At 35.4% G+C, this 72,089-nt stretch overlaps 4 protein-coding genes and 1 long non-coding RNA gene across 6 annotated transcripts in view; 4 read left to right on the top strand and 1 right to left on the bottom strand.

Moving 5' to 3' along the window:
- The window catches only part of LOC142633927 (receptor-like serine/threonine-protein kinase SD1-6), a 7,302-nt gene extending 5,251 nt beyond the window's left edge, over nucleotides 1–2,051 (top strand). Inside the window, exons 4-7 of one of the 2 annotated variants that reach the window (XM_075808189.1) lie at nucleotides 572–782; nucleotides 901–1,138; nucleotides 1,251–1,401; nucleotides 1,489–2,051. In XM_075808189.1, the coding sequence (XP_075664304.1) occupies nucleotides 572–782; nucleotides 901–1,138; nucleotides 1,251–1,401; nucleotides 1,489–1,800 (912 nt within the window). In that variant the 3' untranslated portion in view covers nucleotides 1,801–2,051. The remainder of the gene's footprint in view (nucleotides 1–571; nucleotides 783–900; nucleotides 1,139–1,250; nucleotides 1,402–1,488) is intronic. The other variant, XM_075808188.1, reaches the window with a different exon arrangement.
- An 834-nt stretch (nucleotides 2,052–2,885) lies between these two features.
- On the bottom strand, nucleotides 2,886–5,639 carry LOC142634870 (uncharacterized). The gene is made up of 2 exons (XM_075809119.1): nucleotides 5,225–5,639; nucleotides 2,886–2,890 (listed from the first exon to the last, which is right to left on the bottom strand). Exons 1-2 carry the CDS (start codon nucleotides 5,637–5,639, stop codon nucleotides 2,886–2,888), a joined length of 420 nt encoding a protein of 139 aa, XP_075665234.1.
- Nucleotides 5,640–44,379: 38,740 nt separating this feature from the next.
- Nucleotides 44,380–51,504, top strand: LOC142636530 (G-type lectin S-receptor-like serine/threonine-protein kinase At1g67520). The gene is made up of 9 exons (XM_075810783.1): nucleotides 44,380–45,119; nucleotides 45,407–46,142; nucleotides 49,379–49,480; nucleotides 49,636–49,737; nucleotides 49,829–49,995; nucleotides 50,075–50,285; nucleotides 50,365–50,602; nucleotides 50,706–50,856; nucleotides 50,933–51,504. Exons 1-9 carry the CDS (start codon nucleotides 44,592–44,594, stop codon nucleotides 51,239–51,241), a joined length of 2,544 nt encoding a protein of 847 aa, XP_075666898.1. The 5' UTR covers nucleotides 44,380–44,591; the 3' UTR covers nucleotides 51,242–51,504.
- A 600-nt stretch (nucleotides 51,505–52,104) lies between these two features.
- Nucleotides 52,105–55,242, top strand: LOC142633589 (G-type lectin S-receptor-like serine/threonine-protein kinase At1g67520). The gene is made up of 7 exons (XM_075807835.1): nucleotides 52,105–53,328; nucleotides 53,481–53,582; nucleotides 53,674–53,885; nucleotides 53,974–54,184; nucleotides 54,285–54,522; nucleotides 54,633–54,783; nucleotides 54,890–55,242. The coding sequence occupies exons 1-7, from the start codon at nucleotides 52,170–52,172 to the stop codon at nucleotides 55,181–55,183; spliced, it is 2,367 nt and encodes a 788-aa protein (XP_075663950.1). The 5' UTR covers nucleotides 52,105–52,169; the 3' UTR covers nucleotides 55,184–55,242.
- Nucleotides 55,243–59,289: 4,047 nt separating this feature from the next.
- Nucleotides 59,290–60,965, top strand: LOC142636162 (uncharacterized). Its single transcript, XR_012844264.1, has 4 exons — nucleotides 59,290–59,424; nucleotides 59,609–59,664; nucleotides 60,588–60,629; nucleotides 60,720–60,965. It is a non-coding gene; the product is annotated as an uncharacterized LOC142636162 (long non-coding RNA).
- Nucleotides 60,966–72,089: the final 11,124 nt, after the last annotated feature.

Raw genomic sequence — 72,089 nt, 5'->3', positions numbered from 1 at the left:
GATGACAAATAATTTACAAAAAAGGAAGTTGTGGATTTTGGATTGGTGCTACATGTGCAAGAGTAATAGTGAATCAGTTGAACATCTCTTCCTTCATTTTCTCGTTGCTATGGATTTGCAGTCTATGGTTTTGGGTTTATTTGGGGTAACTTGGGTTATGCCGCATACTGTTTTAAGGTTGTTACGGCGTTGGCAAGGTAGGTTTGGTCGTCATCAAAATGGTTATATATGATCCATTATTCCTCATTGCTTAATGTGGTGTCTTTGGAGGGAGAGAAATAGTAAATGTTTTGAAGATATTGAGAGATTCATTCCAGAACTCAAGCTTTCCTTTCTTAGAACTTTATTGGATTGGTTGTTTGCTTTGCAAAAACCATCATTCCCTTCTTTTATTGATTTCCTAAATTTTTTCAATTTTTGTATTTGATTTGTTGACCCCTTGTACACTCCCTGTGTACAAGGGTGTTCCTTTTTTATATCAATAAATCTTTTTACTTATTAAAAAAAAAATGTTAGTGGAGATTGATTTAAGGAATGTGAGTAAAATGTGACTAACACAATATATTTTCAGGGTAAATTACCTGATGAGAAAGAAATTGCAATTAAGAGACTCTCGAGAAATTCTAGACAAGGATTGCTAGAGTTCAAGAATGAAGCTGTTCTCATTGCCAAACTTCAACACATTAATCTTGTCCGACTTTTAGGATTTTGTATTCAAGAAGAAGAAAATATACTAATATATGAGTACATGCCCAACAAAAGTTTAGATTTCTTCCTCTTTGGTAGGCCATATGTTCATTACTATGAAAATTTGCTTATATAATGATTTTTTTTTTCTTTTATTCTATGTCAATTAATATACTTATCATTTTCTTGCTATTATTTTCTACTATGAGTCAGATTCTACTAAAAAGTATTTATTAAATTGGAAAAAACGCTTCAGCATCATTGAAGGCATTGCTCAAGGACTTGTTTATCTCCACAAATATTCAAGGCTAACAATAATTCACCGGGATTTAAAAGCAAGCAACATTTTGCTTGATAAGGAGATGAATCCGAAAATATCTGATTTTGGCATGGCAAAAATATTTGGGTTGAAAGGATCAGAAGAAAACACAAATAGGGTTGTTGGAACATAGTAAGTATGCATTTCCTTTCAAGCATGCAAAATTGAATTCTATTTGTGAGTGTGTGTAAGGAATACATGTGCTTGTTCATACACTAAATTTTATTGTCAATTATTATTTCAGTGGTTATATGTCCCCAGAGTATGCAATGAATGGTGTTGTTTCAGTAAAAATTGATGTATTCAGCTTTGGAGTTCTACTATTAGAAATCATCAGTGGCAAGAAAAACAATAGTTGCTATCACTCTGAGTATCCACTCAACCTTATAGGATATGTAAGTTTCCCTCTTGACCCTTCTTATCATGTGCATGGAATTTTGAACTTAATACCTAACATTTATGAATAATTGGGCTTGTATCAGGCATGGCAGTTATGGAATGAAGGTAAAGGTTTAGAGCTTATGGACCCAACAATACAAGATGAGTCATTCATTCCATCTGAAGTATTGAGATGCATTCATGTTGGTCTCTTATGCGTACAAGATCAGGCAACAGATAGACCCACCATGCTAGATGTTGTTTCTTTCCTTGCAAATGAAACTATTCAACTATCCACTCCGAAACAACCTGCATTTTTTATCAACACAATCACAAAAGAGTTAGATGTTTCTGAAAATAAGTCAAAAATTTATTCGGTAAATAATGTCACAATTTCAAAATTGGATGCCAGATAAATACTAAAATACTCGAGTTCCATTTCTGAAAATAAGCCAAAAAAATATTTAATAAATAATGTCACAATTTCAAAATTGGATGCTAGATAAATACTAAAATACTCGAGTTATGTATGAAAATCTAGTATGTATATACATGCCTTTGTGATAGGGGCTATACTTGTATGGTTCAATGATTTTTTACAATTTTTAATTAGGGTTATATACTTATATGCCTATATTTGATTACGTTTATCTTTAATTCTTATTACTAAAAGTAATGAGAAGAATTAATAATGCTTGTGTCAGTTAACTGATTTAACTAGATTAGATTGATTATGATATGCACCACTACTGTATCTTATTTTGTAGTAATAATTGTTGAGCCCAAAGGCTTTTTCTCTTCCACGAGGGGCATCTGGACAGGGTGATCTACTGTCTTCAAATATACTTGTTGTTTGCAAAGAGAGAGAGAGAGAGAGAGAGAGAGAGAGAGAGAGCCTACAACACTCTTAAGATTGTAGCTAAGAATGAGAATGAGCTAAGAGGAATAACAACAAGAAAAGGGAACCTTGTTTAACCTTCTTTTTTAGCTTAGATTATAACCTCTTATTTTATGAGGCTAATATTAGAAATTACAGCAAACTTGGCAAGATGCCATACATACATAAAGAGACCTTGGGTCAATAGCTTAATCGGGAGAAAACTACAATTTTCTGCTATTGTGGGTGTGTTCTCCAAACACTTTAACTATTATTTATTTTCTCTCCATTAGGAATTTATGAGTAAAATAGTTGTTGAAAATTATGAGAAAAATAGTCGTTGGGTAATAATGGATAAAATAACCATTGGGCTTTTATGGGTTATTAGTTACCAATAAGTATATGTTATTATTGTTATGAGTAGCCTATCTAATACCCATCACTACGCCCTTTCCTATAACTCTTTTGACTACTCTATATTTATAAATATAGTTTCTATTCTTTTTCTCTCCACATATTTTTCTACAATATATATTTGTTCTAAGGAAAGACAATAGAGGGTTGTTCTTGAAAATTTGTGAGTAGAAGTGTAACGCTCCAAAATCATAAGTAATGAAAGTCTATTTAATCTGAAAAAAAAATCCATAAAAATATTAAATAAAAGAAACCAGCAACCTAAAATCTCATCAATATGTGTCAAAGCTCTAATCCACCAAAAATAAAACATCCTCAAAAGAATTCACCAATAAAATGTTTAATACCATAAAAATTATGATAAATTTCAGTCTCACAAAATAATTCGTAATTGTTCACTTCCAGGAATCTCTACTCCAATAATCCCTCTAATGCATCTATAAGGGAAAATAAAGGGGGGGAGGGGTGAGATAACTCAATAAGTGGAATTCACTAACATTGGGACATGGGAACAACCTTTCAAAAAAATAATTCTTACAACAAATTCATAACTTGTACCTCATCAATATTTTATCATCAAATATTTCGTATAAAAAAATATCTTTATATAGTGAGCCATTATAATATATATATATATATATATATATATATATATATATCAATACCATCACATACACAATTTCCTAGGCTTTGCTCGTGATCAACGTTTACGCCCTCTTGATAGGGTTGTGTTGTCCCCTTTTCTGGGACTAGAACCTCCTTTTCATCCCCTTTCTTAAGGTTGGCTCCTTTGGAATCTAAAGGTGCACTTCCTTGCTAAGGAGCTTCCTTTTTGGATCCTCAATAGTATACTCCCTTGCTAAGGAGCTATCAAATGTGCACTGTCCCCTTTTCTAGGACCATCCCTCACTAAGGACTAGCTACAATATGATTGTCTCTTGTTAAGGACTAATACAATATTAAACTTTTAATCACGACTTGCCATCGGTTTTCAAAACATATTTAAGATGCTCGCATAAATAATCCATTCAAGATGCTCACAAATATAATCCATTCATAATTCTCAAAAATATAAGTATATATTCACACATACAAATTTAAATAAATTTAGGTTGTCCCACAAGTTTTTCATAAAACAAATAATTAATGTGCACATCAAGCAATTATAAAATATTCATATATATATATATATATATATATATATATATATATATAGTTTAATAATCAACACTGTTTGGGAAAACTCCCAAAATTAGTAAACATCACTTACCTCTTAGTTTCAAAAATAAAAGGAATCAATCACCCTTGAGTCACAATGAATCAGTAGAATTAGAACCAAGCAACACCAAAAATAGGTCCATCAATACACGAATTTCCCACTAAAATTTGTTTTCATACTTAGACAACACTGATATTTCCAAAGTTTTGCATTTATTTGCGTAACTCTCCAGTTCACTTTCAGCTTCAATCTAATTGTTCGATTTCACATATTTTTACTATCTATTAATAAGCATGATTGACTGCAACTCTATAAAACTCTAACATTTCACTATAGGTCTAGCCATCAGATATTCTACAATTCCTTAAGCCACATGATATATAAACCTATCTGATCAACCTAATAGTTAAATCTATTAATCTGAGAAGCCACATATTATACTTCTGACAAATCAATCCTGAAGCCTATGAAGGACCATACGGCCATATATATATATATATATATATATATATATATATATATATATATATATATATATATATATATATAATTCCTATTATAACATTGTAATCGTCATGGTCTGCTAGAGAAGCCAAACTCCTTTTAGAATCTTTAAATCTTCATAGCAAAATTATTATTATATATATTCAATCAAATATAGGAAGCCACGTACTAGCTTAGTATCAATCTAGTTGTCTATTGTCCCTTTAATGCCGCTGCACTAGTTTTAGACAATAATAAAAGGGTGATGGTTGATTTGGTCAACAATGGAGGCTGCACCTTTTTCCCTTTAACATGGTGACAACGTCCAAGTCTACCACTCTATTTGATTCACTTTCAAAGTCTCTTGACATATTGACCATCCTTATCTAATATAATACAATTATAAGAGCCCTTTTCTATTAGTATAAAGATAGTCTAGGTTCGTAACAATTTCTAACTATGACTATTCGAACTTCTTAAATTTAAAGCAAGACAACGATACCTGAAATTCTGATGCACAGCCGTAGAGGAGAAAAAAAAAAAAACTCAATTGTGTGTTGCGGCTAAAACAAAAAAAGAACTTTCTTATGTGCATACACATGTAACTTAAAAGGGTAAAAGGCTAGGGTTGTCAAGGCCCAAATTTTTACTTATGCCACCTTACTTGGGCTTCATATCCCGTAGCATATATCTCATTTTTAATATCTTAGGCCCAAATCAATTTAATCCATTTAATTGTAGGCCTCCTTTATAATTTACGTGTAATAATTAAATTGGTATTAAAATTATGGGGTGTTACATCCTTCCCCCCTTAAAAAAAAAAATTCGTCCTCGAAATCGTACATACCTTCGTTAACGAACAACTCTAGATAATTTGATTTCATCTCATCTTCTCGCTCCCAAGATGCCTCCTCCACTGTGTGATTCTTCCAAATGACCTTAACCAATGATATGGTCTTGGTGCGTAGCAATTGATCCTTGCGGTCAAGAATTTGGATTAGAACTTCCTCACAAGTCAAGTTGTCTTTGATCTTGAGTGGCTCATAGTTCAAAACATGTGAAGGATTTGAAATGTACTTCCTCAACATGGAAATATGAAACACATTATGCACTCCTACAAGTGTAGGCAGTAAGGCCAACTCATAGGCAACTTTACCAATGCGTTTTAGGATCTCAAATGGACCAACAAATCTGGGACTCAACTTCCCTTTCTTCCCAAATCTCATCACACCCTTCATTGGGGAGACTTTCAAAAATACCATATCTCCAACTTCAAATTCCACTCCCCTTCTCGAGCTGTCATAATAACTCTTCTATCGACTTTGTGTTGTTTACAATCTTTTACGAATCAAATTAATCTTCTCAGATGTCATTTGAATGATTTTTTATCCCAACAATTTTCTCTCACCAACCTCTTCCCAACACAATGGGGACCTGCATTTTCTACCATACAAAGCCTCAAAGGGAGCCATCTCAATGCTAGAGTGATAGCTATTATTATAGGAAAATTCCACTAAAGACAAGTATTTTTCCCAACTTCGTTTGAAATCCAATACACAAGCCCTTAACATATACTCCAAAGTACGAATAGTGCTTTCTGTTAGTCCATCTATTTGCGGGTGGAAGGCTGTACTAAAGCTAAGATTAGTACCCAAAGCTTTATGTAGGCTTTCCCAAAACTTTGAGGTGAATCTTGGGTCTCGATAAAACACAATTGATGCTGGAACTCCATGAAGACTCACAATCTCATCAATATATATCTGTGTTAGTTGATCAAGTGAGTAAGTCATCTTAACCGGAATAAAATGTGTTGTTTTTGTCATCCAATCCACAATGACCCAAATGGCCTCATGTCCCTAAGGAGATCTTGGCAAACCAGTCACAAAATCCATACATATATGCTCCCACTTCCATTCGGGAATGGGGAGTGATTGCAGCAATCCTGAAGGCTTCTGGTGTAGTTTCTTAATTTGTTAACAAGTCAAGCATTGCTCCACAAACTGAGCTATCTCTCCCTTCATGTTATTCTACCAATAAGTTTCTCAAATGTCACGATACATTTTAGTGCTACCAGGATGCATTGAGTATGGGGTACGATGGGCTTCTTCCATAATCTCCTTCTTTAATGCAAAATCATTTGGCACACAAAGTCTATTTCCAAATCTCAAAACACCATCATTAGAAACATTAAATTCTGGTCTCTTCCCTTCTTGTACTTCTCCTATGATCTTTACAATTTGTGCATCATCAACCTATGAACTCTTAATCTTCTCAATCAGAGTCGATTGTATTGTTAAACTAGCCATAAAGACCTGGGAATCACCCATGACAATTTCAATTCCCAACCTCTCCAAGTCATTAATAATCTCCTTTTGAGTAGTTAACAAGGCAACTGAGAAACTAGAAGACTTCCGACTAAGTGCATCAACTACCACATTAGCCTTGCCTGGATGGTAAGTGATCGAGCAATCATAATCTTTAATCAACTCAACTCAAGCCACCTTCGTTGTCTCATATTCAATTCTTTCTGAGTAAATGATAGGCCAAAAACGTATTGACCCTTTGTGATGGATTAAGTTGATTAATTAGCCAAGTTTAATTAATTAATCAATTTAACATGCAAACATATGGTAGCACAAACAAATCACCAATAAATTAAAGTGCAACGGAAAATAAATTGACATGATGATTTCTTTACGAATGGGGAAAACCTCCAAGGCAAAAAACCCCACCGGGTGATTTTAAGGTCACCACTCCCTAGAATCCACTATTATCACAACAAGCGGTTACAAGTATAGGAATCCTAGTACCTTATACCAACCTACAGTTGAACGTTTCCCCAATACCCAATTGGACTTGTTCTGTACTGACAATTTCTCATTTTCAATGCATGACTCCTAGTACGTGACTAACCAATTGCGCAGATCCTAATACGCAACTTCAATCACCAACTTGAGAAAGATGTTGGTTGAAAAATTCTTCAGTTCATCCTCACAGTGAAGAACAAGAAGATGCTTCGTTACAAAACCCTATGATGCAAAGACACAACAGCTTCTTAACAAAGAGATGAACTAGGGCAAACTTTTGTCTTTGGTCACAGATTGCTTGAACAAACTTTGCTTAATGCTTGTGCAACTTGTGCTTACTTTGACGACCCTTAAAATAATCTTTTTATATGTCTAGGGTTATGAGAAAAGAAGGCCCAAAGACATATCCACGGATTGGAATCAAAATAGCACTGAAAATCTGTTTTCCATAAATCTCGACAACTAGAGGTGTCGAGGTGCTGTCAAGCAGCTATCGAGCCACGGTGCTGGAACAACTTCTTAAAGCTCGATAGATGCAGCTGTCAAGCTTTAATGATAAGCACTTCTCTGCTTGTTTCTTGAACAGACTTGTATGGCTTTAACACTTAATCTTGAAATCTTATTTCTTGAAGTATTAAAAACATCCTAGATCTACCCAATTACAAGTAAAATGCATTTTGTCAAAAGATTAGCCAATTACATAAAAGAATGACATATGTTCATATCAAGTGAACCATATATGTCCTAACAATCTCCCCCTTTGGCAATCCGTGACAAAATCACAACAAACAAATGAACATATGAGAAAAGTCATAAATCACTCTACTCATACTCACTTATTGAATACAATAAAATCTATCCTAACATAAACTCTTGAAAAACTTTGCAAGAAGAGAGTTCATGACAAGTAGACTTTGACAACCTGTATTTCTAAAACACTTAAACAAAACTCATCAAGGCATCTTAGTGTGAAACAGAAAAAAAAGATTGCATACAAATACAAGAATCATGTGTATAAAGAGAGAAAAGAAACAAAACATGTAGAGATAGGTGAATCAAACATACATCATCATATATATACCACTTGATAAACATCATGTATGTAAAAATGGTCACAAGACCTAGGTACATGAACAATGTATCTCTAACAAGAAAGAAAAGAAAAGATACATGTAATCCTTACTACATCTCTAAAAAAGAAACAAACTTTCCCCCTAACAAAAATCTCCTATGTCATAACTCTCCCTCTAAGAATGACTACTCTCATATCCAAAACTACTCCCCTTTTTTGTCACGAGTGACAAAGGGTAAGAGTATCAAGTAGACATCGAGTGGGAACAAGAAGAGCTAGCATCTCCATCCTCATCATCATCATCGCCGGAACCATCATCAGGTGTCTCAGATGCCTCGGGAGGAGGAGAGGGAGACTCCACAAAGCCACCAAGGCGAGCCTGCCATCTAGCAATATGGCCAACACGGGTGTTCACCTGATACAACTCCATAGAAAGTGTATCAAGGCGAGCATCCATAAGCTGAAGTTGCGCCATAATCACATCCAAAGTCACACCTCCCGCTAAAGTAGAGGGAGCAGAGGTAGAAGGAGCCGAAGGAGTGGGAGGAGCTGTCGAACCGGACCGCCTCGAATGAAACTGCGCCTCGCTCCGTTTAACGGTAGCGTAGTCAACGGCACACATAAAAGAAAAGTGGTCAAAGGAGGGAAAAGGAACAGAGAAATGGCGTAAGATTCGCGTGATAGCAGAATGAAAGATGAGCTTATCACGGGTAGCCGTATCCCTATAAACATCTATGATAGAAATGATAGAATGTGAAGGAAAATCTATAGAAAGATCCTTAAGAAGGGACAACAAAAACCAAGAACAAGACTCTGTGATAGAGTTGTAGTGAGAGAGAGGATACAAGACAATAGTCATCACCATGTTCAAGAATCTAGGACCTTTAGCAAAAGGTCGACATGATGTGAACTGACGCTTACCCCAATCAGCTGGGCGCTCACAGAAAGCAGAGATCATCTCGTCTTTGGACACAGTCCGTAGATACTCACAATCGGGGTAGTCAGGACGTGCAACCCTCGGAACATGAAGCACATCGGATACCAACTCCGGTGTGATTACTATGTGCGTACCTCGAACACGAGTATGAAAGAGAGGTACTGAAGTATCAGTTCCATGCATGTTGGAGTAGAACTCCTGAATTAGCATGGAAGGACATGTGACTGGAACATTACACAATTGCTCCTATTCCCATTTGTGAATGAAATTGGGAAGGTCAGTGTCGGTGAAGTCCGACAAAACAACTTGGCATTCCGAATGAACACCTCGTTTAGAGAAGTTCTCCGAGAAGTCGTTTTGGGCTTTCTCATCACGGAACCGAACAGAGGAGGGAGTAGGATCAGAAGATGAAGAGGCCCTAGAACATAGAGGGTTTTAGGACGGAGCAGACTTACGTTTTGGTGCCATTGACGCACTAATGTAAACTAGAGAGAGAGGGGGAAGAAAGAAACACTCAGAAAAGTTCCAACACAGTTCAAATATAACAAGTATATTAAAAGGAAAGAACGTATGCATGAAAAATGCATGAATATGTGACATGCCATATAAAAGACATCATGGGCTTCACCTAATCCAATCTTACTAGCACACAATCAAATTGCACACATCTAAATGCATGATAATACAGTTATTATGCTTATGAGATGCAATATATGAGATTTGAAACTCATCTAGGCAAAAACCCATCCCAAATTTTCACAAAACTCAACACTTTTGAAAAACCCCAAAAATTTTCCAAAACTCAAAAACCAAGGTTTCAAAACATGAAATGCATGTAGAATGAAAGATAAGAAGCTTACCAAGGGAAGAAAAACTTGGAAAAAGCTTGAAGAAACCTTGAGGAGAGAATTTGAGTTAGAGAAAGTGAAAAAGGAAGGTGAGGAGACAAAGCTATCGAGAGAGAGATCGAGAGAAATGAAGTCCAGATTGCACAGAACCTATTTATAGAACCTCAGTAAATCTTAACAGATAAAGGTGTCGAGCTAGGTGTCGAGGTAAATGTCGAGAATACATGCGTCAACAGATGCAGCTGTCGAGGAGGTGTCAGGGAACACAATATTGACACACAACAGAAGCTCAATCGATCCACAAGGTGTCGATAAGCTGTCGAGAGGTTAAGAGGTTTCTCGATCGATCCAGAAGCAATCGAGAAGCTATCAAGGGGTCAGGAGGTTTCTCGATCGATCCACTAGCTATCGAAAGGTGTCGAGATTGTGATAAGATGCAACTAAAGAACTCGACAGATAAGCCAGGTATCGAGAGGTGTCGAGAAGGTGTCGAGAAGGTGTCGAGATGGCTTAAAAATAGCTTTTCAAGAAGAGAAAAACACAATATGAATGCAATCAATAATGCAACACAGCTAAAGATCTAACCAATATTTTAAACTCTCAAAATCATCTCTAAAACAACAAAGAGTTAAGCATATAGCTCCAAAAATACACACACACACACACACTAAACAAGTCTAACCAATTTTATATTTCAAAAATAAGTTAAAACAATTTAGTGAGCATACATTAACACATGTTAACCCTGTGATGGCCAAATCATATTGTACCTGCACATGTATCAAGAGTAGTAAAGAATATTGCGTGTTATGTGTGAAAAACATTGCAAGATTACATAAGTGTCTTAATGTTATGATAATTTGAGATATGAGAAAATCACTTTAACTCACACACAATCATAACTGTTTGATGGGGACTATCACCTTTAAGGTACATCCTATAACTCCCACATCTCCTAGAAAACACGCTTGCAATCATATTTAAAACATTTTGTTCCTTTTGCTTTTATTTCTTTACATATTTTCTTTTTATTAAGCAAATCATGCATGGGTATACAAAGGAGAGAAAAGAAATACCCAATTATGTTAAGCTTTTTTGACATTGCACTTTTGCTATGCCAAAGCATACAGATGTCATATCATCATTGGCGGGTAACAGTGATGAGATGGTTATTTATGCCTTTCTCTTAGGATTTTCTAGTCCTTCCCGTCAAAAAGAGTGATATAAGTGTTAAGTACAAGAGATCACTTAACCTTACTCATCACAAACAAAGAGCCACAAAGCTCACTTGCTTAGTTGTGCATAGAATGCTCATCTAAGCTACAAGTGATACAAGGTTTAGAAAACTCTGTTTCAATGGCCATTTTAAGGTTCACAAGAACCGATGTACACAAACACACACTATTTTTGTATTTTTCAATTTTTCTCAATTTTATTTTGAAAACAAAACAAAATAAAAACTAAACAGCCAAACAAAAACAGACAAACAATCATGAAAGAATGAAAGAAGGATGCATATGCAAGAAAGCATAATAGAAAAATGCAGATGCATGAAAGCATGATTCCAAAAACAGATAAGAAATCAAGCAAAGAGAGTCCTACATTAGATAGAAAAAATTAAAGCAGAGGACAAACAGAAAAGACAATTAAGTCTTAGGCTCCTTTCTCACCCACACAGCATGAGTCTTTGGCTGTGGAGATGAAAATGCATGTGTCCTAGTATGACTATTAAATGACATAGAAGAATTAGAATTCTCCTGAAATTGAGTTAAAAAGCTTAAAACTTTTAATAACTCACCAAGAATAGGTACAGAGCCTTTAGACAAAGGATGAGACCTATTGGACACAGGCTTATGGGGAAACAACTTGAAACAACTTGAAACAATTTGGACGAGTGTGTCCAGAAACACCACAATGGTGACAAACATGAGCAGTTTTAGAGCTACTCGGCTTCCTAGAAGGAGGTCTCACCTTAGAGGTTGACAGAGACCTCAACTTAGGACAATTTGGCCTAATATGACCAACAACATGACAATGATAACAAGTGGGGACAAATTCGGAATTTTTATTCAACCTAGGAGGAGTTTTAGACATAGGTTTAAAAACTTCAGCGTTAACATCAGATTGTTTACCTTTGTCTATCCTAGCAATATTAACCTTCAACTCTTCATTATTACTTTTAAGTGGGGGAATATAAAAATCCTTTTCTTTTGAGTTAGGCTCAGCAACAAGTTTGACACTAGTTAATTTTTCAACTTCAGTTTTAAATTCAACTAGTTGCTCTTCCAAATTTTTAATTTTGTCCACCTGAGATGAAATTTGATTTTTAAAATTCTCATTCAAATTATTGGCTTCAATTTTGCAATCAAATCATCTTTTTCAAGCTTGACCTTTTTAAATTTAGCTTTCAATTTTGTAGAACATTCAAGAGATTTCATACAAAAATTATAAATCTTACAATAGGTATCTTAAATATCATTATCATCATTCGACACAAGATCATGCAAATCAAACAATCAAGAGTTTCCATGACAATAGGGGTTAATGGATCACACAGCAAAGATTAAACCCTAATCAGAGTGTGCCTGCTCTGATACCACTTAACAGGCCAAAAACATATTGGCCCCTTGTGATGGATTAAGTTGATTAATTAACCAAGTTAAATTAATTAATCAATTTAACATGCAAACGCATGGTATCACAAAAAAATCACCAATAAACTAAAGTGCAGCGGAAAATAAATTGACACGGTGATTTCTTTATGGATGGAGAAAACCTCCAAGGCAAAAAACCCCACCAGGTGATTTTAAGGTCACCACTCTCGAGAATCCACTATTATCAGAATAAGCGGTTACAAGTAAAGGAATCTCAGTATCTTATACCAACCTACAGTTGAACCCTTACCCTAATACCCAATTGGACTTGTTTTGTAGTGACAATCTCTCATTTTCAATGCACAGCTCCCAGTACGTGACTAACCAATTGCGCAGATCCCAGTACGCAACTTCAATCACCAACTTGAGAAAGATGTTGGCTGCAAAGTTCTTTAGTTCATCCTCACAATGAAGAATAAGAAGATGCTTGGTTACAAAACCCTATGGTGCAAAGACACAACAGCTTCTTCACAAAGAGATGAACTAGGGCAAACTTTTGTCTTTGGTCACAAATTGCTTGAACAGACTTTGCTCAATGCTTGTGCAACTTGTGCTTACTTTGACGACCCTTAAAATAATCGTTTTATATGTCTAGGGTTATGAGAAAAGAAGGCCCAAAAATATATCCACTGATTGGAATCAAAATAGCACTGAAAATCTGTTTTCCTTAAATCTCAACAGCTAAAGGTGTTGAGGTGCTGTCGAGCCACGGGACTGGAACAACTTCATAAAGCTCGATAGATGCAGCTATTGAGCCAGCTGTCAAGCTTTAGTGATAAGCACTTCTCAGCTTGTTTCTTGGACAGACTTGCATGGCTTTAACACTTGATCTTGAAACCCTGTTTCTTGAAGTATTAAAAACATCCTAAATCTACCCAATTACAAGTAAAGTACATTTTTTTAAAGGATTAGCCAATTACATAAAAGAATGACATATGTTCATATCAAGTGAACCACATATGTCCTAACAGTAAAGAAGTACTTCAAGCTCTTATGATCTGTATAAATTTCACACCTATCACCATACAAATAGTGTCTCCAAATTTTCAATGCAAACAATACTGCAGCTAGCTCCAAATCATGAATGGGATAATTTTGTTTATAACTCTTTAATTGGCGAGAAGCATAAGCTATGACTTTACCATGCTGCATCAACACACAACCAAGACCTTTTCTTGAAGCATTACTATAAATGACAAAGCCTCCCAAGTTAGTAGGGATGGTTAGTACTGGTGCAGTGACCAACCTTTGTTTAAGTTTTTGAAAACTCTTTTCACTTTCTTCTGTCCACACAAACTTGGCATTCTTACAAGTTAGTTGAGTCAATGAGGCTGCAATACAGGAAAATCCTTCCATAAACCTCCTATAATAGCCAGCAAGGCCCAAAAAGCTCCTAATCTCACTCACATTCGTCGATCTTGCCCAATTAACCACAGCTTCAACCTTACTAGGGTCTACAGAAATCTCTGCCTCAGATATCACATGCCCTAGGAACACCACTTGATCAAGCCAAAATTCACACTTCTTAAACTTTGCATATAGCTTCTTCTCCCTCAAAATTTGAAAAACATTTCTCAAGTGCTTTTCATGTTCTTCCATGCTTTTGGAGAAGATTAGAATGTCATCAATAAAGACAATAACAAAGCAGCCTAAGTACTCATGAAACACCCTATTCATCAAGTCCATAAATGCAGCAGGAGCATTGGTCAAACCAAAAGGCATTACCAAGAATTCATAGTGCCCATACCTCGTCCTGGAAGCTGTCTTGGTTATGTCTTCACTCTTGATTTTCAACTGGTGATACCCAGAAAGAAGGTCAATCTTAGAGAAGACTTGTGCCCCTTGCAATTGATCAAATAGGTCATCAATACGAGGGAGAGGGTATTTGTTTCTCACAGTAACCTGGTTTAACTCATGGTAGTCAATACACAACCTCATAGTCCCATCCTTCTTTTTCACAAATAAAACTAGTGCACCTTAAGGAGATGCACTTGGTCTGATGAACCCCTTGTCTAGAAGTTCTTGTAACTGTTCCTTGAGTTCCTTAAGTTTAGTGGGGGCCATCTGATATGGTGCTTTCGATATAGGAGAAGTTCCAGGGAGCAAATCAATGGAGAATTCAATCTCCCTATCTATAGGTATCCTTGGTAGTTCTTTAGGAAAGACATCAAGAAACTCCCTCACAACAGGAATATCATCCAACTTCAATACCTCTTTCCTAGTTTCCACCACATGAGCTAGGTACCGTTGGCATCCTTTTCGTAATAGACGCTTAGCTCAAAGGGCTGATATCACCCTAGGTAAAGCATGCATCCTAGAGCCCTTAAATCAAAATTTGTGTTCTCCTAGAGGCTAAAACACCACCTCCTTTCCAAAACAATCTACACTAGCATCATAAGCTGCCAACCAGTCCATCCCCAAAATTATGTCATAGTCATACACATCCATCAAAATCAAGTTTGCTAACATTTCCTTATCCTCAATTTGAATGACACAAGACTTAAGCATAGAATTACACACCAAAGAATCACCCATAGGTGTGGCCACAAACAAGTCATAATCCATAAGTCCAGGTTTCTTATCACATAGCTTAGCATATCGAGTGGAGATAAAAGAGTGTGTAGATCCAAAATCAAATAGAATTTTAGCAAAGTTTGAGAATAATGGGAGGATACCTGTAACCATAGTATCTGAAGCTTGAACATCTTGTGGTGTGAGTGCAAACACTCTCCCTTGTGCCTTCCTCCTTTGATCATCCTTTCTAGGTTATGCCATTGAGTTTTGTTGAGGAGATGTACAGCTTCTAGCTAAATGTCCTGTCTTCCCACAATTTTAGCAAGCCTTTCCTTCAAAGAAACATGGCTTATCTCCATGAAACCTTCCACAAGTAGGGCAAGCATTCAAATTTCTACCTTGAGCATTCTGGGGTTGATTCTTATTTTCTGGCTTATTTGATGATGAATTACTCCCAGACCTCCCAAGTGATCCTTTCTTGTTCCAATGACCTTGAGCATTGCCTTGTCGAAAGCCTGTCTGTCCAATGTTTCTAGGTGGGTTCTCATTCCTAACATTGTTCTTGAAATCTTCCTCCAGTCTCATAGCTCTCTTAACACCTGATGCAATCAAGTGGTGTCGAAGTCTCTCAATCAACCCCTTTTGAAATCTGCTTGCTTTCTTCGCCTCAGTAAAGATTAAGTGGGGTCCAAAGTGAAATAACTCAATGAATTTTGCTGCATACTGCTCAATAGTCATACTTCCTTGCACCAAATCAACAAATTCCCTCTCTTTTCGTTCCCAAATCACCTCAGGAAGTAGTTATCATAAAAAACCCCTTTAAATTTCTCCCAAGTGATGAGATTTCTCTCAGTGTCCATTCCCTCCAAAATGGCTTTAGTGGATCTCCACCAACACTCAACTTCTCCAATCAACTTGAAAGTTGCAAACCGCACCTTCTGGGAGTTAGTGCAATCTAAAGCTTCTAACAACTTCTCCATCTGCAAGAACCAGTTCTCAGCTTCCATGGGATTTGGCTTTCCATCAAAAGAAGGGGGATTCTGCTTCATAAAAGTCTTAAAAGAGCAACCAGCCCTTGCCTCTACTCTACTTGCGCCTCTACTAGCAACCTGGGTCAACCTATCCAACAGTCAAGCAGCAACTTCATCCAAAGGATCAATGCGTGTCACCCTAGGACATTCATTATCTCTCACGTTTTGAGTGACTTCAACCTCAGTATCAACCCTTGCTTTGGTTGGCCTTTGCAAATTAACAATAGGTTCCTCGCTATTGGAATTAGCTACTCTCTTCTTTTTGGGTGGCATGATACCTAGTTAACAAAGAAGTCAAGAAATATAGATGGTGCAACAATTATTACTACTAAACATAAGAAGTAACGTTGCCAAGATTATTTAAAATATCTCATCAGACATAACCTAGATACCAAATGCTTTGACAAAAATCAAGATCATAACCTAGTTTTCAAGTGTCTACGAAATCATATCCTAAGCTCTGATACCACAATTGTAACGCCCCAAAATCATAAACATTAAAAGTCTATTTAATCTAGAAAAAAAAATCGATAAGAATATTAAATAAAAGAAACCAGCAACCTAAAATCTCATCAATATGTGACAAAGCTCTAATCCACCAAAAATAAAACATCCTCAAAAGAATTCTCCAAAACAATTTTTAATACCACAAAAATAATAATAAAATCTTCAGTCCCAGAAAATAATTCGTAATTGTTGACTTCTAGGAATCTCTACTCCAATAATCCCTCTAATGTATCTATAAGGGGAAATAAAGGGGGAGGGGGGGTGAGATAACTCAATAAGTGAAATTCACTAACATTGGGGCGTGGGAACAACCTTTCAAAAAAATAATTCTTACAACAAGTTCATAACTTGTACCTCATCAATATTTTATCATCAAATATTTCATATAAAAAAATATTTTTATATAGTGAGCCATCAAAATATATATATATATATATATATATATATATATATATATATATATATATATATATATCAATACCATCACATAAACAATTTCCTAGGCTTTGCTCGTGGTTAACGTTTACGCCCCGTTGACAGGGTTGTGCTGTCCCCTTTTCTGGGTCTGGAACCTCCTTTTCATCCCATTTCTTACGGTTGGCTCCTTTGGAACCTAAAGGTGTACTCCCTTGCTAAGGAGCTTCCCTTTTGGATCCTCAATAGTATACTCCCTTGCTAAGGAGCTATCAAATGTGCACTGTCCCCTTTTCTGGGACCGTCCCTTGCTAAGGACTAGCTACAGTATGATTGTCCCTTGTTAAGGATTAATACAATACTAAGCTTTTAATCACGACTTGCCATAGGTTTTCAAAACATATTTAAGATGCCTATATAAATAATCCATTCAAGATGCTCACAAAAATAATCCATTCATAACTCTAAAAAATATAAGGATATATTCACACATACAAATTTAAATAAATTTAGGTTGTCCCACAAGTTTTTTATAAAACGAATAATTAATGTGCACATCAAGCAATTATAAAATATCCATTTATATATATAGTTTAATAATCAACACTGTTTGGGAAAACCCCCAAAATTAGTAAGCACCACTTACCTCTTAGTTGCAAAAATAAAAGGAATCAATCACCCTTGAGTCACACTGAATCAGTAGAATTAGAGCCTAGCAACACCAAAAATAGGTCCATCAATACACGAATTTCCCACTAAAATCTGTTTTCATACTTAGACAATATAATCTTAGACAACACTGATATTTCCAAAGTTTTGCATTTATTTACGTAACTCTCCAGTTCACTTTCAGCTTTAATCTAATTGTTCTGTTTCAAATATTTTTACTATCTATTAATAAGCATGATTGTACTGCAATTCTATAAAACTCTAACATTTCACTATAGGTCTAGCCATCATATATTCTACAATTCCTTAGAAGCCACATGATATATAAACCTATCTGATTAACCTAATAGTTAAATCTATTAATCAGAGAAGCCACATATTATACTTCTGACAAATCAATCCTGAAGCCTGTGGGGGACCATACGGCTATATATATATATATATAATTCCTATTATAACATTGTAATCATCATGGTCGGCTAGAGAAGCCAAACTCCTTTTAGAAGCTTTAAATCTTCATAGCAAAATTATTATTATATATATTCAATCAAATATAGGAAGCCACGTACTAGCTTACTATCAATCTAGTTGTCTATTGTCCCTTTAATGCCGTTGGACTAGTTTTAGACAATAATGAAAGGGTGATGTTTGATTTGGTCAACAATGGAGGTTGCACTCTTTTCCCTTTAACACGGTGACAACGTCCAAGTCTACTACTCTATTTGATTCAATTTCAAAGTCTCCTGGCATATTGACCATCCTTATCTAATACAATACAATTATAAGAGCCCTTTTCTATTAGTATAAAGATAGTCTAGGTTCGTAACAATTTCTAGCTATGACTATTCAAACTTCTTAAATTTAGAGCAAGACAGCCATACCTGAAATTCTGATGCATAGCCGTAGAGGAGAAAAGAAAAAAAAAGCTCAATCGTGTGTTGCGGCTAAAAAAAAAAAAAAAAAAAAGAACTTTCTTATGTGCATACACGTGTAACTTAAAAGGGTAAAAGGCTAGGGTTGTCAAGGCCCTTATTTTTACTTATGCCACCTTACTTCATATCCCGTAGCATATATCTCTTTTTTAATATCTTAGGCCCAAATCAATTTAATCCATTTAATTGTAGGCCTCCTTTATAATTTACTTGTAATAATTAAATTGGTATCAAAATTATGGGGTGTTACAGGAAGTGCGTCCATCATGAAGGTTGACGCAATAGTCTAATCTTGGGAGGTTGTTTAGCCAAGAGAACCAGTCGTATCGAGTTTTACTCCAACTGGCACGAATTAACCTTTAAAGACAATGCTTTCGTAACGTGATTTTATAGCATTGTGAGACTGTTCTAAACTTCTTTTTATTTTATATCATTGCTAATTATTGGGGATATTATTTGTTGTATCAAAATTTGTTTATTCACTAAAATACTTTCAACAATCTTAAAGGTTGACATGCATGCTTCAAAATGGATAAACAAGTTATTGATCATAAAATTTTATAATGTGGTATGATATTATGTTTGTAAAGAAAAAAAATCTAAATAGTTATATTCGTAGATATTACTTATATCTTTTGTGGAGTTTCTTTTGCCATATGTTTAATCTAAACAATTTGGTGGACTAAGAATTTGATAAGAAAAAATAATGATGCCCATCCAAACGTGATTTTGATTCATTGATACATGAATAATATTATGCAACATTGTCTTGAAATGTGGATACTAACTCATTGCATTTGCAATCTGTGTGATAAACTATGTGATACTATATGTTTGTTATATTTTGTGAAATTGTTTTATGTTTATTGAAATTTGAGGAATAAGAGATTGAAGAAAACGTGTGTTTTTAGAAATGTTTTTTGGAATTCATAAAAAAAAATGTTAGTGATAATTTTAGGAGAAATGAGATAAAATTTTTTTTTTTTGGCACAATTCTAAAAGAGAAAAAAAAAATGGTGTAGACTTATGGTGAAGGTATTCCTATTGTTAAGTGGGAAAAATGGTGCCATATGAACTTGACACTCTTATTCTATGATGAAAATACAATGATACCATAATTTAATCAATATTATCTTCCTTGCCAAAATTTTCAAGTAATTATTTATGGTTGTGTGAAAAAGAAATTATTAATGATTAAATATTTTGTATTATACAATTGTGGTACCTTGGTCAAAACTTCGACTTTTGACTCAAAGACCATATTACCCTTTAATCTTATGATGGCTTGATATGATGAGGATTTTGATGTTAGATCAATCATGGAATTTTTCACCCATGTGAAGTGACTATTTTACAATTTTGAGTGTAACGTGGATTAAAATAAATGGTTTTGATTGTTTGCAAAATTGGGTGTCTACATATGCCCTAATGGCAGACTTAGTGAAAGTGAACACCGATGCTACAATAAAATACCACATTTCATGATCAAATCAAACTCATAATCATAGAGATATGATGCAGAATGTGATTGTGTGAGTTCAAACCACTTAAAATGTTGACTCATGGTGAATGATTACCGCTCAAGGGGCTCAGGGTGAACAATTAGCACCCAAGGCATCAATTTGGGGTCAACTATAACCGCTTAAAGAGTTAGTTTGGGTTGAGCAATAATCACTTAAGCCGTTGGTTTGGAATGTCATACTAGGAAATGGTTTAATGTCTTTTCAAAAACCTAGTTTTTAGCATCTAGTTTCATGCTAGAAAAGGATTTTAGGTGTTTGATAACAACCTAGTCTTACAAAAATAAGATCTCATGCTAGGAAATGGTTTTAACATTTTATTTTTAATTTTTTATGCCAACAATTATACGTCTTTGGAATATGTTATGAATGGTATTGTCTGAACAAAAGTTGATGTATTTAGTTATGGAGAACTACTCTTAGACATTTTGAGAGGAAAGAAGAAAACCAATCTCTATCACTCAGATCACCCACTCAATCTTATAGGATATGTAAGTAATCCAAACTAATAAACCTTTGTAAATTGTATATGAAATTTAACCTTGAATCCTTGACAATTAGCATTAATTGCGTCTAACTAGATTTCTATCAAGCATGGAAAATACGGAATGAAGGTAGAGGATTATAGATAATTGACAGAACATTGAATGAAACATATATGCCCTCCAAATGAGGCATTAAGCAGCTTTTGTGTTGGTCTCTTGTGCATACAAGAAAATGCAACAAATAGACTCACCATGTAAGATGTTATTTACTTATTTATATGTTTTTTAACTAAACCATCTAACTACCTGTCCCAAAAAAACCAGTTTTTTTCATAAAAACAATTGCAGAAACTTTTCCACCAATAATGTAACAATTCCAGGGATGGATCCTAGATAAATGCACTATTCATTTCCAAATGTATATATGTTCATTTAGGAATAGACATGGTAGTATTTCCAACTGTAATTAGTCTTCTTTTTGTTCTTGCTTATTAAAAAAAAAAAAATTGATAAAATTTTACAAGTTGTCTTAGAACAGATATAGAGATTGTAAACTATTAGAATTGTCTCAAATTCTTATTTGGACTTGGTACCCATCTGGCTTTTCTTCACATAGAAAGAAAGTTAACTTGATTTTTTTTTTTTTAGGGTTTTCTTTGTGTGAAATCGTCTACTTCCTGTAAAAAAAAAAAATTTAAAAAAAAAAAAAGTAAATTATACTTTGTCAAAGATATTATTGGTCTTTCTTGTCCTCCAAGAAAGAGGATTATAAGGTTTATATATAGACAATAAATAAAGGTATGGATTTCCTTGGCCCAAGGGTCCTCTAATATTGGGTGGAAATAATATTTCTAAACAAAAGTTTTCTTAAAAGTGAAGAAACTCTTAAAAACAAGAGTGTCAGGCCAAGAATGTATTGACCATTTGTGATAAATTAACCAATTAATTAGCCAAGTTGATTGATTAATCAAATTAACATACAAAATGCATGGCAGTAAATATGGAACGGACGGTGATTTGTTTATGAATTGGCAAAACCTACACGGCAAAAACTTCACCGAGTGATTTTAAGGTTACCACTCCCGAGAATCCACTATTATCACAACAAGCAGTTACAAGTAAAGGAATCCTAGTACCTTATACCAACCAACAGTTGAACCCTTACCCCAATACCCAATTGGACTTGTTCTATAGCGACAATATCTCCTTTTAATGCACGGTTCCCAGTACGCGACTAACCAATAGATGCGCGGATACCAATACGCGGCTTACTCCTTTGCACAAATCCCAGTACGTGACTAACTCCACAGCAACCCTTTGATTGTTGTAGTTGTTTTGCATCAACTTCACATAGAAACACCAATAAAATCCTCAATGTTGGTGCAAGAGACATTGCTTGGTTACAGAACCCAAAGGCGTACAAAAAACGCAACAAAAACTCTTTATTCTGTAGGAGGAGGCTAGGATTTCAAAAAGAAAACCTTATGAAGCTCTCAAGGGTTAGGTTTTTCTTTTTCCACCTACTTTAAATAGAAGCTTAATGGGCTCTCCTATTCCAAATAGGTTTACACAAACCTTGGGCTTTCCAAGTCCAATAAGTATTATACAAACCCACAAACCTTGGGTTTTTCTAGTCCTATGAGGATTATACAAACCCATAAACAAATAGCCTTTTAGAGTAAAAATGTTGCGGGCTATAGTCTGAGTCCCGTAAGCTTGATAGATCGAGACATGTGTCGAGCTTTAATGAATCTCGACAGATCGAGCTTTTGTCGAGGAGGTATCGAGACCTGCAAATTGCACTTTTCTTGAACAGTTCTTGAGTAATTTTCATGTCTTCAATTTAATCACTTATAATGATCATCTTGAACCTATTTAGATTTACCAAAATACAAGTAAAGTGCATTTTGTCAAAGGATATGTCAATTACGTAAAAATATGTCTCTAACAAAGAGTTCTTTTAATGAAGAAGAAAAGTCTTAGAAGAAGAGTAGTCTCTTGATAAAGTAGAAGACACCTAGAAGAAGAGTAGTTTGATAGTTCTTTTAAAGTTAAAAGATACCCATGATGAAAGTTATGTAAGAGAGGTCAAGCAATGTAATCCTTATTGAGTACTAGGTTTGATCTCTCTCTCTCTCTCTCTCTCCATGGAGCAAGATAATTTGCCAAATCATGTAAATTATTGTATTTTTAAGGTTTATGATTGTTGATTTATGCATTTACCATTATTAGTTCTTGTTCAAATATGTTAGTGCTATTTGCACAAGTGAAATAAGAAATTCCACCATTGCACAAGAAGCAGTATTAGAGCCCAATGTTTTTACTAGTATAGTTCAAGAAAAAAATATATATTATAAGAGTTTGCAATTGATCGATACAAGTACAAGTGATGAGTTTGGTTTTGCAAATGATGATCATATTACACAAGAAAAAGACTATTTGGATTAAGGTGGAGCTATCACGACAAAGAAGAAAAATTGTTTGATGGGATTGAATCAAGGTGAATATTTGTTGGAAACGTTCTTAAATTTCTATTTGGACTTTTTTACTTATTCAGTTCTTTGGATTGTCTTGGTGTGGAAGAAATGTTGACTTGATTACTTTTCTAGAGTTTGCATTACATAGAAGGAAAGTTTATTCTTTGTTCAAGAAGTAATCGGTCTTTCTTGTCCATCAAAGAGCAAGGATTTGAAGGCTTTTATATAGGTATTATGGTAAAGGGTTTGGTAGTCTTGGCCCAAAGATTCTCCCATATTGGAAGAAGATAATAATTTTCGAAAAAGAGGTTTCTTAAAATAAAAAAAAAATTAATTTTTAAAAAAAAAATCCCTCTTAGAGGAAGGGATATCCTTAGAAGACAAATACCAACTTGGGGAAGTTCACTAGTTCAATTCACTTGCTTTTCTTGAGTTGCTAAGGATTGGCTCATCACTTTAGGTTCTTTGATTTGAAAAGCCACCATATGAGAGAGAGAGAGAGAGAGAGAGAGAATTTTTTTATTTTCTTATTAGAAAAAAATGATAATTATTTTATATACTAACTTTTCTTTCTAGATGATATGGCATATTTAGAGAGTGTTTGGGAAGTAATGAAAGTCATAGCTTATTAGAGTTTTAAGCTTATTTTTGCTACTATTCATTCTCATTGCACTTTTTGGTACTATTTTCATGTGTTTAACTGTACTATTCAGCTAGCTTTTAGCTTTTTTCTACTGTACTCTTGCAACAAAAAATTTTCAATTTCAGCTAAATAAATTGTTCCTAAACGAAACCTTAATTGGACAAGTTATAAAGATTGCAAGCTTTATAAATATAAAGATTCAAATTAAACATTGGGGTCAAAATCTAAATTTTAAATATAAATGAACAAAATCAAAATGACCATAAGCTTGAAAGAGTTTAATTTGTAATTTAAACTTGTGTTTTTTTCCTGACCCAATTGCCCACGACTGAAAGCATTTGAGTATTCCATTTTAATTATAGATGTCTTGCTAGAAGGTTATTAATTTGCCGTCATTTTTTTAGGTAGATAGTAGAGCGATGGTGTGCTTTGAAGTACAAACATCAGATAATAGGTAACACTAAAGATGCTATTATTACTATGAGTTTTAATAAAGTATGTCCTTAGGAAATATTTTAGTAAACCATTTTAAGAAATTTTTTATGGAAAAAAAAAAAAAAAAAAACTATTAACTTTTTTAACAATTTTTTGAATTCTTTATAAAATCTTTTAAAAAATGAATGGATCCTATTACAATTATTATTACTAACTTGCAACCCCATACATATGTATAGATACACTTAAAGATATACAATAAAAAACATAATATAATTTGAGATGGGTTCAAGTTACACCTTTTTAAACCATTAGATTTAAGTAGATTCAACGGTAAAAAAAAAAAACCATAATTAATGCTAATATTCTTATTAGGATCTCATTAATTATCCCTCATTTATTATATTTTATATCTATCTCTAAACCAAAAAAATGTGTTATATTTGACTCTCTCTCTCTCTCTCTCTCTCTCTCTCTCTCTCTCTCTCTCTCTCTCTCTCTCTCTCTCTCTCTCTCTCTCTCTCCTCCACCCTTGTTCCACCTCCATAGATAGATTGCCAGCAGAAGAAGGAACAAAATTGTATTGCTATGACAATTTGACAAATCAAAATAGTTAAGAATCTTTTTTTTTTTTTTTGAGTTCTTTTATGTACTGTATGAATAGTTAATTCCTTGCTAGCCCGGATGTGTGCTAATGTCCGTCTGGTCTAACTCACTGTTGGAAAAAAAAATTGTGATGGTAGGGGATGAGAAAGCTGGCAATGACCATGGATAATTGAATGAAAGCATTGGTATGTAAATTAAAATTGTAATGATATTTCTTTCCCTCCTAAAACAATTCTATCCCCTCCATTCCACATTCCAACCAAAAAGATTACTAAAGAACATTTGGACACAATGATATGGTGCTTTAGTATATATATACTCGTGTAAAAGAATACCTACATCATAAAATTGTTCCATCTGTTCTCTTTTTTCTTTTTCTTTTTCTGGTGAAACTTTTCTATTGATTAATGCAAGTTCTTGCTTTCTGTTTGCATTTACATGTTTTCCTTCTCTATCTCTTTCTCTTCATTTTCCTTCTCATTTTTGTTTTCCTTCTCTTTAGAGTTACGTCTTTTCTAAACCATTGGATTTAAGTAGATCCAACGGTCAAAAAAGACACTCATTAATACTAATATTTTGATTAGTATCTCATTAATTATCCCTTATTTATTGTAGTCCATACCTATCTCTAAACCTAAAAAAACACAAAAAAGTGTACGTCTCTCTCTAATTTTTTTTCCCACCGTTTTTCCAAAAAAAAAAAAAATCCTCCACTGCACGCCTCTCTGTCTCTTTGAGCCTGTTTGTTTAGGCTTATTGAGAGAGCTAAATGCCCGTTTATCAAATCACAAAAATCAAGATATGTTTGGTTGGGCGAAAGTTGTGAGATTGCGTTTTTAAATCAACAGATTTTCGCGTTTCAAGAAATACAATTTCCCATTGCAATTTTGATATTGCACGATTTGTAAATCGTGATACCGCCAATTCTTTTGTTGAAAACCAAAAATAGCCTTCAGTCCTCTCCCTTTACCATTGCGTCTCCAGTCCTCTCCCTTCACCATATATATATATATCCTCAGTCCTCTGCCTCAACGCATCAGTTTCACAAGGATTGGCTCTCTTCTTTGTTCTTGCTCGGCTTCGTTTGTCGTCGTTCTTCATCACAATTCCAGGTAACTATTCTCCATTACCCATCTTTGAATTTATGATATAGATTTGGGCTTTTGACATTTTGGTTTACACTATTTGAACTCAAAATATTAGAATTTAGAGATTTGTTGTTGTTGTTGTTGCTACTGGTAAGAGCTCTCTCTACCTCACAAAGAGCCCTCCATGGTTTTGTTGTTGTACAATGTGAAATATCTGTTAAGTAACTTTGATGCCATGGAATTTCTGCCATAACTTTTCATCCTTTTTGAAATGCATGGGATAATGACCTTGTATTTTGTTTGTCCTTCCTTAATTATGTGGCCGTAGTGATATAAGGTATCAAGATTGTGCTGGTCAAACCATACAATAGCCAAATAAACACAAGAACCAAGAAAAACATATTATTATGCAGAATAGCAGAACAAATCAACTGCTAAAAATTGGGATTAGAACATGATGACGCATGCGATATGTCTCAAGTCATTCTTGGAAAGATTGAATTCGAACTAAGGCTGAACTATTCATACATATTACAAAGACTTGGGAGTAGAACAAGAACTTGATGTGATTTCTGATACTGAAACTGTTTGATTCCTTGTGGCTGTAGAACTTACCTAGGAAACTTACTCCTACTATGCAATTTTCTTATGGGTTTGGTTGTAGAACTTGTTGTATTTGGCTGAACATTAATATTAACAAACTTATGTTTTTTTTAGATGGGTAAGCCATCCCAAAATAGCTCAATGGTCATCAAGAGTAACAACTATCTTTTACGAAGTTTGTGTGGATGAGGTATTTAAGGGTAATCGACCTAATACCCACTTTAGTAAAAAGGGTTGGACAAATATTATAGCAACTTTTGAAAAGAAAACTAGAAAGGAATATCCTAAGGCGAAGTATAAGCATAAATGGGATAGTTTGAAGAAAGATTGGGTACTTTTGGAATAAGTTGAAGGGAAGTGAAACTGGATTGGGATGAGATGCAGCCAAAGGAACAATAGTTGCAACTGATGAGTGGTGGGAGAGGAAACTAATGGTATGTTTTGTATAACCCATTGTACATATTTTGTATTAGTAGAAAAACCACATGTTTTGTATAACCCATTGTTACGAAATGTTTAGAATGAAGCCACATGTGTTCCTTCAATTGTGTAATGTTTTACAACATACATTTAGGCTTTAGCACACAAGGCATATTAGGCTTGAAGAGTCAGTAGGTATATGTTTAATGATACTTGGACAAGGAGTTTGTTATAGGATGGTTCAAGAAAGATTCCAACATTCTAGTGAGACTATACACAGACATTTTCATTGAGTTTTGAAACGCCTTAACATAATGTCAATGGATATCCTCAAACCTTCTGACCCTACATTTAGAGTAGTTCCAAGACATATACAGAAGAATCCATTGTACATGCCACACTTTCAGGTATTCATTTCATACATTCTAAAATTTGTTTCTAATATTTGTTAGGATTATTTCCCAAGTATCTAAAATTTATATTCTATTTTAGGACTACATTGGTGCCCTTGATGGTACACATGTCCAAGTTGTTGTTAGAGATGACAAAAAAGCTTCATATTATAATAGCAAGGGCGTGACATCTTTTATTGTGATGACAGCATGCAATTTTGATTTACTTTTCACATTTGTTATGGCTGGGTGGGAGGGTGCAGCACATGATACACGTATTTTCTTAGATGCTATCCGTCGACAATCTGTCAACTTTCCAAAACCACCACTAGGTATATAAAATTTTTATATATTAAATATGTATGAAGGATATTATTTATGTACATCTTACATAATTTTATTAGAAAACATGATAGGGAAGATGAGGGATTCAATTGGGATGAACATGACTTGGACAGACCAAGAAGCAATAGTAGTGGAGAAGGTTGTAGCAAATAGGCAAACGTTGAAAATATACAAGATGAGGAGATGAAATTTGTTCATGACAAAATAGCTCGATCTATTTGCGGGTTGTAAACAATATTTTTATTATTTCTGTTTTGGTGTTTTGGTTTTTCCTTTTTCGGATAAGAACTTTTTTATTATTATAATGGATTGTCTAGTATTGATATTGTTGGCAATTAACATTTTAATATAATTATTTTCCTAATCATTTTAATATCTTTTTCTTGATGGGTTATCTTTAATATTTTAAATTTGATAAACTTCTCTCCATGAATTTCAACAACGAAAGCATCATTATTGTTGTTATTATTAATGTAATTTTTAAGTTTAATTACATATTTTCAATAATAAAAAAACATTGATCACAGGAAAATGACAATATAACCTTCAAGAAATAGTTAAGTCCTTTTTTGGAATTTACACTCAAAATAGCTATTTTTAAAAGAACTTATCCAAATGCTTAATATGGCTTTAAAAATAGAAAACGCATATTTTCACATTTTTACCAAACACTTATCTGTGGTTTTTAAAATGGAGTTTTCAAAACGCACGTTTTCAAAACGCTAGTTTTTAAAACGCACATTTTGAAACAGCTTATCCAAACAGGCCCTTTGTCTCTTACTCCTCCACCGCTCTTCCACCTCCACCGCTAGGTATCCAACAAAAAAGAAGAAGAAGAAGAAGAAGAGGAAGAAGGCTCCGCTGGTTGCACAACTAGTTAGTCTCCCACTTTTTTTCCCTTGTTATAATTTCTTAGATAGAACTATTTAATTGTATTCAACTATATTGTAGTACGGACATTGAAAATTTTGGTGGCTATTGTGGTTCTTTTTATATGCAATAGTAGTGTTTTAGTTCTTTTCATGTGCAACTTTTTGCTAGAACAACTTGCTATTGACTAAATCTATTGGGTCTATTAGTTCTTTTTATATACAACAGTAAATATAATGTATCAAAACAACTGCTGCATGTGTAGATATAACCTCTGTTTTTCTATTGGATCTATTAGTTGTTCCAAATTTTATTGTCTCACATGTAGTTAAGGAATATATGTTTTTTAGCTACATATTTACACATTTATGAGAGGGAACTTTGATATTATATTCGATCTACTAGCTGTAGCTACAGGTATTGGCTACTAAATTGAATAGTACTTGGGTCAAAGTGACTCTTTCTTTAGATATGGAATTATTCAAATTTTTATTTATGTAAATATATTGGTTGTTATATTTACATATTTTATATTTGTGTTCATTGTTTATATATATATATATATATATATATATTGAGAAACTATTCATTGTTTATATTGGTTGTTATAGTTACTAAATAGCAAATGGAGTGTGAAGAGTTATATCATGCCCCAAACAGTTACCACTTGAAGATTTTGGTGATTGTGAGTTGAAATCCAAGCCATATGTTGGAATGCAATTTGACTCCCTTGATGGTGTTGAAACTTTTTACAAAGAATTCGCAAAAAAAAAAGGTTTTGGAATCCGTGTTTGTACCAGTCTAAGACCACCTACACGTGATAATATGACAAGTCGTATTTATGTACATTGTAGTGAGGGCAACGCAAACGAAAAAAGACACTTAATAAAGCAGAGAGCAGAGATGATGAACAAAAGGCCCATAGAAGTTGTTCAAGTCTTAGAACTGGATGCAAAGCAATGCTTAGGGTCATAAAGAATAAGAAGTTGCAGAAATGGGTTGTGAAGGGATTTGACAACAACCACAATCATGGTATAATTATTCCAAAAAGTGTGTCATACCTCCGATGCCATAAAAAAATGTCTACTGTTGCCAAAAGTCTTGTTGAAAAATTTGGTGAAGAAGGTCTTCCAATAGGAAAAGTTGCCATGATATTCAATGTAGGTAACCAAACATTTACAAGTAGAGATTGCTGGAATCACTTGAGAGATGTTAGAGGAAAAAATCTGGATGTTGGAGATGCCTTAGCTGTCCTTAATTATTGCCTCAAATGTCTTTTATGCAATTCAATGTGATGATGTTGGCCATATGGTTAATTTTTTTGGGTGGATGCACGATTAAGAATGGCTTATCAATACTTTGGGGATGTAGTGACATTTAACATGACTTATAAAACAAACAAGTATGATATGCCATTTGCTCCTTTTATAGGGTTAAACCATCATTGTCAATCACTTTTATTTGGTTGTGCATTGTTGCAAGATGAGATAAAACAAACTTTTGTGTGGTTGTTTGAAACTTGGCTTCGAGCATTATGGGGGAAGGAACTGCTATCTATTATTATAGATCAAGATTTAGTCCTGGGTGCAGCTATTGCAAAGGTATTCCCAAGAACTCGTCATCATCTTTGCCTTTGGCATATTAAGAAGAAATTTCCAGAGAAACTTTCCCATATATATCATAAAAAGTCATTATTCAAATGTGAGTTGATGAGATGCATGCGTGAGTCACCTAGTGTGGAAAACTTTGAGGAGCCTTGGAATAGCCTAATATTAACTTATGGCTTGGATAGAAATGAATCGCTTCAAGGATTATATAATATTCGAGAGTCATGGATACAAGTTTACAATAGAAATACTTTCTTTGCAGGAATGAACACTACCCAGATAAGTGAAAGCATCAATGCATTTTTTGACTCCTTTGTTAACTCGAGAACTACATTACAGGATTTTGTGGTCAAAATTGCAAAAGCAGTGGACAGTCGTTATAAGAAAGAAAGAAAGGAAAATTTTGATTCAAGACATAAAAGTCCTTTGGTAATTGGCTCAAAAAAAGAGCATCAAGCTTCTTCTATATCCATGAGAACCATATTTAGCAAGTTCCAAAAAAGAGTTGGTGAGTAGCAATCATTTACAAAGGAAAAAGGTTGAGAAAAATGGAACTTTTTATAAGTACAAAGTGACAAGTTCCTTTGATCCAGATGATGCATTTATTGTGAAGTTGAACTTTGAATCAAGTGTTTGCGAATGTGACTGCCAACTTATTGAGTTTATGGAAATCGTTTGTAGGCACTACACTCTACAATGTTGGACAAAAGAAGCAAATAAAGAAATCAAAAGTGTAGAATATAGATCAAGCCATGAGGATGAGCATCATATGTCAAGAGCCTTACGAAGCATCCATGTTGGTCATCATGTAAGTCAATTGTCTTACCTTGCTGAAAAATCTGAAGATATATAGGCAACAGAGTTACAACATCTCTTAATCCAAACATCTCTAATTACAAAAGTTGACATATGAAGAAGCGATTTTATTCAATCAATTGGAGTCTAAGTGTACAACTAACATAAATACATTTAGCAGTAGCAACTAACAACGGATACAACAACGTTTGCAACTCCATAATCCTCCAATACTAGGTGAAGCAGAGGTCTAAGAATCATGTTTGCTACTCCATAATCACTATAATACATTTTGTATTCCTATCGAAATGTTTGTCAGTGAGCCTTCTAACATTTCCCTGCAAAATGAAGTGCTTGTTTTAAGTCTTTCACAATCAGCTATGAACAATAAATCTTACTTTAAGAGCCTATTTAAAAAATTAGAGCAAGTTAGTTCTACTGCTTTCATAAGGTGTTCTTATCTTCAGTTGAAATGACCACCACCCCCACACCCCCCCCCCCCCCCCCCAAATTTAAAAAAAGGGAGGTGACAATTATTAACTTTTTAGAGAGGAAATTTTACAAGATTAAAAAACGATAGATGACCCAATAGAAAAACAGAGGTTATATCTACACATGTAGCAATTGTTTTGACACATCATATTTACTATTGCAGATAAAAAGAACTAATAAACCCAATAGATTTAGCCAATAGCAAGTTGTTTCAGAAAATATAGTTGCATATAAAAAGAACTTTATATATATATATGTGTGTGTGTGTGTGTGTGTGTGTGTGTGTGTGTGTGTGTGTTTGTGTGTAGAATATGGTAATTCCTTTTAACTATTCAGAAGTACATACAACTACAACTATTCAAATTGAAATTACGGTGCTGGACCAAAAGGACCATTTATAGAAAATGGTAATTTTTTTTAACAATTAAACATGCATATTGTTGGTCATTCAAAATTCAGCCCCTGATAGGTTCATAGAGTATGCTGATGTTTTGATAGAACAAATCTATTTATCTCCTTTTTCTTTCATATTAAATCAAGATACGTGTAGTAATATTTGTTAGTGGAAACTTGGAATAAAAATTTAGTAACATTTGAAATTCAATGAAGGAATAGTCTGTGTAAAAGTAGTGTACACTCATTCATATAAAAAGAACTAAAAGATTACTATTGCATATAAAAAGAACCACAAAAGCCACCAAAATTTTCAACTACTGTACTACAATATAGTTGAATACAATAAAATAGTTCTATCTAAGAAATTATAGCAAGGGAAAAAAGTGGGAGACCAACCAGTTGTGCAACCTACGGCATGTTTTTTTTTTTTTTTTGCCGATTACCTAGCGGTGGAGGTGGAAGGGCGGTGGAGGAGTAAGAGACAGAGAGACAAAGAAGCATGCAGTGGAGGAATTTTGTTTTGGAAAAACAGTGGGAAAAAAAAATTAGAGAGAGACCTATACTATTTTGTCTTTTTCAGGTTAAGAGATATGATAGGCCAAAAACGTATTGACCCCTTGTGATTGATTAATTTGATTAATTAGTCAAGTTTAATTAATTAATCAATTTAACATGCAAACGCGTGGTAGCATAAATAAATCACCAATTAACTAAAGTGCAGCAGAAAATAAATTGACACGGTGATTTATTTACAAATGGGATAAACCTCTAAGGAAAAAACCCCACCGAGTGATTTTAAGGTCACCACTCTCGAGAATCCACTATTATCAAAACAAACGGTTACAAGCAAAGGAATCTCAGTACCTTTTACCAACCTACAGTTGAACCCTTACCCCAATACCTAATTGGACTTGTTCTGTAGTGACAATCTCTCCTTTTGATGCACAACTCTCAGTACATGACTAATCAATTGCGTGGATCCCAGTGCGCGACTTCAATCACCAACTTCAGAAAATGTTGGCTGCAAAACTCTTCAGCTCATCCACACGATAAAGAACAAAAAGATGATCGGTTACAAAACCCTATGGTGCACAAACACAGCAGCTTCTTCACAATAGAAATGAACTAGGGCAAACTTTGTTTCCGGTCACAAATTGCTTGAACAAACTTTGCTCAATGCTTGTACAACTTGTGTTCCGTTTTACGGCCCTTAAAATAATCTTTTTATATGTCTAGGGTTATGAGAAAGAAGACCCAAAGATATATCGGAATCAAAACAGATCTGAAATTTTGTTTTTCTTAAATCTCGACAGATAGCATCTGTCAAGATGTTGTCGAGAAGCCGTCGAGCCACGGGGCTGAAACAGCTTCTTAAGCTCGATAGATGCTAACTGTCGAGCTTTAATGACAAACACTTTTTAAGTTTGTTTCTTAGACAGACTTACATGGCTTTAACACTTGATCTTAAAACCTTGTTTCTTGAAGTATTAAAAAAATCTTAAATCTACCCAAATACAAGTAAAGTGTGTTTTGTCAAAGGATTAGCCAATTACATAAAATAATGACATATGTTCCTAACAAGTGAAACACATATGTCCTAACAAGATAGGTATGAAATGCAATAAATATGGGATAATTGATGAGATACAAATCAGAATATTAGCATTAATGAGTGTCTTTTTTTGACCGTTTGATCTACTTAAATCCAATGGTTTAGAAAATGTGTAACTCAAAGAGTTACACCAGATGTAACTTAAACCCATCTCATATATATATATATATATATATATATATATATATATATATATAATTTAAATACTGTTGATAGTCATTTTTATATTTTATTAAATCTTTAAAAACATTTGTAAGAATATTATTAGGTATAAAATATAAATTATCAATGTTTATTTTATTTTATTATGAAGCACTTTTTTTACAATTCATTTATTCTAGAATTTTTGGTTTTTGTACTTAATAACTTACTTTGATAACTATTTATGATGTGATTCCACATTTTTTTTAGATTTAATTCTAAAATTAGGAAACAAAACTTCCTAAAAATAATTAATTTAAGATATATGGTGCAAAATTGGACTCTAATTTGAAATTTTAATTGGATCTTCTCTAAGCTTCACTTATTATTATTATTATTATTATTATTATTATTATTATTATTATACTATTCCTTGAATCCCTAGTTTGCTGTCAATTGAAATAAGGGATTCTAAGCACAACTAAACGACAAGTCTTTAATATGCTACAAGCGTATGACAATGTGGCCTACAACAAGTTGGCAATAGCGTTTCAATTCCGCCATTAAAGCTATTTCGGAGCTAAAACTGCCAATCACAAAATATTCTCTCTCTCTCTCTCTCTCTCTCTCTCTCTCTCTCTCTCTCTCTCTCTCTCTCTCTCTCGGATAACGATAATCACATATATATACTCTCTTGTGGATGGTGGCCCAAGGCCAAATGTACAATCGGCTTTTGCTGTCACCTTCACCAACACCACTCTTTATTGCCTTCAAAAGCAGCACAGCCCTGGGCCAATGACCAATTTTGAACCAAATTTTCCCATTTTTGCTATCAAATATGACTCTTACTGCCGAATCTTGGGTGTTCAAGAGAAAACATTTATTTGTGCGAGAGGTTGAGTTTTGGGGAATGATGATGATGATGGTGGTGAAGAAGCAAGGCCAGGCCAAGAGGGTTTCAGTACTTTAGTGGTGGCTGTGAAAGTGAGCTAGTTGGGTAGACGGGGATGAGTAGTGAGTGGTTGACTTATGAAGCATGGAAGTTGAAGACATTGATGGAAAGGTAAAACCTGTTGGAGCATTTTAATATTAAATAATTAAAATGAATAAATGTGATAACATAAATGTAAAGATGTGGGAGCGAATGTGGAAGATGAGGAGTTAGTGAAAATGTTTAATCACACATTGAAAAGGAGAGAGACTATTTTTTTTTTTTTAATTGTGGCGATTAATGGGCTAACATGAATTGTCTCAAATATTGGGACAGATACGTGTGCAAGGGGAAGGTGAAGGATGGAGATACTCCTTATCTCACCATTAATTGTGTAACCCTAGCCCATCAGAATAATATCCAACAATTAATCTTGTAACACCCACTATATCAGAATAATGGACCTAATTAATCAGATTAATTTGGGTAGTAATTTTGTGAGGCCCATTGAGCCTATAAATAGACCCATTCAAACACAATCCAAGTTACTGCAATATACACACACAAAAAATAGAGAGATTCTTGGCAAGGAAGGGTGTTCTTTCTAGTGAAGCTTTGGGCTTGAACACTTTGTGCAGAGGTTGTTCTAGCCATACGACACTTGTTGGGCTGTTGTATTATAGGGGAGACAAGTCAGAGACGGTCTGCACCGGTTACAAAGTTTAGCCAACCAAGGGCTTGAATCTCCTTAAAGAGAGCGAGTGTCGCGCCTCAGTCCAAATAGTGTTATGTAATCTCTTTCTTTAAATTAATAAAAAATTCAAAAGTATTATTCAGTTTCTCTTTGTGTTATTTCCATTATCATTGTGTTTGCACCAACAATTTTAAGGAGATTCAACACATGGAGCCTACATAAGAGAAACCAAATGAGCCTATTGGAGATCTCAACAAACCCTTTCGCTTTGAGGGAGTCCACTTCAAGAGGTGGAAACGAAAGGTCCTCTTCACCTTGAGCCTTCTCAAAGTTGCCTACATCCTCACTGAGAAGAATCCGTCAAAAGTTTATACTGATGAGATAAGTGACGAAGAATATATTCTTCATTAAGAAAAAATAGATAAGTATACAAAAGATGAATATAATTGTCGCTCTTATCTATAGAATTGTCTTGTCGATCATTTCTATGATTATTATGATACAACTTACAAGTCTGCTAAAAAAATTTGGAAAGCTTTACAAAGCAAGTATGATACCGAGGAGGCAGGTGCAAAGAAGTATGCTGTTAGTAGATTTTTCCGTTACCAAATGGTGGATGGAAAATCTGTGGTGGATCAAGCACAAGACTTCCAAATGATTGTAGCAGAGTTGAGATCCGAAAGCATAAAGATTGGAGACAATTTGGTGGTAGCTGGCATAATTGACAAACTACCACAATCTTGGAATGAGTTCCAAAAGACTTTGCGGCACAAACAAAAGGAGACATCCTTGGAGACCTTGATCACACGCATCCGTGTGGAGGAGGAGGCCAGAGGACAAGATGCACTCATGACACAAGAGAGCAATGGTAATTCCACCACAAAGGTAAACCTTATTTCATCCAATAATAATATGCCCAAAAATCATTTTCCTAGAAATAGCTAATTGAAGCCAAAAAAGAAAGCCTTTAAAAACAATAATAGATCACCTCAAGGAAGGGGAAACCCGAATAAAAATTACAATAAGAACCAAGAACCCCCTTCACAAGATCAATTTAATAGATCCTGTTTTGTCTGTGGCAAGAGTGGGCATATTACTCGATTTTGCAAATTTCGGAAACATGAATCTGTCCCACAAGCTAACGTAACCGAAGAGCCTTTAGTGGCTATGATTACAAACATCAATATGGTGAAATATGTTGAAGAGTGGTGGGCAGATTCTGGTGCTAATAGGCACGTCTACTATGACAAAAATTGGTTCAAATTATACACTCCTTTTAAAGAAGAAAAAACTGCTATGCTTGGTGACTCTAGCAAAACCAAGGTTCTTGGGAGTGGTGAGGTTGAATTGAAATTCACTTTTGGACGTGTGCTAATATTGAAAGATGTACTTTACACTCCGTCCATGAGGAAGAATTTGATGTCAAGTTTTTTGTTTAACAAGGCTGGTTTCAAGCAAACTATGGAATTCGATAATTATGTAATCACTAAAAATGGATTATTTGTGGGCAAGAGTTATGCTTGTGATGGAATGTTTAAATTGAATGTTGAGAATAATAAAGCATCTACCAGTTCAGTTTATATGTTTTCTTCTATTAATTTTTGGCATACTCGTTTGTGTCATATAAATAGTAGATATGTGGAAATCACGAGTAGTTTAGGATTAATTCCAAGACTGTCAAAATATTTTGAAAAATGTGAAACTTGTAGTCAAGCTAAGATTACAAAAAGGCCTCATAAAAGTGTTGTAAGAAATACCGAATTGCTTGAGTTAATTCACTCCGATTTATGTGAATTTGAGGGAATTTTAACTCGTGGAGGAAATAGATATATTATCACTTTTATTGATGATTTCTCAAAATATACAACTATTTATTTGTTGAAAAATAAAAGTGATGCTTTTGAAAAATTTCAAGATTTTTTAAAAGAAGTTGAAAATCAATTCAGTAGAAAAATAAAAATAATAAGAAGTGATAGAGGTCGTGAGTATGAATCAAGTGCATTCAACTCTTTTGTTCAGTCTTTGGGAATTATCCATGAAACTACTGCACCATATTCACCTGCTTCTAATGGCATGGCTGAAAGAAAAAATAGAACTTTAATTGCGTTAACAAATGCCATGTTAATTGAATCTGGTGCATCTTTACATTTTTGGGGTAAAGCTATTTTAACTGCATGTCATGTTTTAAATAGGGTGCCACATAAAAAGTCACACACCACACCTTTTGAGATGTGGAAATGACATAATCCAAATTTGGGATATTTGAGAGTATGGGGTTGTCTTGCTTATGTAAGACTTATTGACCCTAAAATGCCTAAATTAGGTATAAGAGCTACTATCTGTGCTTTTCTTGGTTATGCATTTAATAGTACAGCCTATAGATTTTTTAATGTTGAAAACAAAATAATTTTTGAATCTGGTGATGCAATTTTTCATGAAGAAAAATTTCCTTTTAAATCAAAAAATAGTGGGGGTGAAGAAAATATTGTCACAACCTAATTATTCTACTTCACATTTACAAAATCAAGAAAATCTTGACTTGGAACCTAGAAGAAGTAAAAGAGCTAGAGTTGAAAATGATTTTGGTCCTGATTATTATGTTTTTAACATTGAGGAAAATCCCCAAAATTTAAAAGAGGCTTTAACATCACCTGATGCTATTTTTTGAAAAGAAGCTGTAAATGATGAGATGGAATCTCTAATTTCTAATAAAACTTGAAAATTAGTAGATCTTCCACCGAGTTGTAGGACCATAGGTTGTAAATGGGTCTTTAGAAAAAAGTTGAAACCAGATGGATCAATAGATAAGTTTAAAGCTAGACTTGTTGCAAAATGCTTTAAACAAAAAGCTGATCTTGATTTCTTTGATACATTTTCTCCGGTAACAAGAATTACATCTATTAGATTGTTAATTGCTATTGCTGCAATTTTTTATTTAAAAATTCATCAAATGGATGTAAAAACTGTTTTTCTAAATAGGGACCTAGAGGCAGAGATTTATATGGATCAACCTGAAGGCTTTGTAGAGCCTGGACAAGAAAGCAAGGTATGTAAGCTAACTAAATCCCTATATGGCTTAAAACAAGCACCTAAGCAGTGGCATGAAAAGTTTGATTCTTGCATGATTGAGAATAGTTATAAATCAAATGAATGTGATAAATGTATTTATTCTAAATCATGGAATAATTTACATGCTATTATTAGCCTCTATGTGGATGATATGTTGATTTTTGGCTCAAATATGCGCGTTATAAATGAGACAAAAAATACGCTTAAAAGCCATTTTGATATGAAAGATCTTGGTGAGGCTAATTTTATTTTGGGCATGAAAATTACAAAAGCATGTGATGGAATATATCTTGATCAATCACATTATGTTGATAAAATATTGAAAAAATATAATTTTCATGATCACAAAAGTGTAGCTACTCCTTTTGATTCTAGTGTTCATTTATTTCTTGTGAATAATGATGATGAGATTTTTAATCAAAAAGATTATGCTAGCATCATTGGTAGTTTGCGTTATGCTACTGATTGTACATGACCTGACATTGCATATGCAGTAAAAGTGCTAAGCAGATTTACTAGCAAGCCTAGTAAAGATCATTGGCTAGCTATTGAGCGAGTCATGAGATATTTAATTGGTACCAAAAGTTATGGCTTGTTTTATAAAAAATACCCTGCTGTGATTGAAGGTTTTAGTGATACCGATTGGAATACTTTGTCAGGTGATTCTCTCTCTACCATTGGTTATATTTTTACCTTAGGTAGTGGTGTCATTTGTTGGAAATCTAAAAAGCAAACAATAATTGCTAATTCAACAATGGAAGCTAAATTAATAGCATTAGCGTTAGCTAGTGAAGAAGCAAATTGGCTTAGAGATTTGTTATATGAAATTCCACTTTGGAAAAAGCTAGTTTCACCTATATTAATTCATTGTGATAGCATTGCTGCAATTGGTAGAGTTAAAAACCGTTATTACAATGGTAAATCCAGGCCTATAAGAAGAAAGCACAGTACCGTGCGATCTTATTTGAGTAGTGGCATCATAGCTGTGAATTATATTAAATCTAATGATAATCTTGCAGATCCATTTACCAAGGCCTTGGCAAAAGATAGAGTCTGGAATACATCGAGGGGGGTGGAACTAAAGTCCATAGAATCATGAGCCATGTATGAGAATACCCAACTCAAAGACCAGAGATCCTAAGAATTGGGTTCAATGGGAAAAACGAATCATATGATGGTCGTAAGAAATGCACAATTTATTTTTTTAATTATATATTTTGTAAATAATTTTTTAATTGTTCATCCCTATGATGTAAGTGCATTTATCCTGTAATGTGGAGAGGTTGAGTAAAAAACTCTTAATAAAATTTGTAGCTCGTATGAGTGGGGTGTTGGAATTACAGGAGCACTCTTGACAAAATTTCACCTATGTGAGTGTGGGGGTAGGGCCGCTTCCTATCAGAATTGGACTTAATCTCAAATACACTCATGAAACCGGGATCAGCACATGGCCGTAAAGTGCTAGCTATAAAAGCTCATGTCAACACCTGGGTTGTTATGTGTAAGCAGTGACACTTAATTTCCCTAAAGCAGTCCCAGTTCAAGTCGGAGACTACTACGACTCTGGAGTTGAGATCGCTGTTTTACTGAGTGAAGGTTCAATGCAGAGCACACCTTCATGATGCATAGTGACCCATCGTTGCCTGGTAATCTCTCTTTAACTAAAATTTAATATTAAAATGAGTGGAGGATTGTTGGAGCATTTTAATATTAAATAATTAAAATGAATAAATGTGATAACATAAATGTAAAGATGTGGGAGTGAATGTGGAAGATGAGGAGTTAGTGAAAATGTTTAATCCCACATTAAAAAGGAGAGAGACTATTTTGTTCTTTTTAATTGTGGTGATTAATGGGTTAATATGAATTGTCTCAAATATTGGGCCAGATACATGCGCAAGGGGGAGGTGAAGGGTGTAGGTGTCAAATTTGGAAATGAATCAGCACCTTGTATCCTGGGGGAGACAAGTTAGAGACGGTCTGCACCACTTACAAAGTTACAAGTTAGAGACGGTCTGCACCGGTTACAAAGTTTAGCCAACCAAGGGCTTGAATCTCCTTAAAGAGAGCGAGTGCCGCGCCTCAGTCCAAATAGTGTTGTGTAATCTCTTTCGTTAAATTAATAAAAAATTCAGAAGTATTATTCAGTTTCTCTTCGTGTTATTTCCATTATCATTGTATCTGCATCAACAAGAACTCTATATAAAAGCTCTTACTATACTTGTAGTTTTAACTTTTAACCCATACGTTGCTTTAAAACCTGAAGCCTATGCCTTTCATTTTATTATGTATGGCAAGAATGTGTCATCTGAGCTATAGCTACATCATTTGCACCTATGGAAGCAGTAGGATATCTTTCTTAAATGACGGAAAATTCATAAATCCATGTACCTTAGTCAATTGTAAACAAAGCCGGCGGTTTTTATTTTTTGGTTGCCCATTGTTTCAAGTGAGGAAGATCCTTACTTACCACTAGACTACAAAGCATTTGATTGATTTTTTTTATAGTGAGCGATTGATTTACATTGACATTGACTTTGGGAGCCAGGTGCATTTCATAGCTAAGTCTTAAGTATTTCCTAGCACAATTTATTTTCAAGTAACATGCCCACAATTTGAACCACAGCCAGCTGACTTAATCAAGTTTTATTTTTATCTTTTTTTCTTCCTCTTATGAAAGAATCAAAATTCAACACAATTTAATTAAGCTTGACAACATCCACAGCCAGCTGACTGAAGAATCAAAATTCATCACAATTTATCTGCTCCTGTAGGAACAACCAAGCAAACGATTGTAAGGTTACAAGCTTGATGGAACTCCTTTTCCTCTGATTTGTGTTTTGATACAACATAGCTTTCTCTGCCCTGTCCTCCATCGCTAGCATAGGAAGAAATATTCTTTTTATTTACTGCCTATTAAATGTTCGTTGAGCCTGACTATTAAGAAGGATAGTGAAAGTGGTAATACTGATGTACTGGTTTATCCAACCAACTTATTTAATAGAAAAAAGCCTTAAGCTTAAGCACCACATTTAAGAAGGATAGTGAAAGTGGTAATAGTAATACTGATGTACTGGTTTATCCAACCAATTTATTTAGCAGAAAAACCAAAAATTTTAGAATATTACCTGGAAGCTCCATTCCATTTTATCAAGTTCTTTCTTCATATTAATTTTGAAAGCAATCTAGCCCCCTAACCCTTTTTTGTTTCATTGAGTGAATGAGTTCTTGGACAATAATGCTATTTTCTTGTATACTCATGCCATGAACAAATCCTGTTTGTCATGGGGAAATAAGTTTAGGATGAATTTGTTTCAGCCTATTAGCTATAATTTTCTTAAATGATTTGTAATCAACTTTGTACAGGCGTCGGTAATGATAAAAAATTTTAAGCTGCATTTGACTTATTAGGGATCAAAACCATAATTTTATGATTCATTTATTTAAGCATATAACCATTTGGAAAAATAAAATGAAGTTGCTATATTAATCACTTCAGATACAATGATATACCAATGACTTTTATAAAATATTTCATGATAGTCCAATAATGTTTATAAAATAGTGCAGGCATACAAGAAAATACGTAGAATATCCGTAATTTTAGGAACACTACACACATCAATTCTACTACGTAACTAAATTTTTATATATAAATTGTGTTCATATGCTAAATTCCAATGAGGACACTGACCTACCAGTCTCAAAGTTTGAAGCCAATGAACACACCTACCCATTTCTTAGTTGCTGGGCTAATCATTAATCACAAATTAGTTAGGCAGCACTTCTCCCGATGCCTAAGCCAATTGAGCATGAAATGTACCATTCTTAAATTCTATCCCTTTCCATACCAGATCAAAAACTGTTTGATAATGGCTAGCATAGCACGAATTGTTCTCCTCATTTTTTCCTATTTTCTACTTTTGCCAGGGCCATCTTATTCTCAGCCAGCTGAAAATTTTGTCCAAGGAAAAGAGCTAAAAGATGGGGAAGAACTAGCTTCAGCTAATGAAAATTTTAGATTGGGATTCTTCAAACTTTCAGGTAAAGCTTACTTAGGGATATGGTACAACAGAAACAACGAGATGCCATCATCGGATGCCAATCGAAGAACCCCAATAGCTGACAAATCTAGTGTTCTTACTATTGATGATTATGGGAATTTGAAAATTTCATACAGTGGGGATCAGTCTATAGTATATGTTCGGTTCAAGGAGCAAGTAATACCAGTGCTATTCTACTGGCAATTTCAGGCTGCACCAAATTATGAATTCAAATAGATCTACAAAGTGGAATATAAGGCAAAGCTTTGAGCCTTTGACAACACCACTGACACACTTCTACCAGGATTGAAACTTGGGGTAAACAATAGAACTAGACGCATAACGCTAACTCCAAGCCAGGCTTAGGTGCATCCTAGGTGCGTCATATAGCTACATCACTTGCACGGGAAGTTGCACCTATAGAAGCAATTGGATATCAATTTTAAAAGAGGGAAAATTGATAAAACCCAACAAATTAACCTCACATTTGTTTAAGGTTAACAATAGAACCGGACGCATAATGTTAACTCCAAGCCAGGCTTAGGTGCATCCTAGGTGCGTCATATGGCTACATCACTTGCATGGGAAGTTGCACCTATAGAAGCAATTGGATATCAATTTTAAAAGAGGGGAAATTGATAAAACCTAACAAACCTCAAATTTGTTTAAGGGTCGGTTTAGGATTCGCTTATTTTGCTAAAATTAAAATTTTTTTGTAAAAATACTGTAGATAAAAGTAAAAGTTAACTGAAATAGTACCGTAAGATTCATGAATAGTATCAAAAAGTACAGTGGGGCCATGAATAGTAACAAAAATAAGCTGAATAGTAAAATAAGCTAGCAATTTCATCCATGCCAAACGCACACTTAATAAAAAGGTAAGAGAGACATTAGGGTCTATTTGCATACCGCTTATTTTGCTAAAAACTAAAAACTTATTGCTAAAAATATTATGGCAAAGTAATTTTTAAAAAGCAAAACATTATTACCACATTCTACTAAAGTTGGTTGGTCCATGAACAGTGCCGTGAGACTAGCCAAAAAAAATGCAAAATGCACAACCATCTATTGGCAAACGCACACTAAGGGAGGAATTATAAATTAAAATTATTTCACTATTCAACTTATTTTTACTACTATTCATAGGCTTCATTGCACTTTTTGATATTATTTATAGGTCCCACTATATTATTTCAACTAACTTTTACTTTTATCTACAATACTTTCAACAATAATTTTCAATTTTAACCAAATAAACAGTAAACAAACCCACCTTAAGTCAATTGTAAACCAACCCAGCCCTTTTTTGCGTCAAACGAGAAAAATCTGTACCTACTACCATTGAAAGCATTTGATTGATTTTTTTAAATTGAGTCTGCCAATTTACAGGCTTTCATTCTAAGAGGGCGTTTGGATTCCACTGAAACTGCGTTTTGCGTTTTAGTGTTTTCAGTTTTTTTTTTTTTTTTCCAGCCGCAGTTTTTGACCCAGTCTTCTGTAAACAGTGCATCTGTGCACTGTTCACGGACCCACAAATTTTACTTTTCAGCAACTTTTTCATTAAAAATGGGTCCGGCGGTACTATTCACACATTTTAAAATTATTTTGCTACAGTGTTTTCAGTTTTCAGTTTTCAGTTTTCAACAATAAATTTTATCCAAACAGGCCTAAGTCAATTGTAAACCAACCCAGCCCTTTTTTGCGTCAAATGAGAAAAATCTGTACCTGCTACCATTGAAAGCATTTGATTGATTTTTTAAATTGAGTCTGCCAATTTACAGGCTTTCATTGATAGATAACAAAGACTTCAAAATAAAAAATATTCAATCTATTTACTTTATTTGAAAATTTCAAACAAATTATTGATTTGAAGGGAGTGAAAAATTGGATAGTTGACCATGGAGTTTCGGATGACAGTTGCGTTTCGTTTTCATAGATAAGTATTTCCAATAGTTTCCCAGGTCAAATATCTCCAGAGTATTAACCAGACCAAACTGATTTTATCAAGCTTGAGAAAATCCACAGCCACCTGACTGAAGAATCAATACTCAGCACAGTTTATCTGCTCAACACAGCAAAGGAATGTAAGGTTTCAAGCTAGATGGAACTCTTTTTCCTTTGATATGTGATTTATTACAACATTGCTTCCTCTGCCCTGTCCTCCAATGGCTAACATAGTAGTAAATCTTCTCTTTATTTACTATTTTACGTGGCTCATAGAGGCTGCCTATTCCGAAAGTAATACATTAGTACAAGGCCAACAACTCAAAGATGGTCAGTATTTGGCTTCTGCTTCAGGGAACTACAAGTTAGGATTCTTTAGTGGTAGTGGAAGAAAACGTTATGTAGGAATATGGCATAAACAAGCGAATGTAAAAAATGCCGGCACAGATTGGAAGCCGTTGTGGGATGGAAGGAACCCCTCCACAAGAGGCATATCAATTGGACAACATAATCTAGAGTACTCGAGAGCAGATGAGAAGCCAGTGTGGGTCGCAAATCGAAACACCCCAGTCTTGGACAATTCTGGAATTCTTACAATCGGTAATGATGGCCACTTGAAAATCTTACACGATGGTGGAGTGGAAATTGTACTCTTTTCGGTTCCATTAGTGAACAACGCAAGCGCTACTCTGCTAGATTCGGGCAATTTTGTCTTACACGAGCTGAATTCAGATGGATCTATAAAGCAGGTTGTTGGTAATAGCATGTTTTGTTAATTTATTCAAATTTCTTAAACAATTACGTTTTACAAGAGCTCCATGGCAGTTAGGAAACTTTGCCTTCTTCAATTTTTAATTGAGGTCCTTCCCACCTAGCCTCATCATAAGCATGTTTTCATGTTTATTTTTATTCTCTTTGTTGTCATCAGCTTTGAATTGTAAGCAGCTGAATTTATTATGTCCTTTTTGTTAAGTTCAAGCTGGTAATTTTTGGTACTATATATGTTCATCCATCCGTGCATTATTTTCTTACACAGGTTTTGTGGCAGAGCTTTGACTATCCAACTGATACACTTCTGCCAGGGATGAAAATTGGAATTAATACAAAAACTGGGCAACGTTGGTCTCTAACATCATGGTCAGATGAGGGAGATCCTGCCTCAGGCTCTTTCAAACTTGGGATGGACCCCAACAATACAAACCAATTGATCATCTGGTGGCAAGGAGAAATCTACTGGGTTAGTGGCCTTTGGCAAAATTCTAGTTTCAACTTGCCACATGTGTTATCAAATGATGTGTACTACCATTTTAGCTACCAATCAGAAGAGAAAGAAAAGTACTTCAAGTATTTTGTATATAAAGATGTCATCTCATTCCAAAGGTTGTCATTGGATGGATCGGGTTTACTCTGGGGTATAACTACGAATGAACCACTAGAACTAAATGTAATGCTCAAATGCGAACAACCATTCTTCCGTGATGGGTGCTTTGGGCGAAAGTATGAAAAGTGTTTTGCGGGCAAAGGGTTCACAGCTAGAAAAGGCATCATGTCGCAGAGTGGATTCAAGTTCAACGAAGGGGATAAACTTACCTTAAATGACTGTAAGGCCACGTGCATGAGCTATTGTTTTTGTGATGCCTATGCTTCAACAAATGATGATGAGACTGGCTGCGAGATTTGGGGCACTGACAGGGGAGATTTCGTGAAGAAAAATTCAGATGATTACCGATATATATACCTCCGCCAATCACCTTTTGATTTTGAATCCAAAGGTAAGTCTGCATCATTGTCAAAGCTTATGGTAAAAAGTTTTTTTTTTTTTTTTTTTGTTGGAGCCACAAACACACACAAGGAAGAAAGAAAAAGATTCTAACACAAAGGGAAAAAGATAGTTAACAAGTAAAATGATAAAAGTATAAAAGCTTATAAGTTAGCCGTTAGCTTACTTAACGAATACAGATTTGATGCATTTTATATATTATTCGCAAAAGATAAAAGTTATGTTAGGGCCTTTGCTCTTATTAAATATTATGAATTTTAAAACATCAAGTCATTCTGATAAATTTTATACTTATCTAAACTCTCATTTTATGACAATATTTTGTTCAGTTTTTGGATCCTACTTAAAGTTACAATAAAGTTTAGTTCAATTATAGATTAATAAATTTTAATTGAATTTTTGCATAATTAATTTATAAATGAAATTCTATTAAACTGTAAATTGTAATCTTTTATCTAATTATTGAGAGCAGAGAAATTGATGAAATCTATTATAAGGAAATTTATGTCTTGACCAGTTGCCTTAACAGTTTTTAGTACATGTTGCTATGGGCTGGGAGGTAGGACTTGTGTCAAATTTGTGAACGTGTGTCAAAAGTCATTTCTCTGCCATGGGTAAGCATGATTTCTCTAGCAAAGGCCTGCACAGTTATTATATTTCCCCTTTTAGGTGGGATCCAGATCCTCTAGATTTCCTAAGGTACTCTACCAGTAGATTTCCTTAAATCTCTAACCGCTCTTTAATGATTTAATGATCAAGATTTTGTCATGTTAGCATTCCACTAACAATAATCTTAATTGTTTTGTTTGCAACATTATTTTATTATTTTAAGAACATTGTTAGTGAAATGCTGACATGACAGAATCTTGATCATTAAATCATTAAAGAGTGATTAGGATTTAAGAAAATCTACTGGTAGAGTACCTTCAGAAATCCAGAGGATCTGAATCCCTTTTAGGTGATAGCCAAAAGATAATTCGAAATGTACTCAAAAAATATTCACTAATATCTTGGGCCTAGAAGCATCTATAATTAATTGTGCTCCACAGTATATTATGTATAAGTATAACACCTGTTTCTCTTAGTGATTGATCTGTCACACATTTCTTAATTAGATATGCAAACTATTTTGGTTTTCCTCATAAACAACCTCAGCTTGATTGACTGTAAAAATGTTCAGAAGAATCATTATTATATGCCTCTTTGTACATTTTAGATTTGTTACTTGGTAACATCTATATTTTTTTTTCTTTTCATACACATGCAATGCTGCCTAGTGTCAAGATAGGGGTCTTAGCCAATATAGTTGATAGTTTCAATGAGCCAGTTGGTAGAAGAGGCTTCTACACATTCTCGTTCTTGAATTGTAGTTCCCAGTAAAAGCAGTTGGTTTACTTAAAAGATCAATTATTAATTTATTACTCCGAATTTGTACGTCTTCAAATAGATACTTACTATGATGACACACTATGATATAAGTTCCACGAAATTGGCTAAGGCTAATGACGTGTTCATGTAGAGACTAAATTGAGTGAGATACATTTATTGGAAAAACACATGGAAAATACAATTTTGTATCTCATACAAAAACACGTAGCGGAATATAAACGGATCTACTTCATTAATGTGAGATAGCATACAACGTCTGAGTTTTAGAAACAAAGAATAAGATAGCGTACCTTGATGTAGCGAAATTTTAAAAAAAAAAATAAAGATTGAACTTGAGAAGCCTTTCAATCTTCACTCTAATTCCACAATTTGCCTAAGATGTGCAGTCTCTTAATCAGTTTTATACATACTTGATTAAGAGAATAACCAAGTGTCTTAAGAAAAACTTTGAATATTTCTCTCTTTGAATCATTAGTATATTTCTGCACTTAACAGTTACTTTATTTAATAACTCTTATTAAATAAATAACTGATTATCTAATTGAGTTAGTCTTTTGGGCTAGCCTAATTGGGCTTTAGTGTCTGGCTTGGAGTAGGACCAAAAGGGACAAATAAAGCTCTAGCTTCAATGGGCTTTGGACTTATCTGTCAACTCTTAACAAGCCCAAAGTTACCATTAACTATATATAATACCACTATATAAATATAATTGCACTCTAGGCCTTATTAATAAATTATATCATAAAACTTTATTAAACATTTAACCCATTCATGAAAATATTCGTAGTAATACAAAGTCATAATGTGTAACTGTCACTTTGAAAATTACTAATTCTTGATCCTTGAGTACCCAGTTTAATATTTTAAGTTATTCATATATATTTTATGAAGTCTAATTTCATAAAATATAAACTTTAGTAACTCTTCACTAAAGTAGTTATGCCTATCACTCTGAATAACCAAACCCATTATTTATATCTCTACAAAGAGACTATGAATTTCATCTTGAAAATATGTGTTCCTTCAATATTACGTATGGTTGCCCAACATACTGACGTTTTGACCATTTGTCTAGATCTCACTCCTGATATGTTAAAACAACTTACATTTCATGATCGTGTTCACTATTCTCTCAAGATTGAGAGTTTATGTAAATGAGAAGTCGTGAGACTTATTATTCATTTGACAATTGTAGATAGAATAATAAATCTCATAGTATTCCAATTCAATATGTTTTATAAACTTAAAACATATTAACATATCAACTAGAAGTCTTCACTTCTATGATCAAGACAAATCATCTTAATTGACATGTTATAGTCTTTGTAGATGAAATGCCCAATTTCATCACCGATTACAAACTAAGATTTTGAGTTTACAAAGAACTTGTGATTTATATATTCTGTGACTAAATCACATACTATGCATCTCAAGGACTATATGATAATGTCCAAACATTCATACTACCATTACTATAGATAATAATAAAACAAGTTTATTTCATAGAACATAATGTCATTCATAATATAATACATGGCATACAATAAGATTTTAGGACACTAATCCTAACAATATTCAACCATTTCCATTTATCTTGCTTGCGCAATGGACAAAGCCACTGGTTTAACTCTCCATCAAATTTGATTTGCCATAGTTATGTTCTGATTTACTAATTTAAATTCAAAACAAGATTTTCATTTGACGTAATTTGGCTTTGAAGTTGATATTTAATTTTGTTGTAGATTTTGTAAGTCCTACACATACCCCTTTCTTATCTGAGTTAATGTAAGCATTGAGCATAATCAATAAAAGCTCTACTTTTCTCTGTTCATGCCGCAGGATTGCGAGTATTATTCCTGTGTATCATCACTGCAATAATAGGAGGACTATTCATACTGGCATTATTATACTATTTTGTATGGATAAAATTTCGTGCAACAGGTATTCTCTTAGTCATAATGACATAATTTGGTTTGAATGTGATATTTTTAGTTTCTATCTTTATATCTCGTTCTGTATTAAACTTCTTTCTTCATTTTCTGTTTTTGGCGATTCTAAATGTATAATTTTTATGTCTTTTTCCATTTTTAATGCAGCTAAACCACGAATATGGATCACCATTAAAACAATAGGTGGTCTCATTGTACTCATGTTCAGATCCATATACTATGTGACACAAGAAAAACTTAGATCTTTCGGTAATGTCTCAGCAATAATTTGAATTATATACATCTAAATAATTATTAAATTAATGAGTCATCTCTTAGCTTGTATTAACTGAATTAATAGGGAAGAAAAACAGAGAGAAAGATATATTATTACATGAGCTAGGAAGAAGAGATGGTAAGAAGAGCCATGAGTTACAATTTTTCAGCTTTGAGAGCATAGCAGCAGCCACAAACAATTTTACATCTACAAGTAAGCTTGGAGAAGGTGGTTTCGGATCTGTTTATAAGGTATACTTCATGACTTTTGATAAAATGATGGAAAATCAAACATAAGTTGTTAGATTAGGACTAATTAGTTCCTATTTAGGGACAACTGCCTGATGGTCAAGAGGTTGCAATAAAAAGGCTCTCAAGAAATTCGGGACAAGGATTTTTGGAGTTCAAGAATGAAGCTATACTAATTGCCAAACTGCAGCACACTAATCTTGTTAGGCTTGTTGGATGTTGCATTCATAAAGAGGAGAGGATGCTTATCTATGAATACATGCCTAACAAAAGCCTTGATTTTTTCCTCTTCGGTTAGCAAATTTTGACAATTTAGTTAAATTATATTTCTTTTGATTTTTGTCAATTGCTCACACATATGTACTGCTACAGATCCTGTGAAAAAGAATATTCTAGATTGGAAGAAACGCTTCAACATCATTCAAGGGATCATTCAAGGGCTTTTATACCTTCATAACTACTCAAGATTGAGAATAATTCACAGAGATCTAAAGGCCAGTAACATTTTACTTGATAATGAGATGAATCCAAAGATATCAGATTTCGGTATGGCTAGAATATTTGGGTCAAATGATTCTGAAGTAAATACAAACAGGGTTGTTGGGACATAGTGAGTAATTAAATCATTTTACTACTAAGTGCATGGATATGAATGTGCTTATATGCATGTGTTTAATCCATCATTGATTGACAAAGTTTGTTCAATTGTTCAGTGGTTATATGTCTCCAGAGTATGTGAAGGGGGGAGTTTTCTCAACAAAATCAGATGTCTTTAGCTTTGGAGTCTTATTGTTGGAGATTGTGAGCGGTCAGAAGAATTATAGTAGTTACCATTCTGAACGGCCACTCAATTTTATTGGATATGTAAGTTCCTAATGAAACTAAGCTTATTTTGTCTATAAACAGCTTATCATTCATACGAGTCTTGGAATTGTTTCAGGCATGGGAGTTGTGGGGAGAAGGTAGAGGCTTGGAGTTAATTGAACCAACTTTTGGTGATTTAAATCACACTGATCAAGTTTTGAGGTGCATTCATGTTGGTCTCTTGTGTGTTCAAGAAAGTCCAATTGATAGACCTGCCATGTTAGATGTGATATTTATGATATATAATGAAGCTAATAAGCTACCTGCACCGAAACAACCAGCGTTTTTTCTTGGAAAGAATATGCCAGAAGCAGGAATTGTTGAATGCAGACCAGAAAATTGTTCATCAAATAGGGTATCAATTTCAGAGATGGTAGCAAGGTGAAGGAACCTGGGTCTTTCAATTTCAAGTTTCAACCAATACTGCCGCAAAGCAAATTTTTACAATAAGGAGCAACAGTTATATCCCATTTTAACAAGATGGTTATGTTATGTGTGTCACATTTTCATTTTCGAGAGAATCACAGAGTAAATATGTCTATGTATATGGTTTTATGCGTACAGTAGTTTAAAATTTATTTGATTATCTTCGTCTCGAGTGTTATTAATTTACACACCCAACACCCCAAGTCAAAGAGTTTTAATGTTAGCATATGGTTTACAAAAGAGATATGATGCTCTCTAAGCAAAGTAATCATTACCAATAATTGAATGTTAATACAGAACAACCAATTGCATACGGTTAGAGCCATCAGATTTGACTTGTATTTTGAGTTTTTCCTTTAATCACACAACAAAACGCTAAATATTTGCTTTTGATCTTCTTAAGCACTACGGCTACATCTTTTTATCATCTCTTTCTTGTTTATTTTTAAAGCACTTGCCAGGTAAAACTTATGAATATCAGTTAGGTAAGGTCAGTGGTAAGAGAACTTCACATGATCAAAATTTCTTTTCTTAGTCAATAAATACACAAACAAGGTGAAAAGTACAATACATAGTTACATACTCCACCAAATAAGTCCCACATGCCATCCACACACAGGAATAGTGCAGAATTTTCTAACAATGAATGTTGGAAAAAAGACACGAGTTTTCTTTGACATAAGACCTAAGTGGGTCCACGTCAGCGTGTCACACGCGATAAACAAGCTGAAACTTTGTTATATTTGTCACGCACAAAAAGTCTATAATAAAGTCAATGATAAAACCAAAAGAAAAACAGGTCAAAAAAGCCAGCAGGTTGGCTTCTAGCAATATACAATTAACGAGTAGGACTACCTTATCATCTCTCGTCTCAAAATTTTCCATTGATGGCTAGCAAAGGAAGGACTATCTTGCTTAGTTTGATTTATTTCTTACTGATTAGACACACACATTCTGAGACAGATATATTGGTACAAGGCCAAAAGCTTAGAGATGGGGAGCACCTGGCCTCATCTGATGGAACATTCAAGTTGGAATTTTTTAGCCCAGGTTCTTCAAGAAATAGGTATGTTGGAATTTCATTCAACATAGCTGATGATGGAGCAATGTTAGTTGCCAATAAGAAGGTGGTGTGGGTTGCTAACCGAGACAACCCAATTGCTGACAAGTCTGGTATTCTTATGATTGATGAATTTGGTAGGTTGACAATTTCACATAGTGGAGGTAATCTCATTGTGTCAAATTCTGTTCAAGCAGAAAATAATGCTAATGCCATGCTACTGGAATCAGGTAACTTTATATTGAGAGAGCAGAATATTGATGGATCTACAAAACAGGTTTTATGGCAAAGTTTTGATTACCCTACAGATACGCTTTTGCCTGGCATGAAATTGGGAATAAATGTGGAAAATCATATTTGGTCACTAACTTCGTGGATTAGTGAAAACAACCCAGCCAAAGGTTCTTTTACCCTCACTGCTGGTTCCGGCATAGATGATTCCAGTATGTTGATCATTTGGTGGCAAGGGAGAACCTATTGGAGTAGCGGCAATTGGCAAAATGGGCATTTTGAATTTGTGCCTCGGTTGTCCAATGAGAGGGACATCAGTTTTAGTTACATCTCAAATAAAAATGAGAAGTACTTTACATATTACTTGAATAAAAATCGCACTTTATCACGATACATGATAGATTTCACAGGTGCAATACTAGAGATGACAGGGTTGGCACCATTTGGTGGCGGCACTTGTTCCTATGGTTCCTATCCCGGCTGTGTGAATCAACAACTGCCAGCGTGCAGGAAGCCTAATGATCAGTTCAAGCAAAGAAAAGGTGTTATGTCTGGTGAAGGATTCAAGTTTGAAGGGAATCACAACATGAGTCTCTTCGATTGTCGGGCAAAGTGCTTGAATAATTGTTCTTGCATTGCTTATGCGGCCACAGATTACAACCAAACTAGCTGTACAATTTGGAGCAAAGGAGTGAATTTCAAAGAAAGCAACAATTCTTACAGCATGGATGTCTATTTTCTTGTGCTAGAAAAAGGTAAATTTACCTCAGATGTGAGCCTTCCCCAATAGTTTAATTATTTAGACTTTAACCCTCTATGATGATAACTTTGGCACGCTTCTCATAATACGCACACTTGCACATGTTCTGCACATAGGAATGGTGGTAACTATTATTTGTTTCTGCAGCTATGTGGTGGATATGGGTTGTCCTATCTGTGACTGGGATTGTAGTTCTACTAGTTTTGTGCTTGTTATACAATTTCATTCAAAGAAAATGCAAAGAAAAAGGTAATCTCTCCGAACAAATCAAAATAATGTATGAAAATTACTAGTTATGAGTTAATTAGTCACTTTTTAAGTGTTACTATATGATTAATAGGCGAGAGGAAAGCAGAGCAAGAAATCTTACAATGTGAGTTAGGAGCTAGCACAAGTCATGCTAGCATATCTAGGCAGAGAAAACTATTTGAAAAAGACAGGAAGAAGAGTAGTGCCTTAGAATTTTTCAGCTTTGAGAGTATAGCAGAAGCCACAAACAATTTTGCGACTACGAATAAGTTAGGAGAAGGTGGTTTTGGGCCTGTTTATAAGGTATACTTCAGAGACCTTTTAAAATAAAATGATTTAAGAATTAATCATAAATTGAAATATTAGGGACAATCTGTTAGTTATTTTTCAGGGAATATTAGCCAATCGTCAAGAAGTTGCAATAAAGAGACTCTCAGAAAGATCTAGACAAGGAGTAGTGGAATTCAAGAATGAACTTATATTAATTGCCAAGCTGCAGCACACTAATCTCGTCAGACTTGTTGGGTGCTGCATCCAAAGAGAAGAGAAGATGTTGATATATGAGTATATGCATAACAAAAGCTTGGATTTCTTGCTCTTTGGTTAGCAAATTCTCACTCTTAAAATTCTTTTACTGGTGACAATTTTTTGTTTTCATATTATTAAATGCTTGTACTTACTTTCACAAATTTCTCATGGTAGATCCTATGAAAAAGGATCAATTAGATTGGACAAAACGTTTCAAAATCATAGAAGGGATTGCTCAAGGTCTTCTTTACCTTCATAAATATTCTAGATTGAGAATAGTACATAGAGATTTAAAAGCAAGTAACATCTTACTTGATGCTGAGATGAACCCAAAGATTTCTGATTTTGGCATGGCAAGAATATTTGGGCAAGATGAATCTGAAGCAAACACAAAGAAAATTGTTGGAACATAGTAAGTAAATTTGTTAATCTATCAATGAGTATGTGAACAAGTATGCATGTGTATTCTTATATGCATAGTGCCTTAATATACTAAAAGTTTTGTCGAACTCTTTTATTCAGTGGGTATATGTCTCCCGAGTATGCAATTAAGGGTACCTTTTCAATGAAGTCTGATGTATTTAGCTTTGGAGTACTATTACTAGAAATTGTGAGCAGCAAAAAGAATAACAATTTCTGTTATCGGGAAGAATCACTTAACCTATTAGGATATGTAAGTTCCTATTTATGTGATCCTTGTCCATGGATTGCCTTGTCTATGAGACCAATTCATTTTCTATTCGAGATATAACTTTGACCTTCCTTTTTCTCTTTTTCAGGCATGGGAATTGTGGAGAGAAGGAAAATGCTTAGAGTTTGCAGATTCAGCATTAGGTGATTCCCATCCCTTAAATGACGTTTTGAGGTGCATCCACATAGGTCTTCTGTGTGTACAAGACAGTCCAATAGATAGGCCTTCCATGTCAGATGTTGTTTTCATGATTACTAATGAAACTGTGTCACTTGTTCCACCAAAACAACCAGCATTTTTTCTCAACAGGAGTTTGTCCAAAACCATGTTGGAGAATTTTTCCATAAATAAGGTATCAGTTTCAGAAATAGAAGCCAGATGAAGGGGCAGTGATTCTTGTTCTGTATTTGTGTACTTGTTTGAAGCTATAATTTCAAATTAGTCTTTGCTTTGGTTCATTTCTATTACAAATTTACGATACAGGTCTAAATCCTAAAATTTGGAGATTTGAACAATGCTAATGCTTAACTAGCGAAGCTCTATTGAATTACATGCAAGTCATAAATTAACATCTGCAATATTGTTGCACATTATGCCTGTTCTTTCGCTTTTTTTTTCGAAGTACAAGAACTTTACAAGCACTGTTTTATCTTTAATATTGCTATTTAAAGATAGGATGGTGAGCCACAAAATCGTTTTTACAATTAACATAAAATAATTTATAGACAACAAATATAACATTCTTAAGATCTTTACAGGTTCAATTAGGCATGGCAAAATAGGTCAGAATTTTTTAGCCCAGCCCGACCTGAAAACACCTGACCCAAACCCGATTTTTTGACTCAAAGCAAAAACGGGTTGGCTTGTGACCCGACCCATTTTTTTTGCAGGTCAACCCGACCCGACTCGGATAACCCGTGACCCGACCCATTAAAAAAAAATTCGCTAAAAAAATATTTAGACTACGTCCTGATACTGTGTGCATAAAGCACAAAGCACTAGAACCAAACCAATAGTCAATAAATTATAGATATAGACTAAGACAACAGACAAGACAAGACAATAACTTCATATTCAATTTGACTATTTGAACTTCACAACCAATAAAGTTTCACAGACATGAAAGAATGACACAAGACAACAATTAAAATAAAATAAAAAATCTCATTCAATTGACTAGCTGACTAGCTTAGCTGTAATCCAAAGCCAAAGGCACAAACATGAAAGTGTGAAATGTGACAACCACAAAGGCCAAAGCGACAAAGCTTCCTCAGTGAGTCAGTTCCTCTACTTTAGAGACTAAGCGCACGAATTGTGCTTTTGATGAGTTCACATCAGCACCGTAGTGTCCTTTGGTAAGGAGCAAGGGAAATCTCAATTCTTTAATATTAGTGTACAATGCATGTGCATGTTATACGTGTTGGTAAATTACTAAATTGGATGTATACATCAGCTGGTCGTACTCCATTATGATTTGCTATTTTTCACTTGTTACCTTCATTTTCTCTTCCTACTTTGAATAAATCCAAGATTATACCAAAGATTAGCTTCTAAAAAGTTGGAACAAGAGTTATACCAAATTCGAGTATCAAGTGTTTAGTAGTAATTGGTAATAATATTACTTATGAGAATCAAATTACAGTTGAGGAACTCATAAACGATTGATAAATTGCATCTATTTAAAAAAAAAAAAAAAAAAAAAAAAGCTTGTTTGAAAAATACGAGTCAACCCGATCCAACCCGCAACCTAATCGACCCGCAAATCCGATTGAGCCGACCCGACCCGATCCGACCCACCCATTTTGCCATGTCTAGGTTCAATATAAAAAAATTTACATCCAATATTTTATCAAAGCCTCAAAGAAGATACTCTTGAGTTTTTCATCTCAAAATATTTGAAATTACTAATTTGATTCTCCATCAACTGGTTAAAGTTTAATTTGATCCATCAAGAATTCATTGGGTCAACTTAGTATCTTAATAATTTATTATGTCAATTTGGCTTCTCAACTTTCAAATCAAGTCAATTTCATAGTCATCCTTTGATCTCATCTCCATTTAAACCATAACAACATTATGTTAAGTGACAAATAAAGCAACCATAAAAAAGTTATTATAAAAGTGTAAAAATTTTAAAAACAAATTAACATTTAATTTCTTTTAAATTTAAATTCGGAGGAAATCCAAAAAATGACATTAACTTTTTATTTTTCTAGAAACAAACACACACATTAACTTATTTAAAAAGTATAGTTTTTTTTTATAGGAATTTAAACGTGCACAATTAAGAGTTGAGAGGTGAGAGTGAAATTGAACATTATCCAATAACTAGAGGTAAGGTTGTCCATGGCTCTATCAAAGCCAGATCTTGGAATACCATCAACACAAGATTGTCGATCAATCCAAAAAAAAAATAAACCCCTTGCTAGGATCAATCAAACCCACGTGTCGGTTTGTTGTGAGGATATATCCCTCTTGCCGATCTAGAATTTCTAAGGCGAAGATCTCAAGACCTCCATTCAAGGGGAATGACTCCACAGGGCAACAACTATGAAGCACGGGTGCGGGTGCGGGTGCGGGTGTGGGTACGGGTGCGGGACTCGGCAATTTTTGAAAAAAGTGGATGCGAGTGCGGCGGGACTCGGCAATTAAAAAATTATTAAAAATATTTTTATTTATATTTTCTATATATTTTTACTATTAAAATATTCTTAAAAAACATATTACTAATTTACTATGCCTTGATTCACAAAACAAAGAAAGAAAAAAGCAAGAAACACAAAACACAACACAAAACCAAAAAGAAAACACAAAAGAAGCAACAAATATTCAAAATAAAATTAAGGAAGGATAGATTTAGGGTTTTTGGGTCTCATTTAGAGCCGATTTCGGCTGTTGCAGCATGATTCGAGGCCTATTTCGGCCGTTTTGGTCGCCAGCCGATACGGCCGAAACAGCCCGATTCTGGCCAAATCGGCCCGAATCTGCTCGAATCGGCGCCGCGTCGGCGCAAGTCGGCGGGAAAAATAAGATGCCACGTGGCCGACGCGGCCGAACGCCACACCGACGCGCGAGCAGCGGCGTCCCTCGCGCGTCGGCGAGTCCCGCCGCGTCGGACGCGGGTGCGGCACCTCCTGTGCCGCGTCCGTGCATCCCAGGGCAACAGTGACTAGGAAACCAAATGGAGGTATAGAGGTAAAAAGAAAAAAATTACTTGAAAGTTGAAACCACAAAATTATATGTACATAAAAGAAAATATTAATTATACTTAACTAAAAGAAATATTTTATTAATATAATCAAAACTATATTAGTAATTAAAGTATCACATGACAAAAACACATTAATTTTATATGCAACAGCAGCACATACATATATTGAGCCACTTGGTCAAATATGTGTAAGTTTTATTATTAAAACAAAACTTATAATATATAATCAAAATAATTAAAATAAATATTAAATTTTATTTTAAATTATTTAAAACCTTTTGATAATATAATTTTAAATGAAGTAAAATTTAAATTTCTTAAAACTTAAGCAAGACTTTACCTATAGAAAAATATTAAAGATAATACTAGTTTTACTACATAAACCTAACATATTAATATGACAATTACTATGATTGGTGGGTTTCAACCATCTCATTAATCGTTTGAATTTTTTTTTTTTTTTTTTAGATTGATATCACATCAATTTATAAGCATAATGTAATAAAAATGGTAATACTTGCAAAAACACACTTATAATATATTGTAGTAAACACAAAATTCAGCTACAAACTAGTTTGTAAGTAATGGTTATAACTCCACTCAAAACTTTTTTTTTTATTGGATACAAATTTTGATAAATCCACTAATAGATTACATTTTTTTTTTTATCATTCATAATTGCAAAGTTTCTAAAAAATAAAAAACCAATACCTATGTCATAAATCAAAATTTCTAATTTCAAGTTTTTGTAGTTTAAAATTATGCATAAAAAGAAGTTTATGGAATGAATTAACATCCGATTGGCATCAAATTTTTAGCTATACTTATGTCCTAAAGTTTAAGGTATTTTTTATACTATATAGAGATAGAGTTTAATTTAGAATTAACTACCTTTAAAATTTAAAATTTAAACATTTAACTGATGATATAACTATTAATATTTAATTTATGAATAGATAGATTAACCAAAATTTATACTCAATAAAAAAAATATTAAACAGAGTTATAGCCATTGGCTGGACTCAAATTTATAGTTATACTTTCTCCTAGAGTTTAAGGTTTTTATTATTATTTATTTATAGTAATAGAGTTTAATTTAGAATTAACTATCTTTAAATGATTGGCAAATTGCCAAAAATTATTAAATTCCCAATATATCCCCACTACGTAGGAACAAAACAACCAAAGATTGTTCCGGTAAAGGGCGTAATAGTACATTCACAATATCGAAGTTTTTTATGAAAAAGCAATGATCACACGTGTGGCACGTGTGAGACACACCCCATCCACTATATAATCTTCACAGGGTTAGGCTTATAGACTCGTCTCCGTTGTTACTTTCTTTTTCAGGTTTGGGAATTCCAGTTCGAACCCTAACCCTAGATCGCAGCCAGCCATGTCGTCCAAGCAAGGTACAAGTCAAAAAACCCTAGATTTGTTAGAATTCGATTCACAATTCATCAAAATCTTCCTGAATTTCTTGTTAATTTTGAACAGAAAAGATTTGGATTTGTTGATTGGTTGATATTGTTTTGTTTTGGGATAAAAATTAAAGGGTTAAGTTTTTTTTTTTTTTTTTTTTTTTTGGTGTTGTAGGTGGAAAAGCAAAGCCTTTGAAGCAACCCAAGGCTGAGAAGAAAGACTACGACGAGGTATGGTTTTCAATTTCTTGAAATTTCTTTGAATTTGTGTTTTTCAAAGTTTGCTGCTTTGGTGGTTTGGTTATCTATCTAGGGACTAGGGTGGAAAAAAGATTCAAATTAGTTGAAATCGAAGTGTTTTAGTACTTGGGTTGATCTTAATCTGTAATTTTTCGCTGTTTTTATAATAAAATTTTGTTTGGATACTGAGAATCATAGTAAGGAAGAATAGGAATTTTTTTTTTTGAGGGATTTGTATTTCTGAAGTGAAAATCCTAGGTCAATTTGCTTATGGGATTATTTGATTGGGTTTCTTTTGGGTTTGCTTTCTTTGACTTTATTAATTATGAATATTATAGAACATGAATATATAATAATCTTTAAATGCTCCAATAAGTTATACATAAGAAGTTTTAACATTCAAATATGGTTTAAACTACTAAGAGAACAATAGGGAATTTTGTATACCTCCAGAACTTTTTTTAATTGTGGTAAATATTTTTTGTTAAATACTTCTCTTTGCGGCTCATATTTCTACTACGGATTTTCTAGAATTCGGGGTCATCTTGAGTTTTGATTAACCATATTTGTTCTTTTACTTTAATGTTCTTTCTTTTTTCTTGTGGTTTTCCTTTGTTAACTTCTTGTCTAGGGTTGCACTGCTTTCACACTTTATAACAAAATACTTTATTTGTATCCATTCAATATCATCACTGTTATTTGATTATTTTCTTGTAATAGTTTAATTCTCTGTGCATGCTAAAACTTGCCTGATTAGTAAGTTTGGACCTTTTATTTGATTCTCTTAACCTTTGCTCTACTTCAAGGCATTTATTGGTACACGCTGCACATTGCTGAAGTTGGTTATTGTAATGATATTTGATATTTTCTCTGTGGTATCACTGTCTCAATCTTGCTTATTCTGGTCTCTACAGGTTGACATGGCCAATATTCAAAAGAAGAAGGAAGAGGAAAAGGTAATATATTGCTATATGATTGTTAGTTTTCATGATCCCTTCATGGGTGGTTCTTCAAATTCTTAATTTGATCTTGATTTATATGATTAGGCACTCAAGGAGCTTAGGGCAAAGGCACAGAAAGGTCCCATTGGTGGTGCTGGGCTGAAGAAAAGTGGGAAGAAATGAGGGGTTTTATGCCCCAATAGGACTGTGTGTACAAGCATTATTATGATGATTGCCTTTGATTAAAGTGATTATCTAGCTTCTTGCCAAGTGTGTACTAAACTTTGGGAGTCATCTATGTAAGACTAAATCTTCAATTTGCATGTTAGTGATATTTTCTTGTTCCTAAAATGACCCCATTGCATTATGTGAGGGGATGGTTATGATTCTGATGCTTAGCTTCTGCTACTGCTTTTTAATGGTAAAATTTGTTGAGGGGCTAGTGGTTGATTGTACTATGATTTGTATTTTGTCCAATGAATAACTTCGCTACTAATGATGAATAAGTGCAGCCCAAAGCTTTTCCAATTGGTCAAATTATCTATTCTTTTGTAAAAAGAAAAATGAATGACCACAAATATCATGTGGGGGTAAGGCACATTTGTTGGTGAATGGAAGGTGATATATTGATCGGGTTGGGTGGGCTTTCAAGTAAAGCTATCATGAGGGGTTCACAAACCACCGCAATTTGCTTTCAGCCTTTCAGGTTATTGGTCGAGACTCAAGTTCTATAGGTTTTTCCTTTTAGAAAACCCTTATTTCTACCAAAATAATGCTATATCCACTAATAGCAAAAATAAAATATACAAATCCTTTTGAAATTAAATAAGAAATATTATGTTTGGTTGATTTAGTGGAAAATATTTTTTAGAAACTATTGTCTTTTCTTAGATGTTGGGATTGTTATTCAACAATATTTTATAGAGTTACACGCTGGTCTCACCTTGACTGATATATATATATATATATATATATATATATATATATATATATATATATATATATATATATATTCTCGTTTTTTTTTTTTCTGTTTTTAATTACTTTGATGGTTACAATGGGGAAGAGATTTAAATTTTAGATGTCTTGGGAACATTAGAAGATGCTTAATTGAATAGCTCTTGATTTACTCTCTTGTATCTAGTTAATGAAAAAAAAAAAACATTTTTTTAACCCTTAAAAACACTTTTTCATATATATTTTGAGAAGCACTTAAAGAGAAATGATCACAAGTCCCATACTTTTCTTATATTTATGTTCCATCTTATTTGTCTTTCAACTTTAGTCATAACCCTTCTAAATTTTATATTTTTGCTGCATTTTGATTAGTAATTTTTGTGTTGTGTGTTGGGGGTTTCTGCACTAGATGTTGTTTTACTGAATGTTGTTATTAAAAAATATTTATACTGAATATTGTTATGTCATGATAATTAGGTGGTTAATACTTAATACTATATTGAACTATTCTGATGCATCAATCGATATCGAACTATTTTGGATGGTTGATTTTTTTTTTAATGGTTCTTATAATATTTGTGATTATTTGTGATCTACATGCATTTGAAAGATTAGATACTTAGGAGATTGCACTCAACTAAAAATACAACATATGTAAGGATATGTATATTAAAAGCCGGTTGTGTCAAGTTTGTTTGAGTGGATTTTAGCAAATTCCACAACAAATGAATACATGAATTTTTTCAAACACTCCCGTTGTCAAGTTGTAAACCACTCTGATGGGTATAAAAAAAAAATACAGCTCCAGCTTCGTCCATGGAGGTTGTCCCAGACAAAACCAGGTAGGCAAAGGTTGTAAGAACCTCGTCCAGGATAAGGCCGACCACGCAGTAAGGTGTGTGGACAGAGCTTTGCATGATCAGTTCTATAACACCATGCCATTATCAACCTCGTCCTGGGAGATCTTCTAGAAGGGAACGACCTTGCATTGGGAGCAAGATGCACCTAACTGGAGGTTCCCTGGACGAGCCCTTGACTTAGGGAAAAATTCCTAAGTGAATATAACAACTTCGTATCACACGTATAACTTCCAGTAACCGTTTTGTGGGGTAAAATGTAACTCCTAAACAGTTGAAGAAGTTATCTCTGAACCCTCGCACCTCCTTAAATCCAAGAGAGGTTACAAGTTTGATAACTGTCTTTAGGAAACTATATAAACGCCCATTCAGACCAAACAAAGGTACGTTTTTACATTTCCTAAAAAGTTGGAACTCCAAAACTATAGAGAGAAAACTAACTTTGCCATCGGAGGGTTCTTGGCCAGCAACCCTGGTCACCTTTGATTGTTTTCTCTTTCTTTTTCAGACCACCAAGATAGCAAGTAGTCCTTTCAAATCCGAAGCATCCAGCCTATTGATTTTCTTCGCATCATCAATTGGCGTTGTTTGTGGGAAAACGGTGTTCTTTTTGTTCGATTATCTGTTCTGTTTTCAACGATTAGCCTTTCCCAGAAAAAAGACTGAATGGTTCGAACAAGATCAAGGGCAACCAGCCCAGGCCATTAGGAGAGTAGGGATGCTTCTAATAATCCCCTCCGCGATCGTCAATCAGCGCCTGTCATGCAACCGCCTTCTGTTCAACATATACAGTCCATGGCTGCCGCTATGGCAGAATTGACTCGTCAGAATCAGGAGTTGAACAGGGAGATCAATTTAAGGAGGCAACGCCATGATGGGCACGCGGAAGGACGAGGCCAAAGTCAGGAAGGTGGAGAAGAAAATGTTGAGTCCGAAAATCAAACAAGGGGTACTGCTTCAAGAAGAGTGCCACACTTGGAGAGGGAGATGGACCAGATGAGAAAAGCCATGGATAAGATGAAGGAGAACATGAGGCGGGCGAACCCCATGGATGATTTAGTTCACCGAACAGACTCCCCTTTCATGGCTTCCATCAACAGTCACCCCCTACCTCTGAAATTCAAAATGCCTTCCTTGGATTCATATGATGGAAATCGTGACCCGTGTGATCACATTGCTACATTCAAGACGACCATGCACCTTTAAGGGGTCCCGGACGAGATTATGTGCAGAGTTTTCCCTACCACACTTAAGGAATCAGCACGAGTGTAGTTCAGCAAAATACCCTCAAACTCCGTGGGCTCATTCGAGGAGCTGAGTAAGTTGTTCGTCAATAATTTCATTAGAGGGCAACGCCACAAGCTTTCCTCTTTTAGTTTGCTAACTATAGAGCAAAGGGAAAATGAAAGTTTGCGGTCTTTCATTACTTGATTCAATAGAGAAGCCTTGACAGTGGATGAAATGGACGACAAGTTGTTATTGACTGCCTTTCACAATGGGGTCAACTTTGACTTGTTCATTCATAAGCTCTACGAGCAGGAACCACAGACTATGGCCAAACTCGTCCATTCAGCCCAGAATTTCATGAATGCTGAGGACACTATTATAGCCAAGAAGAGAAAGAGATTAGAATGCTCGGAAGCAGGTCACCAGCGTTACCCGGACCAGGGTCCTTGTCCGAAGAAGGCTCGCGTAGAAGATAAAAAAGAAAAAGATGGTTGAAGGCAAGTTCCTCAGCTAAAAATCAACAGTATACGCCCCTGAATATGCCACTAGAGCAGGTGCTTATGCAGATCAAGGATGATCCGTCCTTGAAGTGGCTAGATAAAATGAAAGGAGATCCTAACAAGCGCAATAGGAACAAGTATTGCCGCTTTCACAGAGACCACGGGCATGACACGGACGAGTGCTTTCATTTGAAGCAGCAGATAGAGAATCTTATCAGACAAGAAAAGTTGAGGAATTTCCTTGGACGAGACCAGAGAGACAAGAAACTGAAGGCTAAGGTGGAGGAATCATCACGACCCCCACTTGGAGAAATAAGAGTAATTATCGAAGGAACCTCGACAGCACAGTCGTCCAAGTTGAGGAAAACATACCTGTAGGTGATACAAAATATCCAGCTGTCTGGACGACCTCCCAGGACAAGGGAAGCAGACGAGCAAGCCATTACGTTCATAGACGAGGACGCTAGACGAGTTCACCACCCACACGATGACGCGATAGTCATCACCTTACTCATTGCTGATTACATAACAAGAAGGGTGTTGGTAGACAATGGCAGTTCGGCGGACATTTTGTATTACCCCGCCTTCTAGCAAATGAGGTTAGGACGAGATCAACTTCGACTAGTGAATTCCCCATTGGTGGGATTTGGAGGAATGAAGGTGCAGCCTGTGGGCACCATCGCATTGCCAGTGGTGGTTGGAGCGTATCCCCAGCAGATAACCAAAGAGGTAAACTTCCTTGTTGTTGATTGTGCATCATCATATAATGCTATTATTGGAAGGCCAACTTTGAATAGTTGGAAGACAGTAACCTCTACCTATTATTTGTCTGTCAAATTCCCGACCGAGCACGGGGTGGGCCAAGTACAAGGAGATCAGTTAGCCGCCAGAGAGTGCTACCTAGCCATGCTGGCAATGGACGAGCACGTACAAATAATGAGCATAGACGAGAGAAGGATCGCAGCCGAGCCCACTGACGTGTTAGAAGATGTCCCTTTGGACGAGAGCAGTCCCAAGAAGTTCACTAGAATTGGAGCGAATATGGAAGAAGAGGCAAAGCATACTCTGGTCCAGTTTTTGAAGAAAAGCCTTGATGTCTTTGCATGGAGTCATGAGGACATGTCGGGTATTGATCCGAGTGTCATTACTCACCGTCTGAATGTATGTCCCAACTCCAAACTAGTGCGTCAGAAGAAAAGGGTTTTTGCTCTTGAGCGAGACAATGCCATTAAAGAAGAAGTCCAAAAGTTGATTATCGCGAAGTTCATCCGAGAAGTTTATTATCTGGACTGGTTGGTGAATGTAGTCATGGTAAAGAAGGCCAACGGCAAGTAGCGAATGTGCGTGGACTTTACTGACTTAAACAAGGCTTGCCCCAAGGACAGTTATCTATTGCCACGCATTAACCAGCTGGTGGACTTGACGGCAGGTCACAGGTTGCTGAGCTTCATGGATGCCTTCTCAGGCTACAACTAGATAAAGATGGACGAGGCAGATCAAGAAAAGACCTCATTCATTACTAGCCAAGGGTTATTTTGCTACAAGGTAATGCCCTTCGGTCTGAAGAACACAGGGGTGACTTACCAAAGACTAGTTAACCACATGTTCCGTCCTCAAATCGAGCGAAATGTGGAGGTTTATGTGGATGATATGCTGGTAAAGAGCCTAGACGAGGGAAAGCATCTAGACGACTTTCAAGTGACCTTCGATACACTTCGGCGGTATAACATGAAATTAAATCCAAGCAAGTGTGCTTTCGAAATTTCGTCAGGGAAGTTCTTGGGGTTCATGGTTTCGCATAGGGGAATTGAGGCAAATCCGGACAAAATCCAGGCGATATTGAATATGGAACCACCGAAGAACATCAAAGAAGTCCAGTCTCTTACCGGACGAGTTGCCGCCCTTAACAGGTTTGTTTCGAGAGCTACTAACAAGTGTTTGCCATTCTTTAAAATCCTCAGGAAGGCATTTGAGTGGACGAACGAATGTCAGAGGGCCTTTCAAGACTTGAAGACTTACCTCATGACAGCGTCATTGTTAAGTCCATCTGTACCTGGAGAGGAACTATATTTGTATTTGGCGGTGTCCCCACACGCAGTAAGCTCAGCATTGGTCAGGGAAGAAGGGAGGATTTAGAAACCAGTTTATTACAAGCCGTGCATTGAGAGGAGCGAAAGGACGATACCCGATGATGAAGAAGCTAGCATTTGCCTTAATTACGGCTTCCAGGAAGCTGAGGCATTATTTCCAAGCTCATATTATCAACGTCCTGACAGATCATCCCGTAAAGAAGGCAATGAACAAATTGGAAGCTGCAGGACGATTAATCCAATGGGCGGTGGAACTTAGCGAGTTTGATGTCAAATACCTTCCAAGGACCGCGATCAAGGCACAAGCGTTGGCGGATTTCATTGCGGAGTTCACTCCCAGCCAGGATGAGCTGAAAAAAGACGAAGGAGATGAAATGTGAGTTATCAATATAGACAGGTCATCCACACTATATACAGGAGGGATTGGAGTCATACTAAAATCCCCGGAGGGTGACAAATTGGAGTACGCAGCCCGTTTGCAATACCAAACCACCAACAACGAAGCTGAATATGAAGCTCTACTTAAAGGGCTAGAATTGGCCAAGTCCCTAGGGACGGAATCAATAATAGTCAAAGGAGATTCTCAGCTCGTCATCAACCAAGTGAATGGACTGTGTGATGCTAAGGAAGATAGGATGAAGAAATATCTTAACAAAGTGAGACAGCTTGTCCAAAAATTTACGGAAGTGAGTTTTGTTCAACTCCTAAGGGAAGAAAATATGGAAGCTGATGCCTTGGCAAAAGCAGTTTTGGGAGGAGAAGTTATGGATGCGTACGACAGAATCCAGTACATGCCAAGCATAGACCTTCCAGATATACAGCAAATAGGAGAGGGAGAAGATTGGATGAGTCCAATAGTAATCTATCTTAAAGATGGAAGGCTTCTAGAAGACAAGGATGAAGCTAGAAAGCTAAGGGTCAGAGCAACCAAGTACGTCCTCATAAACGAAGTCCTTTACAAGCGAGGATTTTCTCAACCTTATCTAAGGTGCTTGGCTCCGGAAGAGTCAAACTATGTTTTGAGGGAAGTTCATGAAGGAGCATGTGAAAATCACTTAGGAGCAAGATCGCTTGTCCATAAGGTCGTCCATGCAGGCTACTACTGGCCTACAATACAGGTAGATGGTAAGGCCTATGTCAAAGTGTGTGACTAGTGTCAGTGCTATAGCAACGTCCCTAGATAGCTGTCGGAGTACCAGACCCCAATGATGACCCCATGGCCCTTTGCACAGTGGGGACTGGATATCCTAGGTCTTTTCCCCATTGGAACCAAACAAATGAAGCTTTTGGTAGTAGGGATTGATTACTTTACCAAGTGGGTGGAGGCCGAACCTCTTGCAAAAATCACTCAGCAAAATGTCAAGAATTTTGTTTGGAAGAATATTCTATGTAGGTTCGGAGTACCTAGGGTACTAGTATCAGATAACGGACGACAATTTGACAACACACCCTTCAGGGACTTTTGCGAATAATTTGGAGTCAAGAATCACTATTTCTCACCCTTCCACCCACAGGCAAATGGACAAACAGAAGTAGCGAACCGATCCCTGTTGAAAATCATTAAGACTCGGCTTGAGGGGGCAAAGGGGATATGGTCAGACGAGTTACCAAGTGTTCTTTGGGCCTACAGGATGACTGTGAGAACCCCGACAGGAGAAATCCCCTTCAAGCTAGCCTATGGAAGTGAAGCTGTTATACCGGTAGAAGTTCATATGGCTAACCATCGAGTGATGAAGTATTAGGAGAGAGAAAATGAGGAACAACTTCGCCTTGAACTCGATCTCATTGACGAGGTAAGGATGGATGCGGAGCAAAGGACAGCAAGATACAAGAATCTTATGGCTAGGCAGCATGATGCCATGGTAAAACCCAGGCATTTCAACGTCAGGGATCTTGTTCTTAAAAGGGTGTCCTTGGCAACCAGGAACCCAGCTCATGGAAAATTGGGACCTAATTGGGAAGAACCCTATAGGATAATCAACTGCAAAAGGCAAGGGTCGTACTACTTGGAAGCTCTGGACGGACGAAAGTTATGGCACCCATGGAACGTGGAACACTTGAGGAGGTACTATCAGTAATAAGCTTGGACGAAATTTTCCAGGGACGAGGTTAATGCTATGGACAGTTATAGCTATGGTCTATGTGTGTACTTATATCTACTATTGTGTTCTTATTACTATTATGGTGTGTATTAAGAATAAAAAGTGCACTAATTCTTAAACTTTTGCACCATCTACAGACAAGTTTGTGAAAAACGAGGTTATGTATTTTCCTTAAGTATTTTCCTAAGTACTTTCATAAGGCACTAGCTTCTGAGTGGGCGCCATATTTGTGGACAATGTTTATATAATGATATGGTTTGAATTTCCAGTGTATTTTATACATAAATCTAACTTCTATAATAATACCCGCAAGGGGGGCAAAACCCTAAGACGAATGAAAATCTATGGACGCAGGGATGTAACGTTCATAAGCTTTCTTCAAGACAAGGATAAAGTAAAGAAAATAAGCCAAGGCATAAAAGGCCATACAATGAAATACTAGTCCATGGACGTGCATCGAACCAAGACGCTTAAGTGCTCTAGGACAATTCAAATACTAAAAGCATCTTGACAAAAGGCAAATGCCAAGTCAAGCCCATGGACGAGGCAAAGGTCTGACAAGACCATTGCCATCTTGAATCGTCCACACAAACAGGTGAATTCGAGTATCATCCATAGAAAAAGCACGTGGATGAAACTTTAACATCATCCAAAAGAAAAGCCTATGGACGACCCTCTAATACTTAGAAGTATGCAAATCTTAATAACAGCAGTAATACAGAAGGTAAACTAATCCATGTAGTAATAATAAAAGATGAAAATAGACATTCATTAAAGATTAAAAAGGGTAGACGGCCACCGTCCAAAAACCCTTACAAAGTAAGCCTTAAAAGGCCATTGTTTATAAACTCGTCCAGAACACTCTGGATGAAAGAATTGTATTCAAATACATCTTTAAAGAGGTCCTAAAAACAGTGGACCAAAATAAAGAGAAACAAAACAAACACTTTGAATAATTAATTAAAAATCTCGTCTTCAAGCAGAAGGAGCATCAGCATTGGCGTCGTCCTGAGCTGGCTTTGTAAAGGCATCGTCCTCAATATTAACAACCTCTGAGCTCGTTTGGAGGAGGGAACTTGAAGCAGCTCCACCAAGGTTAAGTTTAACAAGGCTAAAGTCAATTTCGGGGAACTTCTCCACTGCTTCCATCCTAAAATCTTCAAACCCAGCTGCGTAGTTGGTGTCCAGTAGATTAGTGAATTGTTTGGACACCTGAAACTCTGCAACTGCATCTTCCTTGGCCTTGGCAAGAAGGGCGCTTAGCTTGTCGTTCTTCTTCTGGAGGAGTTCAAGACGAGCATCCTTCTCTTTGACGTCTGTCTTCAACTCCTCGATGTTACTCTTCAGCTTCCTTGCATCCTCCTTAGCCTTGGCAGTCGCTTCAGCCCACTTCTTAGACTCGTCCTTCCCCATTTGGATCGTCCTCTCTAGCAGAATCCTCGTCTTATCTAGTTCAATTGCTTGCCTAGACGCAGCGATAAACTTTGACATTGCCTGCATAAATTAAAATTTTATTAAAATATGTATATATGTAATTGACAAGACGAGGCACATATGAGAAAAAGGCGTACCTTGAAGAGGTCATGAACGCCAAAACGTTCAAAATCCTTCAAAGACATGTCATAGCATGCCATCATGTCCTCGTCTGTCACTGCTTTCTCGAACCTTTCCCAGGCGAGATCTTCGTCCTTGAGAAGGTTCTGAGGCACCTGTTGAGAAGGTTGAGATGAGGCAGGAGTAATGATCTTGGATGAGATTTGCGTAGACAAGGGGTTCTTGGGTTTAGAATCAACATCTACTATCTGGACGGAATGACCCTGGGGGACGAGGACAGGGTTGGCTTGGTTGTCTTTGGTTTGGGCGTTTTTAGCCTTGGACGACCTATGGTTAGCCCTTTTTTCCTTGTATCTGCTTGGAAGATTCTCCAAGTCAACTCAAAGAGACAAGCTCTTCCTTTTGTCCCAAGTGGAAGGACGAGGTTGAGATTCCTCTGGGACAGGACGAGGAGACTCACCAAGGGTAGGACGAGGTTGAGGCTGAACCTCTGGCCCCATATCCTCCTCCATGACCTCCTTCCCTTTATTCTCCTTCATGGTAGCCATTCCTGCAGAGAAGTTTGTTAGAATCAAAGGATTACTCAAAGTAAAAACTTACGTCTCCGGACTATACACTCGTGGGCTATGGCTTTAGGAGAAGGCTCAGGACCAAGTCCCCAAGTAGCGAGGCGCTGAAAAGTGACCAAAGACTGGAAGTCCCTCTCAGGATGAAGACAAGCTTTCTGAACTCGTTCAAGGTAGAACCTACTCAAGTGAGGCCGTCTAGCACCTACAAAAAATAGAGGAAAGTAATTAGAAAACTACAATCAAAAGTAACAAAAAGTAAAGGTTTAGCCATAGACGTACGTTCAGGACGAAGGTTCCCTAACTCTCCTGTGTAGGGAGGAAATGGATCTCTGTCAACCTCAATAGGGCGTCCAGCCCAAAAGCCAGAGACGAAGAAAAACTCCGTCTTCCATTTCCTATCTGAGGTGACTAAGGACTTAATCAGCCTATAATCTCTCCCTTTGGCTGTGAACTAATAAAAGCCAATGGATTGGTTAATCTCTGAGGGCTTATAGCAGAAGAGGAACTCGTCCACAGTAAGAGGACGATCCCCCTCAAACACTTCCCTCCATAAAACTTGCATAGCGATAACTAGCCTCCATGCATTGGGGTTGAACTGACATATACCTAAACCTAATCTAGAAAGCAGTTCCCTGGCGAAGGCATTAAGGGGCAACCTTAAACCCCCCCAAGAGGTAAGCCTCATAAATACCAACACCAAAACGAGGTTGACAACACCACTTACCACGTACAAGTACCTTGGGATTTAAGTCCTTAGGAATTTGATACCAAGTCTTAAGAATGCCTAACTTTCTCTCGTCTGTCTTAGAAGCGACCCCAACAGCACAACTATACACTACCTCTTCCTCGTCCTGAGTAGAAGACGAGGGAGCACTAGTACCAGCCCTAGAGCCGGACTCAGCCCTCATCCTAAGGCTTTCCTGAAGTACCTCTATGGGAACCCCAAGGACGCCAAACGTATACTCGTCCGTATTGTTTCCCTCGCTACTACTATTGCAATCACTACTACTATCGCTAGACCCACAAAAACTACTAGGGTCATGATACTCGTCTATGGCTTTGACAACACTATTGCTTGACGAGGAAAGGGTTGCCTCAGACATTTTTTAAAAGAAAGCTAAAAACCTGAGGACGAGGATGGAGAAAATACCTGGATCTAGACGAAGAGAGATTATGGACGCAAGAAACTTCTAGACGAGACGCTAGGACGAGGGATGTCAAAGAAGAAAATTTCAGAAATGAGGAGGGTAGTGGAGGAATTCCACTATTTATAGGCAATGAACCCTAGTACCCGAAGCGACGCGACCAACCAAAATGTGACAAATGACACGTCCCTTGAAAAACGAGTTGACATGACCAGTCACCAATTAAATCCTGACACGTGGCACCCACAACAGCTTACATAATGACACGCGTCCAAAAGATGACACCAATTAATGTACTCCCTGGACAACCTATGGACAAGGGGGCAACTGATGGGGTATAAAAAAAATACAACTCCAGCTTCGTCCATGGAGTTGTCCCAGACAAAACCAGGTAGGCAAAGGCTGTAAGAACCTCGTCCAGGATAAGGCTGTCCACGCAGTAAGGTGTGTGGACGGAGCTTTGCATGATCAGTT

The sequence above is a fragment of the Castanea sativa genome, chromosome 5 (assembly GCF_040712315.1).
Source record: "Castanea sativa cultivar Marrone di Chiusa Pesio chromosome 5, ASM4071231v1".
Taxonomy (NCBI): domain Eukaryota; kingdom Viridiplantae; phylum Streptophyta; class Magnoliopsida; order Fagales; family Fagaceae; genus Castanea; species Castanea sativa.
This window is presented reverse-complemented; position numbering and strand designations above follow the sequence as displayed.

Coding starts and splice junctions, on each gene's coding strand:
- LOC142634870 (XM_075809119.1), bottom strand. CDS start 5,639: ATGGTATTTTTGAAAGTCTCCCCAATGAAGGGTGTGATGAGATTTGGG.
- LOC142636530 (XM_075810783.1), top strand. CDS start 44,592: ATGGCTAACATAGTAGTAAATCTTCTCTTTATTTACTATTTTACGTGG. Junction 45,120..45,406: donor CAGATGGATCTATAAAGCAG/GTTGTTGGTAAT, acceptor TTTCTTACACAG/GTTTTGTGGCAGAGCTTTGA. Junction 49,996..50,074: donor GTTTCGGATCTGTTTATAAG/GTATACTTCATG, acceptor GTTCCTATTTAG/GGACAACTGCCTGATGGTCA.
- LOC142633589 (XM_075807835.1), top strand. CDS start 52,170: ATGGCTAGCAAAGGAAGGACTATCTTGCTTAGTTTGATTTATTTCTTA. Junction 53,886..53,973: donor GTTTTGGGCCTGTTTATAAG/GTATACTTCAGA, acceptor GTTATTTTTCAG/GGAATATTAGCCAATCGTCA. Junction 54,185..54,284: donor CTTGGATTTCTTGCTCTTTG/GTTAGCAAATTC, acceptor TTCTCATGGTAG/ATCCTATGAAAAAGGATCAA.